The sequence below is a fragment of the Nuphar pumila genome, chromosome 11 (genome assembly GCF_984573655.1).
Source record: "Nuphar pumila chromosome 11, dmNupPumi1.hap1.1, whole genome shotgun sequence".
NCBI classification, from domain to species: domain Eukaryota; kingdom Viridiplantae; phylum Streptophyta; class Magnoliopsida; order Nymphaeales; family Nymphaeaceae; genus Nuphar; species Nuphar pumila.
The window spans coordinates 11960229-12032317 of NC_143259.1; the positions used below are offsets into that span (position 1 = coordinate 11960229).

A 72089-nucleotide genomic window follows, 5' to 3' on the forward strand; every position below is an offset into this window, starting at 1 on the left:
CCCTGCAGGCTGGTGTACGGCTCCCCCGTCCACCCCACTGATCACCACGCAGCGCTCAGTGGGGACCTTGGAACATGCACTACAGTGCATGTTCTTGGCGGGTGCACACTCAACACCCTCTCGTGGAGACCATGTCAAGTGTCTGCATGCGATGCGCACGTGCAAGTTGCACAATGGTGATCACGTGTTGTTTGTCTCCTCATAGAACTTTAATCTTATAATACTATGATCTTTTTCTCTAAAAAAAAAAGTGACTTCATGTGGATTGAAAACAGACCTTGCGGATAAATGTTATCAAGCACTTTTTCTTAAAGGTAAGCAAGCATTCATTTTAATGTGGATGGTCCCTACAGATACAAGATCTAGGGAGCGACTAAGTGCCATGGCTATTGAAAACAGCCAATCACATGATAGCATTTCACGTGGGGCCTGCACTCTATAGTTGTGAGACTCATGCAATGTTGTCATGTAATTGGCTAGTATCACATATGGCACTTTGCCCCTCCTTTGATCTCAACTTCGTTCCCATTAGCCTTGTAAGCTTGTCTGCTTTTCAATCTAAAACCAATGTCAAATCTCTCTCTTTCTCTTAGCAAATTGGTTTCACTTGTCTTCTATGTCATCCATTTTGATCAAATTGGACTTCATAGATGTGATCTACATCATTCATTTAGTGAAGATCATCATTTAAATCGCAGAAGTACAACTTGTGTAACACCCTAAACTTTGAGATTCAGTTGGTATTACTTCTCAAATAGAATAGTTCAAAGTTCACACAAAAAAATATGGTTAAAATTATTTTTTTTTTCTTATTTCAATAACTCACTTTCTTTACACTGTTCATCATTCATAACAAAAGCAAATAACAAATACATTATTGTTCAATGACATGAAAGTAAAAACTACCAAATACTTTGTCGAAGAAGAAGTCGATCAAGTCATATGTGTGCTTGGAACCTACAATTATAATTAAATATGAGAGTGAATCTACAACCCAGTAAGGAATAATTATAATTAAATAAACACTTAAACTTATAATTGTAGAGGGCTCTAAGTTCCTAGTCTTTGTTTAGTTTTCAACACACCATACAAGTTTGTATATTTTAATTACCCTCATTAACTCTCTCACAACAAACTATCACTTGGTCGGCTATATCGGTCGTAACTCTCTATGGGCGTAGCAACCCACGTAGAATACCTCAATTCTACATGTTGGTCAGAATATGAACCATACACTTCTAGTGGTTTCCGGACCACCAAGCATTGTAGTAAAATCACCATGAGGACCTCACTGGTAGCTAGCCATGAGGTCAGACTCTCAATCTCGTTATGGTTCATGCTACATCCTAACCATGATGGTTATCAACCATCCATGGTCCTCCAGAATCTCAAACATTGTGTGAGTGTAACTCTAAATTATAACTAAATTCAACACATTGAACCACATTCTCAAACTCGTAATTCACTCATTTTCTCATGAGTAATGTCGTAAACTGATCACAATGGATCTCACTTTTTAATCTCATGATGGCATTAAGACTTACACTATATCTCACTAAGCATGCAATGATGTAGTGTCTCTACATAGTTAAATTACTAGCGGCTCACTCTTCATAGTAGTTGCACTCTGACCATAAACCAGGTAGCCTTTGCCACAGGTCGTCACTTTCAGGATTTAAGGGATTATGCATGTTGATCTATATATATATATATATATATATATATATATATATATATATATATATATATATATTTATTCACACACCATGAATAGAATAAATGAGACTCAATCTAAACATAATCTCATCATAATGCATGTTATTAATAATCATACAGGCATGCTATCACAAATATAATATCTTTCTAACATGCATGACATATTATAATTAACATGTATATTATAACTAACATGTATATGAAATCAACTCATAATGTCAAGCATAGAAATTTTATGCATATCATGGTTTCACTCGAAAGTTATCATGCTAATCATATTCATTTACAATATTACAATAACATGCAACCTGAAAATGTTTATTTATATCTAAAATTACTCATAATATTTTTTACCTCAAATACAAATATTGTGCTCTAGTTAAAATTGCGTCTCAAGATGCTCTAAAAATATGATCTAGTCATTACATAAACATGCTCGCATTAATGCACAAAACCTCTTATAGAATTACTAAAATACTACTCTCGAATTGACTTATGAAACCTCAATATTTAATGTCACTAATTTAATCAAAACTAATGGACAAGTAGATTTCTCACTTCGATACGAGTCCAACGCATCAAACCTCACTCAATTCTGTGCAAAGATATACCCATTTTACCAAAATAAATCTCGGGTACCCAAAAAGGTATTTTGATAATTTTTAAAATTTTAAAATAATCCAAACCCGATTCAGGTCAAATGTTGATCTGGATCCAAAGTTGTCTGACTGGATCTAGATCCAAAACTCATCTGGATCCAGAATTGTCTGGCTGGATCCAGATCACAAAACTAATCGAATCAGATCCAATTCTAATCTAGATTCAGAACTGATCTGAACTCGATCCAGTTCTGTTCTGGATCCAGAGCAGTCAGTCTGAATCCAGACTAAGATCTCTTTGGATCCGGTTCAATTTGAATCTATCCACATTGACTGGATCAGACTGGATTTAGATTTGGCCTGGTCCAGATCCAATAAAAAATGGATCCGAGACTTTGTCAAACTGAACTGGTTCGGTCTGGCTCGGTTTGATCCAAACCGATTCGATTCAGATTGGTTTGGTCTGAACCAACTCAGCCTGAACCGGTTTGGCCAGAACCAGTTCGGTTTAAACCAGTTTGACTATTTTTTTTTAAGAACCATTTTGTTCGGTCTGGGTGCGACCCAGACCGACCCAGCTCGGTCTAGGTCACACCAAGACGAACTGACCCTCTTTTTTTTCTTAAGTTGCCTCAGTCTAGGTCACACCAGGACCGACCCGGTTCAGTCCGGGTCGCACCTGGACCCACCCAATCCCCCGATAAAAGCCTAAAAAGAGGGCGGAAAGGGCATCACCCCTTCCGTCCTTCATCTTTTTAAACATAGAGGGTTGATTGTTGGGGCCGACCCTCTCTGTATCTCCCTCTACGGTAGAGGGCCGACCACCAGCGTTGGCCGGTCGGCCCTCTCTCTCTCTCTCTCTCTCTCTCTCTCTCTCTCTCTCTCTCTCTGTTTTTTTTTCTTTCTCTGTAAATCGTCGGCAGCCATGGTTGTCCGCCCTCGATTCATCGAAAAGAAAAGAATGAATAAGATAAAGGAGAGTTTTACCTCATCGTCGGCCAGATTCTTATAAGCCCTCTAATTTTTTTTCTTTTTCTCTCACTCTCTCAGTCGTTCTTTCTCTTCATCCATCGTTTCGGTTGATGCGAGATGGGGGCTGCGTGAGGGTTTTTATGATAACCCTCACCCTCTCGCAGATTGTGGGGGGTGAGGTTTATCCTCACCCACGCTCATAATGTGATTTCTCCTTTTAGGGAAACTGTCATTTTTTTTATGTTTATCCCCTTCGACGATTTCGTAAGGGGATTACAACTTGTATGCAGGACTTTTGGTGATTCAAAAATTAGCCGCTGACAAAACATAAAATTTTGTGATTTAAAAATGCATTGTTTCATCAAAAATTATCCAAGGGTCAATTCTTATTAAATCAGTCAAAGTTGAATCCGTTTGTAAGGTCAGATCTGATAAAAACAACTTACATCAAAAGATTTAAGAGGGGTATGAAGATAAGGATGGCATAAGGAAAACCAGACTTTGATTTTTATTTTCTTTTATGAAACCGATCAGTTATTATTCAACGTATCACTGGGGTTTGAACCTGCAACGTCCCACCATAAGGAGACGTGCACTGACAGATCCTACCAAACCGAACTTTGATTTATGTAGTGTGTAACAGCAATTTTTCCTCTTTTGTTTCCTCATCAAGGTCTTCCCTACCAACCGGAGAGTACATCCAACTTCAACCTTGTGGTAAGGGGCACCTAGAATAGCATAGGTTTGAAAATATGGATATCCCATGTCATATGACAAACTTAGGTCACCCTTAGCCAAGAAGACAGAGCCCTTGTGGCCATCAGTTGTGCATTATATAAAAGCACATATATTTCAAAATGCTATGGACGCCAAATCCTTTCAGTGTGATCTGAAATAAGATTGTTTTATCAGGGTAGATCGAGAAAGTTTGCATATATATATATATATATATATATATATATATATATATATATATATATATATATATATAGAGAGAGAGAGAGAGAGAGAGAGAGAGAGAGAGAACTGTTCGCACAAAAAACTACCCATACGAACAGAGTATTTATGATGGTTTTTTTACAAAGTTCATCCCACAGATGTGTTCGGCATGGTATGCTTGCTAGGAATTGAGACTTGGGCTGTCTTTTTTGCGACTAATTATTATTTTAAAAGCTTGATTATTTATAAAAAATTTAAACCAATGCTTTTCAATCCTCAAGAAAAAACTATTCATGTGTTATAATTGGATCCATGAACCGATCGAAAAAAAATCAAGCTTGTGGAACACATCTATAAGATCAGATTTTAATAAAAGATTGAGAAAGTGCTGAAAATGTCAGTTTATATTATAGTTTGTATGAATTTGGTTTGTACCTAAACTTTACTCTTTACTCATGTTAGCTTATATATTTAAAAATTTATAGTTATTACGGTATGCAAGCACAAGCAGAAATTCTTTTAAAGGACTGAAAAACTAATAAAACAAATAATTCTAGTCCGGTGCTATCACTTAAGATACAGACGTGAATGATCATTTAATACTGTGCTGGTAGGGGTGGGCAACAGGTCAGCTTGGCTCGGACCCATGAGCTAAATTGGGTCAAGTCGGGTTGGCCCATCAACACACACACACATATTGGCTACTAATGAAGGTAAGGAATTAATAAGTAGAAATCTATGCTTTTAAAATATATATATAAATCAAATGATATAGATGTGATATACATGGTTTGTTTAGTAGGAAACTTGTTTTGGATCATATAATTATGACAAGTAATTTGACTTTTAAAGAGGTCCAAAAATCAGTGGCCCGCAATGTACCAAAATTTCATAACTCAAAAGTGTTGGACCTGCGCAAGAGAAGGGTGATGGCATACTTGGAGCGGCCATGTTGGTCTGCAAATAGCCAATAAATGAATCTGAATTGGCGACTCTGAGATGTTTGACTCCTTAGCCGGTCGCAGTCCTTGATGAGCGCAGGCCCTCCAGCGACAGTGAGCAAGATCCAAATCTCAAATCGATAAGCTGTTTTGATCTTTGATATTTCATCCGTCTGGGGTCTCTCATCAACACCCCTTTTATAATGTAAATCTTTATTAGGGAACAATTATGATAATTGTTCCCTTCCAAAATTATGAAGTTTATCTGATAGGGACACCTTTATAGGAGTCCTTGAACGTGGGTAACTCCCACATTACGTGGGTGACTCCAATATTCTCTCACTTATCCCAGCGATAAACACTCGATTGAATACCTTATGGAAACTACTTTATGAATAGATTGGCCTTTAAAATCTACTCTACAGATCCTTGGTTAAATCTCTAATCCTTATGAGATTAACAATAAACAGCAATAATGAGAATCAATAAATTGTATGTGATTACTTTATTCATATACATATGTCAAAAAGAGTTTAACAATCCCATCCTCAATACATGTTCGGAATACAATCTCAGTGCTAGCCCTTTAGTAAGAGGATTGACAATCATCTCTTTGGTACCAATATTAACAATATGCACTAGATGATTTTTTGTTCTTTCTTTAACAAGAAAGTACTTTAATTTCATATGCTTACATAATGTAGTACTTTTATTGTTATTCAAAAAGGATACAACAGCTTCATTATCACAGTAGACCTTCACTGGCTTCTCGATGGAATCAACCACCTTTAACTGTGATATGAAGTTCTTCAACCATATGACCTGCGAAGTAGTCTCGTACAATGCTATAAACTTTGCCTCCATAGTGTGAGCAGCAGTGGTCGACTACTTCTCACTCCTCCAAGAGATCGCGCCACCAGCAAGTAAGAAGACATACCCAGTAGTAGGCTTTCTACTATCAAGGCATCCTCCTAAGTCCTTATCTGAGTAGCCAATGACCTCGAGGTGATTAACTTTATGATACATCAATATATAATCTTTTGTCCCTTGCAAATACTGTAAGACTTTCTTAGCAGTCTTTCAATGAGATATGCCTGGGTTAGACTGAAATCTACTGATCACCTTTATTGTGAAAGAGATATTCAAACGTAAACAAGTTTGCGTGTATTGTAAGTTGTCAACAACTGATGCATATGAATAAGCACTCATCTGTGCTTTGTCAATATCATTTTGTGGATAATCCTTTAGGCTCAATTTGTCACCTTTTGATATGGATGTTATACTAGGAGATCAATTCTTCATCACATATCGCTTTAATACCTTATTTATGTAGGATCTTTTGGAGACGCCTAGAAAGACTTTTGCTCTGTCTCGACAGATCTCTATGCTAAGTACATAAGCAGCTTCACCCATATCTTCCATATCAAAATATGACGCAAGAAAAACTATTTTGTCTCTGCAAGTAACTTTATATCATTTGTTGCAAGCAAAATATCATCTATATACAACATCAATATAATGAACTTACTCCCACTTTTCTTGAGGTATATACATTGATCAATAATGTTTTCTGTAAACCCGAAAGTCACAATGACTTAGGAATTTTTAATATATCACTGTCAGGAGGCTTGTTTAAGTCCATATATTGATTTGTTAAGCTTGCAAACCAAACGATCATCTTCTAAGAAACCAAGAGGTTGATCCATGTATACCTCTTCATTTAGATCTCCGTTGAGGAATGTTGTTTTCACATCCATCCGATGTAGCTCTAAGTCATATTGAGCTACTAAGGCTATAATTATTCTCATTGACTCCTTAGTTGAAACAGAAAAGAATGTCTCATTATAGTCAATGCCCTCCATCTGGGTGAATCCTTTAGCAACTAAACTTGCCTTATGTCTCTCTATGTCACCTTTGGAGTCACTTTTGGTCTTAAAGACCCATTTACACCCTATGGGTTTTACTCATTTTGGTAACTCGACAAGATCCTACACTTGATTCTTAGTCATAGAGTTCAACTTTTTTTTCATGGCTTTTATCCAGTGCGAAGATTGTTTGCTTTCAACAACTTTCATAAAAGTCAATGTGTCATCATCTATATCTATGAAATGATCAGGCTCCTGAAGGTACACCACATAATCAAGATGTATGGCAGATTTTCTAACTCTTGTGGATCTCCAAACATGTCATTATAAAGGTTCATATTAAATATGTTTGTGCTCTAATGCATTATCCACAACTAATTCATTTTAGATTTATGCATCAACAATCGGGTGATCAACCACATCATCATTAGGGATAACAATATAGTATCTCTTGGTGTTTTCCTTAACAGGTGGTGAGACTGGATCATGTATTTCCTCAAAACCAAGGTTTTGAAGTGCACTTAATCCTACTGAACTATCTTAAAGGAATTTTGTCTTATCCGTTTCAACAATCTGTGGTGAATGATATGAGCAATAAAACTTGTATCCTTTTTATCTCTCTGAATAACCAATGAAATATCCACTGGTTGTTCTTGGATTAAAGGCTTTAATGTGGGGGTTATACAATTTAGCCTCTACAGGACATCCCCATATGTGCATATAAGACAGTGATGGTTTCCTACCTTTCCACAACTCGTAGAGAGTTTTAGGCATAAATTTTATAGGCACCTTATTTAAAATATGCACAGTTGTCCTTAAGGCTTCACCCCACAACTTGATGAGAAATGTTGAATAATTCAACATGGCCCTAACCATTTCTTTAAATGTACGATTTCTCCTTTCAGCTACACCATTTTGATAAGCACTACCAGGCATGGTATACTGTGGCACAATGTCTTCCTCTTTGAGAAATCACATTAATGGTCCTTCCCTTTGCCCCATCTCAGTAAATCTACCATAATATTCATCACCTCTATCAGACCCGACTATTTTAATAACTTTATCGGTTTGTTTCTCTACTTTTTTCTTAAATTCTTTAATCATTAAAAAAATATCAGATTTTTTATAAATCAAGTAGAGATACATATACCGAGAATAGTCATCAATAAAGATGACAAAATATCTTTCGCTTGTTTAATAGTGGGTAAATGGTCCACATACATCTGTATGGACTATCTCTAATATCTCACTACTACGCTTGGCACCCTCTTTATATGTATTTGTTTGCTTAGCCTTTATGCAATCAACATACGGGGCATTATCGGTAAAATTTAGATATTTCAAGGTCCCTTCATTTACGAGTCTTTTTATTCACTTTTCAGAGATATGACTCAAACTTCGATGATAAAGCATGTAGGATTTGTCATTAATCATGCTACATTTATTCTCAACCAATGCATATTCAGAAGTCAAAGACTCTTAAGTTTGGATCTTCACGTTTAATTTGTACAAACCATCATAAACTAATGCAGAACTAATTTCAATTGAATTTCTGTATATGAATAACTTGGAGTTTTCAAATTTAAAACAATATTCAAATTTATCCAACCTTGAAATTGAAATTAAATTTTTACTATATGATGGAACATAAAAAATATTATAAAGATCCAAATCTACATCGATATCTAAAGTGATCATGCAGGTCCCGATACCCTTCACATGTAAACGCATATTGTTCCTCGAATAGATGCTCTTCTCATGCATTGTTGGTTTTTTTTTGTTCAGAAACGACTGCTGACAATTGACAATATAAACAGTAACAAGAGAGTCAATTCATCAGTTATTTTCAGAAATATGTAATAAATTACATTCATGAGAAACAAATGACAAATTACCTTTCTTTTTTAACCATTTTTTTATACTTTGTGCAATATGTCTTCTTGTGTCCCTTCTTCTTGCAAAAGAAACACTTCATGGGAGCATAATCGGGTTGCTTGCTTTGAGATGTCTTATCTCCTGCTGACTTTTTTCTAGCAGTTTTCTTAAATGTATTCTTCTTTAGTCCTACCTTGGATCAATGAGAAGTCATCTGTTCACTTTGCACCTTCTCTTCTTTCAATCTCTCTTCTTCTTCAATACACTTGGACATAAGTTCATTGAATGTTCATTCATCGTTATGTGTGTTATAAGAGATTTTGAAAGGTTCATACTTCAAAGGTAAGGATGTTAGAATCAAATCCACTAAGAATGAGTCAGAAATAGTCAGTTTTATGTCATTCAGCTGAGACGCTATGTTCTTCATTTCTAAAATATACTGGCAAATATTTCTCCCTCCAGAATACTTCATAGATATGAGTTTTGACATTAGGGTACTGGCTCTGACTTTATTCAAACTGACAAACTGTACCTCAATGGCACTTAGAAATTCTTTCATTGTCCTGCATTGCGGGATAGCACTACGAATATTTTTAGCCACCTTAGATTGCAAAAGCAACAGGCTAAGTCTATTTGAGCGCCTTCACTTCTCAAAAGCACTCTTTTGTTCAGCAGTACTTTGATCCGTCAGGGCAGCAGACTCATCCTTTCTTAAGACCAGATCCAAATCCATATACCCTAACATGAAAATAACAGTTTCTTTTCAATCACTAAAATTAGATCCATCAAGAAAATGGATAGAATTTGAGCCATCTAAAATCACAGAACCATAAACTGCATGACAAATGACATATCAAAAGAAAGCATATACGAAACAAACCTGATGGAAAAAATAATAACTAAAATACCCTAAATATGCTTATTTCTAGGAGAGTGTAGGGGGTCATCGGAGTCCCACTTTAGTAAGAGCTCTGATACGCGTAATCACTATGCCTACCGACCATAGCTGGTAAAACTAAAACTCCTGTGAAGCTAGACCATCAACACACGGCACCTTTGGGTACACATGCGTGATGTATCTTAACACACTTTCTTTATTTTACCCTACCTAAAATTTCAAACACGATAAAACTTTTTTGGGTCATTTATCATTTCATGAATCTAAGTACAACATTAATATTGGTTAAAGCTATATGATAGAACAAAAAATGATAATATACGTGTATTCAGTCACTTTGGTAACATGAATTCACTAAGTTATCTAACTATCCTTGATGTCAATATTATACATTCAATTTATGCATGCATAATTATAAATAAAATGCATGAACATGACAAAATAAAAGCTTTTAACATGTTGCAACTTAATGTTTACACCCATAAACCGAAGGAAAAACAAGTATTCAAATCAAAAATATAATGTACCGGTAAAATAATAGCCAGAACCGGTATTTAATTGACAGTATCAGCTCTTAATCCTTATGAACCAGTCATAAAAACCCCTGAACCAGTTCTAAAACCTTATAAACTGGTGATAAAAATCCCTGAACCGGGTCTAAAAGTCATTGTATCGGGCCCGTAACAGTTCGAACCGGTCTTTGAAATGCTAAACTGGTCTCAGATGACTGAGACCTAGTTCTAGAGAGACCCGAATCAGTTTAGAATCATATTGAACTGGATGAAACAGTTCTCTTGTACTGTTACAGAGCAGTGGATCTGGTTTTGTCATATTGCCATATCCAGAACCATATAATTCGATTTAACGGGATTTTGGATCTGACACAGACAGAACTGGATCTAGATACCCGGATCCAGTTCAGAGACACATAGGTATTTGGATTCGGGTTCTGAGACTTGCAACCCTGTAACCGGATCCAACCCAGAAGTCTTTATGGATTGGTATGGGTCAACAGATCTGGATCCAAACAATAACCCGATCCAATGGAACATAATAGATCGAATATGGATCCAAAATCCAGATCGGGTCCATAAACCTGACCCGAATCCAAAACCAAAAGAGGGTTTTATGTTTTCTCAGAAACTGAATTGCCCCCCTTTCCTAGCTTCACGACAACCCACATCACCAATTGTCCCCACGTTGCAGGACCGAAGGTGCACGTCGCTCTGCGGCGATGTGCCGATGCAAGCACTAATGCTCCAGCTTGTGGGCCACCAATGATGGCGACCCACACCCAACCTGATGGCTGAAAACCCTGACCATCTGAGAAAAGGGGATTCGACGTCCTAGATGTAGCACGTCGTCGGACGACCCCTGATGAACCGACCGTCGAAGGCTGCCATTTCCCGGCGTCACACAATCATGGCAATCCCCACTACCCAATGGCGGAGGAAAGTAGAAAAAAGGAGGGGGTTTTTTAACCCCTTTTCGGAGACTGGCGAAAGACACCGATGTTGAACCGCAGTGACCCCGACGATGACTAATTATCCTGCAGTCCCATGGCCACAGGTAAAAATTGAGCCTTATGCAGTTTTTTTTTTACTTTGTCACCCCACGACGACAGTCGCCATCTACCAACGATACTATGTCATCCCATGATGACCTGCTGTCGACTGCCAGCATCCAGTGTAGGTAATGCCCTTACCCTTTTTTATTTGGGTGTTTCAGGAAACAGCCGGCTCAATGCCTGGCCTTTCCTGAAACCGACAGAGTTGGTCCAGACTGCTTGTGGACTGTACACAGTGCCTGCACCTCCTTCAGACGGTAGGGAACGGTGTTGTTCAGACGAACTGAAATGACCCTGTCGAAAAAATGCATAAAAAAATGGTCATAAAACGCAGTGGAACATCTAAATGTGCACAGGCAGAGCAAAAACGTGGGTCCATAACCCAATGTTGGACCTGCGCAAGAGAAGGGTGATGGCATACCTGGAGCAGCCATGTTGGTCTGCAAACAACCAATAAGTGAACCTGAATCGGTGACTCTGAAATGTTCGACTCCTTGTCATAGCCCTTGATGAGCGCAAGCCCTCCAACGACGGTGAGCAGGATCCAAATCCCAGATTGGTAAGTTGTTTTAATTTTTTATATTTCATCAGTCTGAAGTCTCTCATCAACACCCCTTTTATAATGTAAATCTTTATTAGGGAACAGTTGCAATAATTGTTCCCTTTCAAAATTGTGAGGTTTATCCGATAGGGACACTTTTATGGGAGTCTTTGAATGTGGGTAACTCCCACATTACGTGGGTGACTCCAACAAAAAGATCACATTTTTACACCAAAAAAGCATGATCCCAGGTTTAATCCTTAGCAAACAAACCATGTTTAATACATCTATGTGGTTAGATTGAGTAAATACAACTTGCACGTGTGATTTCTATCTCATTAGTTTTTTACCTTCATTAGTTGCAAATGTTTTTCACATATGTATATGTACAGGGGAATCAAAACCTCGCCAATGGAAACCCTCCAAAACCTTCTCAATGAATTTTTTTTGGTGTATTTTTCAAAATTCTGACCATACAGCATGATTGATTTACTATAAATCCATACTTGGATCATGAATTTTGGATAGAAAATATGGTATTTGGGGCTTCAAAAAATTATGAAAATTGTACGCCATTGATTTTGAAACTTATAAAAACCTATTCATATACATCTGAATCAAATGATCCAAAAACTGATTCCTAAAAAAACAACAAAACATCAATAAAAACTCTATTGAAAAGGTTTGAAAGGGTTTTCATTTCCATATATATATATGTGTGTGTGTGCTGGCCCCATGTCACTCTCTTTTTAAATGGGCCGAACCTAAGTCTAGTTTGGGCATGTTGAAGTAAAAAAACACGGCCTATATATGGTTGGCTGGGCCCGGCCATCCAGGCATATTTTTTTTTTTATTTTTACTCAGAGAAACCGCCCCAGGCGCAGAGACTTAGCCACGCTGGCTCAGCCTGCCATACTAATGGTCGTTGTTCATGTGGGTGTAAAACTGTCAGGGCTTATCACTAGACCTCAGGGAGTTGCCAGCCGGGCATGTTGCCCACTCCTATATGTAAGTATTACATGAAAAAGTTTGTAAGATCCACTATATATCCCAAAGGTTCGAGCTATGGGTTTGGTCACTCTCTCATTCTTTCTCATTGGCTTGTACGCACACGTGCACAAGCAAGAATCAAGTGCCATGTCTTTTTCTTGGAACTTGGCTTTTAGGGCTATCTTTATTGAGATGCTTGGACTTCACATCCCACATTTGATGAATATTCACTGGGAATCCATCAAACAGAGGATGGGAAAAAGTCTGGAGTGGGGCTCAAAAGCAAGCTTTGCTTGGGGAGATAGTGGGAAGATGATCCCTTTCAGCCGCCACGTCGATGGGACTGTAACATGTATTCCCTCAGGACTAGGGGTGTCAATGGGTCTGGTTTACCCCGACCAAACCCTGCAGGGTTCAGGTATGGTGATAAATAATAAGACCCGATTATCGGACCTGGACCCGAAGGTCTGATTAATACATGAATCTGAGTATAGTTTGTGAAATTTTATATAGGGGTGGCAATTTCTGACAAGACCCGCCAACCCGCCTCTTAGGCGGGTTCGGGTTGGGCTTAAGCCAACCCGTTTAATAAACGGGTCGACCCGCGTAACCCGTTTATTAAACAGGTCGGGTTCGGGTTGGGGGTATGCCAACCCGCCAACCCGGCTGACCCGTTTAATAAACGGGTTAGGCGGGTGGGTCAACCCACCAACCCGTCTGCCGACCCGCCAACCCGACCCGTCAACCCGACCCGCCAACCTGACTACCTGCCAACCCGATCCATCAACCCGCCAACCCGACCCGCCAACCTGACCCGCGAACCTGAAAACCCGTTTACCCGACCCAACCCATTTATTAAATGGGTTGGCGGGTCGTGTCGGGTTACCCGTTTAATAAACGGGTCGGGTTCGGGTTGAGGTATGCTGACCCGCCAACCCGCCAACCCGACTGGATTGCCACCCCTAATTTTATACTAGACTCGGGCCCAAGGACTAGGAGAAAAAAAAATGAGAAAGGATCAGGTAAGAGGCACCTTTGACAGATTAACGATTACCATCAGAAACGGTTGCCATTCATCCAATGAACAGCTGAAAATAAAGCAGACAGGGATGGTTCTCTGACTGCCCGTGCCTCTGGCCTCATCTCCTCTCCAAAAATACTTCATGATCTTAAGGACAATATATGGCATCCCTGATTGGATGTGGATTGTGGAGCATGACATGCCTCTACTGAAGGCACATTTGTGCACCACCATGGATGATGCTCTGCGCTGCAATCCGCGGCAAGTATCCTTCAGCAGAAACAAAGTCGGACCCCACCCCCCATCAGGAATGGTTTCCACCCAAAGGGCGTGGTTCTGTTGATTTCATCACCTCTTTTTCACGATGAAATGCATTCAAGTGTTTGTGTAGCCACAGTGGCTAGTGTAAATGCTTCGTGCGTTTCTGCTGAAACTTCTCTTTACATGCCCTGACCGTTGGAGACGCTCATGTGATTGCTGACTAGAGCTGAAATATAAGTAACCACTTTTTCAAACCTAGTTTGGTCATTTTATATATATAAAAAATCATGACCAATCCAAGATTGAAAAAGTGTTCAAACTTAGTTAAATGAAAATATATGATGGTTCTGTAACATGATACTTTAAGGTGGTGGTGTACGCGCTTGTTTGCATAGATATGACCACCAAATGACAGACGTATTTAGTGTGGTTTGTGAAATGTGTTAGAAGGTTTATGTGTGGTTTAGAAATGACATAAAAAGCATATCTTGCAATTTTATGAGTTTAAGTCAATATTGATGCCATTAGGGATAACAGACAAACACTAAAAACAGCAAAAAAATAAATAACCACAAGACAAGACGTGCTCTGACAAAACTGCCTACATTTATGTGGAAAGTAACGAGAGTCTTTGCAAGAGATAACAAATAAAATCACAAATAAAAGCAACTATGCATGTCTTTTGACCTACCAAGAAGATAAATGTGAATAAGTTACATTCACTCTCACACATTTTTCAAAATCCAAGAAAAGCATTAAGTACAGGGGAACTATTTAAGAGAACAAAGTTACCTTTTTTTTCCTGCATCAAAAGTGATATTCTCTCTCCTCTTCATCTCTTATCTCTTAAGCCAAGAAGTACATCCAAGATGAAAGTAGATTAGTGCTGGGGCGGGGGACAAGGTCTCCACCCTTGCCCCGTCTCAAAATTCGAACCTCCATCTTTGCCTCCATCCTGCAAGAGAATGGATTTTAGCCTCCACCCTCGCCTCCATCCCCGTTTCATGTCTTCCATCCCCGATCCAACAAACGGGGGTGAGGTGGGGTGGGGCACCGTTTTCCCTTGATTTATTGTCATCCCTTAGAAGGATTAAGGATGGGATGAGATGAGATGAGATGGGATGGGATGGGGTGGGGTGGGGGAAAGCGTAAGTTCATCCCCGCAAAAAAATGGATTTTAACCTTCATCTTCGCCTCCATTCCCGTTTCCTGCCCTTCATCCCTGGTCCAAACGGGGCAAGGCGGGGTGGGGCCCCGTTTTCCCCCGGTCCACTGCCATCCCTAATTACTTATTCACCTTTTTTAAGAGGGCACATCCTATATTTATAATTTTCAAAAATAGAATTTTTATCCATCAAAAAACTTCATATGATTCATATTTCCCATATCACATGAGATTTTAAACAAGAGTCTAAAAGAGACTTTTTATTTGGCAAGTAAATCCTGGTCAAATATAAACTCATTCAAACTATAATTAATCATCATATTTATATTAGCTTTTAACATATGAAAATAATATATAAAATATGTCAAACATCATTCATAGGTTAGATTATGCTTTTGGAGCCTACAACTATGTAAATCAATGGTGGTACAATGTTGTCATAAAAGCACCCGCACACACACACACACACTATATATATATATATATATATATATATATATATATATATATATATATATATATGGGTGTGTGTGGACCAATTAAAATAAAGTCCAAATTTTATAAATAATGATGATTAGGCTGTTCTCCTTCTTCAATGTTTAAGTATTTCATTGAACAGATCTTATAGGTTTGTTCTTTATAATTTATTTAGTAAGAAATGTATTTTGCATGAAAAATCACATCTAAAAGTGTTTTTCTTGGCTTACAATGCATTTAAAATTTTACAATACAAAGTATTATGTGTGGTTCATTTTTTAATGCATTAAAAAACATGTCTAAAATATCTAAAAACCATAATTTAGAACATGTTGATTACCAAGCAAATAATAAAAAACCAATAGGTAGAGTCTGATTGATGAAAAACTCAATAGTTACTTAAAGAACACTATTTGATCATCATTGATGGAGATTGCGATCTTTTATTTGGTTGGACGGTTCCCTATATGTGTGTGTGTGTGAGAGAGAGAGAGAGGTGGTAGTTGTTAACCATTTTTCTTGTTGTTTTAAATGGGCTTTCAAAGGGTTTTTTCATGTTTTCCTTTAATTTGATGGTAGTCTTCTGCTTTTTCATTTTAGTAGCCTGTAAGAATAGCTTTATGTCTAATTAATCCCAACAATAAGTTCGTGGAGAGATGGAGCTTGTGATTGCAGTCGATCTGTTTGGAATTATTTTTCACATTAAGATGCAAGAGTGAATAGATGAATTGTGTGCCAATGCAAAAGGGCACGAGACCACAACCATCCACACTTTGGTCAAATGCCAAAAGAACTAGGTTTGGCATTTGATACCAAAATGCCATCTTTGAAATATGTAAAATAAACAGAAACCCATCATAAAGAAAAATAAAATACCCTTGGACCCACCTAAAGTAAAGGGCGAAGGCATTGAATAATGGTTGGAGGGAAAGTGAGAAATTTCGAATTCAAAAGAGAGAAAATAAAAAAGACCCAAGTCAAAACCAGTGAACTGTGATCCAACAACAAAGGAATCAACCAATGGGAAAACTGGAAAAAAATGGGCATATAGATGTAATTATGTGGGTCTCCTGAACTACTTTAATAGTTTGGGCTCCACTAAACAGTTTAAAATTTAAATCCACTTATTTGGCCCCTTGTTGACTGCATTCATCACCAAGGCAAACCAATGCCAATAACATTAGCTTCAGTCACTAGGTCCTGATCTTGATTCTAATAGCTTTATGTAGTCCAGATGTCATGAATTCGATTCACCCTGAAATCGGACCCACAACAGGTATGGAGCAGCACTGCAGGGCTGGTCCACTCTCTCGGGTTTACAACCATCGGATGGGGTGAATTTAGGGCTGGAGACTAGGACCACTGTCCAGTTTTTTCTAGTAATTATTGAACCTAGGGTTTACAGAGTTGGCTTTTGAACTTGGTCTTTAATTCTTTTTAACTCTATAGGTTGGGTAGCACAAGAAACAGGATTTTCAAGCTTAACCTTTCTTGAACATATCATGAAAGAGAAGTGGGTAGAACAAATTGAGTTTGCCAAAGTCTCTTTCAATATGACTGAAGACAAATTGGGTGTAATAGCTGAGTTCTTGGTCCAGTGAATTGGCTCAGATCTAGATTTTGATTATTGGATTCCATCAAGAAAGTAGAACCTACAAGATCCAAATCAAGTCTACAACTCATTGAATATCTAACTTCTATTCAGGCCAATTTGGTCTAGCAGCCGAGCCTTAGGCCCGGTAATGTGGCTTACCAAACCTACCATGACAAGAAGAGTCAACAGGAAAATGATCATAGGAGTCGAGTCAAGTTGAGTCCTCGACCTTAGTCCCGGGTCTGTTGAATTGGGTCTTCAAAGTCGCCCCAAACTTTAAAGTTTGAACTTCTAAACCGAGAGAGAGAGAGAGAGAGAGAGAGAGAGAGAGTTGTATACCTAGCGAGAAAAAAGGTGGGAAGAGAGAGAACTGTACCCAACTAGGGAAAAAGTTGAATGTGGAAAAAGGGTAGATTCAAAACTGAGAGGAAAAGGACAAGGCTGAGACATTAAAAAACACACACACACACTTATTAAAGAAAAAAGAAAATGGAATACCCAGATGGGGAAAACCAAAAAGAGAGCAAAATAAATAAAAGCAAAAGGAGGGTCATGAAAATGGTAATGGGAAATGGGAAAGCTAGAAAAGAGAGGGAGAAAAGGATTAATTAATACTATTCTAGAAATAATAAAAATTCACATGTCCCTTGAAAAGTAAGTAAACATTATTATTAATAAGACCTAAGGTATGAGCGGACTTTAAGCTTTATCTCGGAATTTAAACATTTCTTCGATCTGATTTTATATATTGGTAGAACCGTAATTTCCCTGTAATAAAATATATCTTCAAATAAGCTGAAAAAAAAAACAGAAAACCCCTCTATAACCCTAAATATATGAGTGTTAAACCCTAAATCTCGGCTATTCCCTCTGGATTTTTCCCTACCAAGGTATGATGCTCGCTTCTTACATCCCCACTTCTCCTTTTTCTTTCTAGATAAAATATGGTTTTCAGAATTATTTAGAATTATTTACCTCTTGGTAACTTTGTTTCTGTTTTTCATTTTTACCTTTGTTTTCACTTACTAGTAAACGCTAGATTTGTCATGAAATACCCTTTTTTTTTACAATTTTTGTTTGGAAATTTTGGTTTAATGATGGAGAAGAAAAGATGATTTCTTTTTTTTTTCTCTTCTCTTTGTTTCATTGAGATTTTCATTTGTGTAATCATCTTTACTAAAGCTGAGAAATCGGTTTTTTAATGGGTTTAAGTCGAATTTATTACATTTTTTTATACTCCATAGTCAATCCCAAATAATGCTGTAAGGGAGAAAAAAATTCGTGGTGGTCGTTAGTTTCTATGGTCTGATTCAGGGAAACAATTGGTGAGTTCTCTTGGTGATAGAAAAGTTTTCTAGGATTCGTATGGTGTTTCCAAGTTGATGGGTGTAGTGCTTTTTTTTTATGTCACTCTTTCGCATTTATGGTATCAATTTCCGCTTCTGTTTTTCCCTTTAAGTTTCTGTTGAAGTTCATGCAAGGAGGTTGTAGTCTTTTTTGACATTTTGCTACTTGTAATTTTGGTATTAAATTAATGAAAACAGGTTTTGTTTAAAAAAAATTAAGGAATTTTTCTTCTTTATTTTTTTGCCTGTTTGTCGAAGTTCATTTAAAGTTTTAGCTCCTCTTTTGTATTTGTGTGCGTGATCTTTGCATGTCTTGTGATGTCTCTTCTTCTTCTGTTTTTGGGTTTTCATAGGTGATGGAAGCTGCTGATTTTGCACGGTTCGTGGGCATTTTTCACTTGGGTTTTTGTTGAGAACACGGTGTGGAATTGAAGTTATGTGTTTAGATGATGTGATTGATGGTTCCAAGTAGAGAAGATTCTCAGATCTTTCACAGCATCAAAACAGGGCTGATATTCATATATTACAGGTTTCCTTTAGTATGATTTACTGCACATATTTGGCTCTTTTTACGTCTTTCAAAAGGAAACAACGCCAGGAAAGAAAAGGGAATATAAAGGAAAGGAATTAAGTGATCCTCAAAGTTTTTGAAATGAAGATTCCAGATTCTGCTTTAGGTGGCTCTTGGAGGCTTAGTTTGGTCTGTGGGTATTGTTATTGGAGAAAGCTTTTACTTTGGTAGGCCTCTTTGCTTTGCTTAGTTGTTACAGGTGAATAGGAGTTAGTATTGTGTTTACTGCGACGATTGTCTGAAGTATAAGATCAAGCTGTGGTTTAATTTATGCATGGAAACTAGGGAACCAACACGGTTAGCGTCTTCTGGGTCCCCTGGCATGATGATGGGCTCAGATTCTTACAATTCAAGCTTTCAGAATAGTTCCATGGTTACACCACCTCAAGGTGGGGTGGTACAACTCACACGTATTCCATTTAGTTCGGTTGTTACTTCTGTATCTAAACCTTCTGAGTCTGCTTCTCCTTATCTTGGGGATTCTGCAACTGTCATCATACCGCATGGTATGAACCTGAGCGAGCCAATTAAGAAAAATAGAGGTAGGCCTAGGAAATATGGTCCTGATGGTACCATGGCACTGGCTTTATCTCCCCTGTCATCAGTTCCAAGTTACTCTACACCATCTTTTAAGCGGAATAGAGGGCGGCCACGAGGTTCAGGGAAAAGGCAGCAACTAGATGCATTAGGTAAGAGACTATTTTTGAGATTTACCATGGTCCACCTTCAAACTCTGTTCTTACTGATTGCTGGATAACAGGTTGTGCAGGAATTGGGTTCACTCCTCATGTGATTACTGTCAAAGCTGGGGAGGTAATACTTGGAACAATTTATTACTCCCTTTTATGTTGTTAATGAACTTTGATTGCTGATATCATGTAAGTTGCTTCTATCCTACCAAATTCAAAAATGTCAGAAAAGAGCAGATCATGTTCTAGACTGTTGCGTCTTTCCTCTTTTAAAATATGCACATTCTATTCTGTGGTGCATTTCTTTGTCTTGAAACTTTTGACAGTCTGATGCTTTATTGCACACTTATATGTACTTACAGCATGTGCATGCATTCATCTCAACACAATTTAAATTGTTCAAAATTATAATGTGGAAACTATGAGGTATGAAGATATTGAGCTGGAGCTCTCTTTAATCAATGCATAAATTATAGGGCATAAAAACTCTAATATTAGGTTTTGAGGAAAAAATGGGGATATCTGACTGCAATTTTTTAAAAGGTTAGGCATCTATCTTAAATATTTGAAACTTGAGGCAGCTAAACCTAAATTTTCCATGTGTTAGGTGCCTATATGTAAGTTACCCTTTTTATGTTGATATCAATATTTTGCACTAGTGCAGAATTCAAAAGTTTAAGCTTTTTCATAAATTGCACACCTATGTTAAAAAGATTGTGATTTGGAACATTAAACGTCAAGTCAACCAATAAACTCATCGCAATTTGTTACAAGTGGAAATTGTCCTTTTCATCCATCTCTTTACCTGTTATGTTGGCAGACTTGAATTAAGAGCTAGAATTTTGTTGAGATTTAACAAATGGATGCCGGGCCAATGGGGTTGTAATAGTTTTGGGTGTCATCTGCATTTTTTACAGACATGAATTTGCTTGTACATGACTTGATTGCTTAAGAATTATCAAATAGGAGATTTATTTAGCCAGAGATATCAAATTAACTTGTTATTTAAGTTATAAAAGACATCAGATCAACATTGTTTTAGTTGTTTTATTCTTTGAATAGAAGGGCGAATAAGCTATCCTTTTATTTCTATCAAGAGGATTTTTTTCCCTGTTTAAAATGTAAGCTGTTCTTGGGTTTTCCCAAGACATGATTTGCAAGATTCATAATCCTTATAAGTTGATTGTTCTCTTCATCTTGCATCCTGTTTCTCTTTTTTGGCTGCATGCACTTGAAATACCTGTAACTGATGTATGTGAAGCTTATGTCAACCTTTGGTATGGACATAACCCGAGTTCTCACTTGAACCAGCAGGTCCCCCCCAGTAGAATAAAGCTTTATCTGTCAGAAATTTTCAACCTGTAGTTTTGCTTCTGCTCCTAAAAGATGTATTTTGTATTGTGATACTGTAACAATCTTGCTGGTTCTCTTAAAAAGGTTACAATTTTGATGATGTATGTGTCAAGGCAGTAAATCTGAAGTACGACTACTCGCCAAGCACAACCAAATTTTCCAAGTACGTCAAAATGATTTAGTTAGGACCCCCTGCATTGCATGCAAAGCCCCCCATCTTCTTTTCCACGGTTAGTCAGCAACTGTCTCTCAAATAAAGAATTTGATGCTTTTGGATATTGACTACTCAATTCTTGTGTTGAATGTTTTTGGATACCGACTGATAACCGTTACTCGATTCGCGTGTTGGTTATCTTTCTTATTATCTAGTATGCAGCTTTGAGTTTGGTTTATTACCACTGCAATGCTCATAAAATATTGACTACTCACATGCTTTTCTGTTTCTACTTTTCAGGATGTGGCTTCAAAAATTATGTCCTTCTTGCAGCAAGGTCCCCGTGCAGTCTGTATCATGTCAGCAAATGGTGCCATCTCTAATGTGACTCTTCGTCAACCAGCCACATCTGGGGGAACAGTGACATATGAGGTCTGGGTGGATTTAGTGCTATGTTTAGTCATTTAATAGGATATATAGATATATAGACACACACACACACACACACATGATTTGAGCTGTCTTTTTAAGTTTATTAGTCTTTGTTTTTGAGATTTCCAAGGAATGCTTCCCACTGAATTCTCATGCAACCATTGGCAAGCTAGTCCTGAACCTATGAATGTTTTAGAATAGTGAGCATGGAGCTTTCAGCTGACTGTTATGCACAGTGTAGTTCCAGATAAATGCTTTACATTTTTCTTTTCATAAGCAAGCTGGAGGATAACCCCTGTACGAACAACAGACCCCTTGATTATGATGACCTAACCATCTGGCTATCTAATTCGACCCCCAGATAAATGCCCCTTCCTTTGTTAATATTTTCTTGCTTCCTTTGTTAATATTTTACATTAGTTGATAACTGATGGCTCTTGTGGTTTGATCTTTTTCCATTCTGGCTTGGTTGATGCTCTTTGGCATTGAATTAATCTTCATGCTTCTTACCTTCCTTGGGCTGGCTCCAGCACTTGTTTGTGTGGATAAATTATGCTATCAGTGAGCCCCATGTTGATAGTTCTGCAAGCCTTCCAATGCCTCGTATTATACTACAGAGTCTTTATGTATACAAATTTTATATTCTTTATAATGGGATGTTTTTAAGTTTATGTATCTTTTCCTTCTTGCCTCTAAATTATGAGATATTGTATGTAAAACACAAATCTCCACACTTTTTGCAGGGTCGTTTTGAGATTGTCACTCTATCAGGCTCCTTCTTGCTTACCGAGAGTGGGGGTACTCGTAGCAGAACTGGTGGACTGAGTGTCTCATTAGCAGGACCGGATGGACGCGTTCTGGGTGGTGGGGTGGCCGGCATGTTAGTGGCAGCTACACCTATCCAGGTAACATTTTACTATAGCTGAAGATGTGTTTGATATCACAACTGGTTTCTGGTTTGTTCCCAAGACCAAGTGGAGTTTGTCTGGGTCCCTACTTGGATTGATAATCTTGGACATGCTTGAAACTTGGTTCATTTTCCTTTTATCTGTTAAGTTATACTTCTTTTATTCTTCCAAAAAAAGGAAATGCAATTTTTAGTTCTGAGATTTGAAAAATTCATCAGGTGGTTGTGGGAAGTTTTATTGCTGAAGGAAAGAAGCCCCGTCCAAGACCACCTCCGCTGAACCATGAGCCTTCATATGCAACACCACAAATGTCCAACTTAGGTGTAGGTTCTGCTACGGCAGAAAGTCCACCATCAAGGGGAACAATGAGTGAATCATCTGGGGGCCCTGGTAGCCCACTTAACCAAAGTGTCAGCACCGGCAACGATACCAGCCACCCGCTTCCGACTATGCCTTCATATTCATCTACTGGCTGGCCAGGGTCTCAGTCAGTGAGTGATCACAGGCATGAAGGAAAAATGTGATGGGATACCATACTGACAAGTTTTTCAAACTCCAAAGGCTCTGATTGCATTAGAAATTGATTCAGGAGACTAACTGGGTAGTTTCTGTAGGGCCTGAGATGTGTAGGGAGAGAAATTATTCCATTGTCCAAACTGTGTTTTTTTTAATTTTCATACTGTCAACTCTGTGTAACTGTTGCTTCCTATAAGGCTGCAGAAGCGTTTCCTGTTTAGGGTCTTTTCTTTTTTAGTAATTTTATCCGTTGATTCTCATTGTATCACTGTTCTTGATGGATGATGTTTGTGTGCTTTGATATCTGCATCAATTGGTTTTTCTTTTGGCCATTATCGTCTGTCTTATAGTGCCGGCATTCTCTCCTTCGGGCCATCTACGTTATGAACTGAAGAGGAAACTGATTATAAGAGAGTTTCTGTGGATGATCTAAGCCTTGAAAACGTGGTTCATTTTTATTTTTTTTTGAGTTGCTGGTGGTTCAGATTCGTTGTTGGTTTCAGCTGGAGTTGGTCTTTTACATGAAATGAAATTCAACTACGAAAAAGGATGTCGATGTTGAACTTTTGAAAATAACTAGATGCAGCCTAATCACCTGAACTCATTTAGACAGATCCGGTTAAACGTAGTTCTGATTTGCTAATCAGGCTCTATCCGATTTTTTTATTTGAAATATTAACTCTCAAGTGTACCATGCTCTAGTGAAGCCACTTTACCAATATTGATCCATTCATGAATATGATAGAAGAGATTTATTTAATCAAAAACATGTTACTAGTGGGAGTTTTGCAAAAAACGACCTAAGCTTCTCATCGAAAAATAAACGAACTATGCAGGAAGCGTTTATCAGGTTAAGTTGGTCAGATAAAGCTTGCGAACATGACTTTCCACCAAAAAGTCGAGTACAGCCAACATTTACACCAAATACAATCTCCAATATTGAGATGTTGAATTTAGATAAAGTCCACTAACAGGATAGAGAAGGAAAAAACTCGCTAGCAGTTGAGGTGGAACAAGTATGATTAAAAAACATCATTATTCTTTCCAATTAGGGAACTTTGAAGAAAATTTGTCAGGCTAGAGGACTCGCCCAGAAGACAAATCTTTAGCTTTATCATGTACTAAATTTGGACACAAATTCTTTTTGAACAAATGCAGCTCAAAAGTCACCCTGTCAAGCTCATCAGTTACTATGTTGGCAGTAATTCAGGTGATGGTACACTCCAAGATGCGAGAGGAAAATTGTCTCTGGAAGAGACGTATATCAGTGGCATTGTTCTGAATAATAAATATGCTCATATGTTTAATCAATTAATCCATAGACCTAACAATAGAAATAAATCCCTTATGCCTTTTGATAAAAGATTTCATAAAATTTAAAATCAAATGAGAGTTTTAAAAGAATACTTTTTACATACCCACGGGGTTCCGAAGAAAAACTTTACAACAGCAAGAGCAAACTGCAAACTTCCACCCCCAAAGAATAAAATGAAGAAACTTTTATGTTTAAAAGATGAAAAAGGTGATGGTACAAGAACCACAAACTCTTTACTGACTGCAGAAGGATACCTCACTATGTCTGGATAATAGCAAATCCCCCTCCTCTGCTGCTTCACTCAATCTCAGCATCTACTCATCAGATACCAACCGCGAGCTAAACAATTAAGAGTTGCTAGCATCTGATTTCATAAGATCCAGCTTTAGTGATGTAACGAACCCATTCAACAGTGTTATATCCGCTCTTCTCCCACACCTGCCAATAGTGAATTGACATTAAGGTCTCATCACTTTCCCGAGAGAGAGAGAGAGAGAGAGAGAGAGAGAGAGAGAGAGAGAGAGAGAGAGAGAGAGAGAGAGATCACCTTGAGAAACCGCACTCTTAAACCTGATGCTGTAAACATAGGGACCTGTTGAAAGAAAAAACTTGTAAAATCCAACATAATAACGGTGACCCTGCAACTACGCATCAAGGAAACAACATAAAACCTTAAACCATGCGAAAAGAGTGGAAATATTTCCAAGGTGAAGAAAAAAATTCCCAAGGGGTTTCCTATGAGCTAGCAGATGCATTCTTCGTTGTCAAAAAGAGGAATCTATCCCACTTGTTCTGATTTGTCATGGTGGGAGCCATTATTGAAGGCTCACTTCACTCTTTTTCGGGCTTTGTTGGGTGAGAACATGTCAACCAATGTTTTGTGACATTATGTACCCTACTTTCTTTATTTACTTACAATAAAAAATTTATTTTCTTCAAACGCAATATACAACTACATATTTCAAAACATCAAACATAGAAGGTGAGAAAACAACAACATTATCTATGAAGATTGAGGTTACTGGTGTTCCACCTAAAATCATGTAAAAGAAGAGGAAGAGCAAATGTCTTCTTTGAAATAGAGACAAATCAAACCACAGGCATAGGCCAAGGCCATGAAACGAAATATAAGACTCAAGGCTGAGTTGCATGAATCAATATGCCTCCTGACTGACACACAATCACAGGCCTAAGCCTCAAGAATGTGGTGCATGACACAATTTGCCTCTTGCCTCACACAACCGCACCTTTGACACAAAAAAGCATAAATACTGATATTTGGTACGACCATGTAGCATGTTTATAAACAAGGACATGCCAAGCCTCAGATCCAGTCACATTCAGATCTGCCAACTTCTTCAAACCAGTCTAGCAAAGAACCAATGTTGTGCATATAATAAGCCAACAGGAGAACCAGGACAAGTTGCACCAGTCATAGAGAACATTTTCAGCTGGATGAGCCGGTAAGAAGCACAAACAAATAACAGGCTTCAGGTGAGGTTGTGCTTTGAGATACCAAGGAGTCTGTAGGAGCAAAAGTAACTTAGGTATGTAATATAGACTCAAGCCTGGATTAGTCTTAAGACCACACCAGACAAAATGCGGAAATGGTTCCTGAACCCAAAGTGCAATTGCCAAAGGAAACAAGAAATTCAGCATATGCACGCTCCTAAAACGAATAACCATCCCAAAATAGGCACCAGAAGCAAGCACATGTATGTGAAAAACAAATTCCACATTGTGACTTCCAAAATCCAGTTGCATCATCTTTGCACAGAAGATGATGAACTTCTAAATAAGCATGTTCTAATGTTCTAATGTTCAATGTTCACTATTTGCAATAGAATGCTGACATATTGCCACATAGACATTAACAAATTATCTTTTTTTCAGACAAAATATCATTTACTAATTACTAGAAAACTCCTTTTGACAGTAAGAAATTTGATAAAAACAGGATCTCCAAGCATGACATCAATTAATACATCAGGTGTTTGATTGCATGACCCTAGAGACTACATGCTCTTGAACTTATGATAAAATTTCAAATTTCCACACATAAATATTTAGGTACCTGAAATTCCATTTGAATTGGTGGCCTTGTCCAAGATTTCTTCTCTCCCATTGTAGAGATAGTTCAACTTCTGCACTCATCGTTGCCTCTGTTTGTCCAGGAAATTTTCTTATCCTGAAAAAGTTCATATGCTTAACACATAAATATGGGCTTCACAGCGTTGGTGGATCTGACTTACTGGACCAAAGTTGATCTCATGGTCAAATATGAACAAAAAACTTCAGAAAGTTGTCAAAGTCTAGAGCTTTTTCAAATGGAACCAAATACCAAACCAGTGCATCTTTCAGTTAAAACAAGATATATCCTTTACTGCTCGTAGAGAAGTGCTATTTTGAATTTTGGGGGGCAAGAAGAGGTACTCAAATATATTGAAGAGGAAATATTTTTCCGTATGCTGTGAATGCATAGAATGGACACATGAAAAACACCATCAAACATTTATGCATTTTATGTGTTTACTTAGAGATCTGTTACCACCTTTTCGTTGATAAAAATGGAATTTTTGTTCCAACAGACGGGTCCAATTAGTAAAATTTAAGTGGGTAGCTGAAACTCATAGGGACAGGTCATGTTGACCAAATCTGACCCATGGATGTGTTCAACATGGTCAAATTAGTAGGAACTGACTCTTGGATTGTATTCTTTACACATAAAAGTACTGCATCAAAGCGTGATCGGAACATCCGATCCCCACGCTGCCCTATTTGCTGCACCCAAGTGCATCTCCGGGTCTGATCTCCACGCTGCGTCAAAGAGTGTCAACACAACATCCATTAACGTGAAGTCTCGGTCTCTTTCACTGCATCACATTTGCATCCAAAAACTCTTAACCTAAAGTAACCTGGGGTGAAGAAGATGGCATTCGGTTGATAAGGTAAACTGCAATTAGAGTGGCTTCAGCCCAAAAAATCTTTGGTACTTGACATGTAATAAGTAAGATTCTTGTTGTTTCTATAATATGTCTATGTTTTCTTTCTGCTAAACCGTTTTGTTGAAGAGTATAATGGCATGATTTTTTATGCGTAATGCCATATAGATTCAAATAATCTTTAAAAAAAATTGACAAAAATTTTCCTCCTAAATCAGTGTGGAAAATTGAAATAGCATTCTTAAATTAATTTTTAACTAGATTATGAAATATTTGAAAGTATGAGAAAACTTCAGATTTATGTTTAAGAAAATAGATCCAAGTATGTCTTATGAAATCATCTACAAAAATTACATAATACATAAAGCCACCTTCTGAAATAACAGGTGTGGGTCTCCATACATCCGAATGCATTAACTCAAGTGGTCGTGAAAAGACAAAGGTTCTTTCTTGAAAAGGTAATCTTTTCATTTTTCCAAGAATACATTTTTCATATATAAGTGTTTCAAAATTACAAAAAAAAAATCATCTTTGAAAAAAACTAGAGCTTGGATAAACTAGGATGTCCAAGTTGTAAGTTTTTCTCTTTGGTTCCTGTATTGAGAAAGAGAAGAGAAAGAGAGAGGGAGAGAAGGAAAGATATCGACTGCGGCTTGTCACGATTTCTGTAAAAGAAATCGTGACCTAAACATGTATTTAATGTTACATTACAATATGGGTCGGATCTGGTATATCCAGACCCGATAACTAAATACATGGTTTACATACATGGACGGTGACATGGATCGGGTCGGATCCTGCACCTTTTCACCCTCCCTCAAATTGATCATGGTTTTGGACCATGAACAACTTGCTTTTAAGCATCCAAAAGCGATCCTTAGTTAACCCTTTGGTAAATATGTCTGCAACCTGTCTTTCAGTACTGACAAACTCAGGTTCAATCTATTTTTCTTCAACCTTCTGCCTCACAAAGTGTTGGTCGATCTTAATGTGTTTGGCACGACTGTGATGTACTGGATTGAATGACATATTGATAGCACTTTGATTGTCACAGAGCAAGGTAGTGTGGGAGATCTTTTCTCCTACTTCAGTTAGAAGATGCCTGATCCATGTGACTTCGGCAGTGGCAGCAGCCATGGATCTATATTCAGCCTCAGTGCTGGATCTAGCTATAGCTTTTTGTTTTCTGCTGCTCCAAGAGACTAAATTTCTTCCAATGAAGACACAATATCCTGATGTAGATCTTCTTTCGTCGGGATCTCCTGCCCAGTTTGCATCACAATATACAGTAATTTCGTGCTTGTTTTGGCCATGGGACTGTGGTAAATATATCAATCCATCCCCAATAGTCCCTTTCAGATATCTAATGATCCTCTTGACCGCTTCCATATGTCCAGTACGTGGCGCATGCATAAATTGAGACACTTGATTGACTGAATAGACAATATCAGGTCTAGTGAATGTGAGGTATTGTAACATTCCTATTATGCTGCGATACCTGGTGGGGTCATCACACAGATCTCCATCATGAGCGCTAAGTTTTTGATGAAGTACACTCGGAGTTCCTAGAGGTTTGCAGTCTTTCATGCCTGCCTTGCTGAGAACATCTACGGTGTACTTGTGTTGAGTGAGTGTCAATCCATGAGCCTGGAGCGAGATGCTTGCTTCAGGCCGTAGCTGGCTCTTTTTAACCTGCATACATGGGTTTTACAATTTTGTTCTTAATATCCAGGGGGTTGTTCCATGTGTACCTCTTCCTTCAAATCCTCATGTAAGAATGCATTTTTTACATCAAGCTGACTCAACTTCCATCCATGTTCAACAGCCAGGGAAATGATAATTCGAATCGTTCCCATTCTTACAACCGGACTAAAGGTCTCATCATAGTCTTGTTAAAATGTATCTAATATATATATATATATATATATATATATATATATATATATATATTATGTATATTACAAAATACCCGATAGGGGTAGTTTTGTAATTTCATAATAGTTGTTTTAGAAAACAACTATTTTCAGTTTTCATTTAAATGTACTTTTCTTTTTTTATTTTTTTCCTTTTATTTTTTGTATTTTTTAAATATCAAAAAGGGGCTCCAACATAGAGTCGTTGGAGCCCCCAACGGTCACAAATGTGACCGTTGGGGGCTCCCAACGACTCCATGGGAGCCCCCTTTTTGGCTCCCCTTTTAAGGCATTTTGCCTCCTCCTCTCTCCTCTTCCTTTTGTATAAATAAGGGTGATCCCCTTGTATATTTTTTCATTCTTGAGAGCTTCTCTCTCTTTTCAATAAGAGGCTTTGTATATTGTTGCCTTCTTAAAGGCTTGTGCTTGTATTGTCCCTTCGTGGACTTGTGATATTATCTCTTTTTCATTGTTGTATGTGCTTGTATGCACTCTTTATATTTCCGCAATATCTCATTACATGGTATCAGAGCCACTCGATTCTTGAAGGAAAGGTGTGGTTCGTGTTTTTTCATATCTAATAGATATCTTCTCACTTCTTGGCAACATCATGGAGACAAAAATTGACCTTTCTTTCAAGCTCAATGGAAAGAATTATATGATGTGGGCATCGACAATGGAAAATAATCTCAAAGGAAAGAAGCTTTGGGGTTTTGTCATGGGTTCCGTTCCGGAACTTAAGCTTATGTTCACGAAGATTGAAGAAGGTCAAGAAAAGGCTCTTGAAGGAGATGCTCGCCTCAAGGCCATTGAAAGTCATCAAAAGGAAGTGGAAGATTGGGAAAGCAATCACGCAAAAATCCTTGCGTGGTTTATGAATAATGTGGAGCTTAAGGTATGTGCTAATATAGCTAAATTCCGTAGAGCCAATGAGGCTTGGTCCTTTATGAAGGGTATGTATACCCAAAAGGATCTTGCAAGAGCATACTTCTTGCAAGAAAAGATTAGAACCACCAAGCAAGGTGATTCTAGCATTCAAGACTATTATAGTGCTTTAAATCCACTATGGGATGAATTGGCTCTCTTGGAGCCAAAATGGGTTTCTATGGAAGACATTGATTTAAGGCAAAAACAAATGGAACAAGAGCGATTGTTTCAATTTCTTTTTGGGCTACGTCCCGAATTTGAGCAAGTGAGATCTTCACTTCTCCATAGATCTATTTTTCCTCCTATTGAGGATGCTATTGCCGAAATCACTCAAGAGGAGACAAGGCTTGGCATGAGTAAGCATGTTGATGAAGTCCTTGCCGTATCCAAACCGGGTAATAATGTTAGAACCTATAAGCCTCCTCATTTTGGGAAACAAGGAAACTACAACGGAGGAAGAAAAATGATTGTTTGTCATTATTGCAATGAGCCGGGTCACATTAGACCCGCTTGTCCTAAGCTTATTGGAACCTTCAAGCCTAAAGTGGCTTCTCTTGAGGAAACCACCACCAAAGAAGATGAAGGCAAGAACAATGACATCAAAGAAACTCTTGGACAAATATCTATGGCTCTCCAACAAATGCTAAAAGTTTCTTCCTCCACATCGGGTGCGGCTATTGCTTCATCATCTTCACCCGGTACGTATTCTTGGATCCTTGACTCCGGAGCTTCTTTTCATATGACCCCTCATGAAAATGCACTTGTTGATGTTTGCACCAATTCAAAGGACTCTTGTGTCTCTACGGCCGATGGAACTTTTTTAAAAATTTCAAGTATTGGTTCTTTTAAAGATTCACAAAATTTTTGTGTTCCAAAAGTAAGAGTTGTTCCTAAACTAAATTTAAACCTATTTTCGGTTTCTCAAATTGCCGACCATGGATGTGAAATATCTTTCTCATCTAATGGATGCTTTGTGCAGGATCTCCGGTCCGGGAAGCGGATTGGGCAAGGCCATAGAAAGGGAGACCTATATTATATGGACCATCTTGATCTCCCTACAAACTTTTTTTGTTCTTATGTCCAAGAAAAAAACATGGCAACTTGGCATAAAAGACTTGGTCATCCAAGTTATTCCAAAATATATCTCTTTCCTTTTGGAAACAAATTTTGTAAGGAAAAAGAAATTAATTGCAAAGATTGCATTTTTGGAAAAATGAAGTCTATTCCATTTCCAACTAGAACTTTTCTTTCATCAAGGCCTTTTGAATTGGTGCATTCGGATGTTTGGGGGCCTTCTCCGGTTATGTCTAAAGGGGGGTTATTCATATTATGTCACATTTATTGATGATTTTACTCGGTATGTTTGGATTTATTTTCTTAGTCATAAATCGGAAGTATTTACTTTCTTTAAAGATTTTCATAAAAAGGTTCAAAATCAATTTCAAAGTAACATATCTATTTTAAGATCCGATTCCGGTGGCGAATACTTATCTCACGAATTCCAAAACTATTTAACCCAAAATGGCATTTGCCATCAAAAGTCATGTCCTAGGACTCTCCAACAAAATGGCCTAGCGGAAAGGAAACATAGGCACATTATTGAAACCGCTAGAACATTACTTATTTCTAAGAATATTCCAAAGTTTTGGGCCGAAGCCGTCTTAACCTCAATCTATCTAATCAATAGAATGCCCTCTTCTAAGTTAAAAAATGCTTCTCCATATGAAAAACTCTTTAAATTTTCACCGATTTCAATCGTCTTCGTATTTTTGGTTGCAAATGTTTTGTCTTATCACACAAAAGGGATAAGTTATCTCCAAAAGCAATTGAATGTGTATTTCTAGGATATGGTGAAAATAAAAAAGGGTATAAATGTTATGATTTTAAGAATGATAAATTATATATTTCAAAAGATGTAACATTTCTAGAAGAAGAAAACGGTTTTGATAAACTAGAAGAAACAAATGAAATTGACTATATATTCTTATATGATCTTATTGATGACATACAAGAAGATTTTCTTGAAAACATTGATGATTCTCGTGAGGTATCCCCTCTTGACATAACACCCTCAAATGATAGTGATTCTAATATAAATGTTCATGATAGCGATACCAATATAAATGTTTACTCAAGAAGAAATCAAGAAAATCCTATTAGTGCCCTCGAAAAATACTCTCAAATTTCTGAATCCACTGAGGAACCACAAGTTAGGCATTCTTCTAGAATATCAATACCTCCAAATAAGTTTGTATCCTATGATTCCTTAACGGACTATCGGGCATGTTTAATAACCTTACACTCTTATTTTGAACCGGCACACTATAATCAAGCTAAATCTATACCTCATTGGGTTGAAGCAATGCAAGTTGAACTTAATGCGCTAAAAAAGGCCAATACTTGGGAAATAGTTAATCTACCCTCACACAAAAAACCTATTGGTTGTCGCTGGGTCTTCAAAGTTAAAACTAAAAGCGATGGCTCTTTAGAACGATATAAAGCTAGATTAGTTGCTAAGGGATACTCCCAAGAATATGGCATTGATTACAAAGAAACATTCGCTCCTGTAACTCGAATGACCAGTGTTAGGACTTTAATAGTTGTTGCATCAACCAAAAAATGGCCTATTTATCAACTTGATGTAAAAAATGTCTTTTTAAATGGAAGTTTAAATGAAGAAGTTTATATGGATCCGCCACCCGGAATAAATCTTAAGCAAGGTCAAACTCTTCGGCTTTTAAAGGCATTATATGGCCTTAAACAAGCTCCTAAGGCTTGGTATGATCGTTTCAGTGATATCATGATAAAGTTAGGATTTCACTCTTGTTATACTGACACTGCTCTTTTTGTTAAACATGCAGGTTCTAGTATCGTAATTTTGTTGCTTTATGTTGATGATATGATTATCACTGGGAATGATCAAAATAGTATTATTAATGTTAAAAATATGTTAAAAAATAATTTTGATATGTCTGACTTAGGTTTTCTCAGATATTTTCTTGGAATTGAAGTTGCATATTCTCCTAGAGGATATATTTTGTCACAGATGAAGCTTGCTGCAGATATATGTTCTAAGTCTGGGATTTCCGATGATAAGAAAGTAGAGACTCCCGAGGTTATTAATGCCAAATTGCGGTTGGAGGATAGGGTTCTTCTGGAAGATCCTACACCTTACAGACAACTCATTGGGTCTCTTACCTATTTAACCATCACCAGACCAGATATCACTCATGCGGTTCACTCTGTTAGCCAATTTCAGCATGCTCCTACAACTGTGCATATGAGTGATGTTCTCCGAATCATCCGCTACATTCGGAATACCATCAATAAAGGGCTATTTCTATCCTCCTCTTCTTCCTTGAATCTTCTTGCTTATACTGATGCAGATTGGGGAGGTAATCCCAATGATCGAGTCTCAACTACTGGTTTTTGTGTTTTTTTAGGAGACTCTTTGATTGCCTGGCGATGCAAGAAGCAGCAAAAAGTTTCACTATCATCCACTGAAGCTGAGTACCGGGCTATGGCAACCACGACAATGGAACTTGTATGGCTTCGCAGTTTGCTTAAAAGACATGGGAGTTGATATCACCGAAGCCTCAAAGCTTTGTTGCGACAACAAGAGTGCCATCTATATTGCGAGCAATCATACTTTTCATGAGCGTACAAAACATATTGAAATGGATTGCCACTATGTCCGTGACGAATTCTTGCGAGGAACTATTTCTCTTCAGTATGTCACTTCAGAATATCAGTTGGCGGACTTCTTCACTAAAGCTCTTCCGGCTCCTCGCTTCATGTTTCTTCTTGGCAAACTTTCCGTCATCTCCCCGTAAAGTTTGAGGGGGGGTGTTAAAATGTATCTAATATATATATATATATATATATATATATATATATATATATTCTGTATATTACAAAATACCCGATAGGGGTAGTTTTGTAATTTCACAATAGTTGTTTTAGAAAACAACTATTTTCAGTTTTCATTTAAATGTATTTTTCTTTTTTTCTTTTTTTCCTTTTATTTTTTGTATTTTTTAAATATCAAAAAGGGGCTCCAACATAGAGTCGTTGGAGCCCCCAACGGTCACAAATGTGACCGTTGGGGGCTCCCAACGACTCCATGGGAGCCCCCTTTTTGGCTCCCCTTTTAAGGCATTTTGCCTCCTCCTCTCTCCTCTTCCTTTTGTATAAATAGGGGTGATCCCCTTGTATATTTTTTCATTCTTGAGAGCTTCTCTCTCTTTTCAATAAGAGGCTTTGTATATTGTTGCCTTCTTAAAGGCTTGTGCTTGTATTGTCCCTTCGTGGACTTGTGATATTATCTCTTTTTCATTGTTGTATGTGCTTGTATGCATTCTTTATATTTCCGCAATATCTCATTACAAGTCTTGCCCTGCTTCTTGAGTGAATCCTTTTGCTACAAGCCTTGCTTTATATCGTTCAATGGTTCCATCTGGCTTGTACTTGATTTTGTAGACCCATTTGCATCCGACAACATTTTTGTCAGGTGGTCTGGGAACAACTTCCCATGTTCCACATTCATGTAAGGCTTGCATTTCATCATTCATGGCTTCTACCCATTTCATAGAAGCTGCTGCCTGATAATACATGATGGGCTCTTCATCCTTATTGATGGTAGTTAAAAACAGTTGAAAATCCAAGAAGAAGTTGTTATAACTAACCCACCTGTCAATAGGATGCCGTATGCGATTTGATTTTCTGACTGCGAGGGTATTAGAAGGAGTAGGATTGGCGACTGAGACATGATCTAAAAGGCTTGATGTTGTCGGTTTCTGTCTGGAATAGACAATGCATTTGTATCTGCCCGGTACCTCCTCGCCATTCTGTGACCCCGACGTCCCAGTGTCCTCAAAGACCTCTTCTTCTTGTTGCACGCAATCTGAGGAACATGTTTCATTGGAGCCAACAAAAAGTTCTGAGCTTAGCCAAGGATAGTAAATTTCAGGTGGCATATTTGTTGTGTCAGCTCTGTGATCAAAATTTTGTTCATCAAAAACAACATTTCTTGAGGTTCTGATACGTTTGTTGGTGGGATCATAACACCTATATCCTTTGTAATCATCTGCATATCCCACAAATCTGCACTTTTGGGCTTTGTCTTGAAACTTGTTTCTCAGGGACTGATCGATATGCACATAGCAAACACATCCAAAAACAAGCAGATCATAATAACTAGGATAAGTTCCAAAAAGACAGTGATAAAGAGACTTATTTTCCAGAATAATCATAGGTAGTCTGTTTATCACATGCACGGCAGAATAAAAAGCTTTTGTCCATAAGTTGATGGGAAGATTGTTGTCATGAAGCATATGGCACTTTCAACGATATGCCTGTGTTTTCGTTTAGCAATTTCATTTTTTTGAGGGGTGTGAGGACAAGACACCCTTCTTCCTATTCCGTTATTTTGAAGAAAAGAGATAAAATCACGGGATGAGAATTCCCCACCTCCATCACATTGGAAAAATTGAATGGACTCAGAAATTTGATTTTTGACAAGGGAAAGAAAATTTTGAAACAAAGAGAAGACTTCCGACTTATTTTTTATGAAATATATCCAAGTGTATCGAGTATAGCTATCAACAAAGATTAGATAGTATTTGCTCCCAGATCCAGAGGCAACTGGGGCGGGTCCCCATACATCAGAACAGATTATCTCAAAAGGTTTTGAAGCTCTCTTATTAATGGAATGAAAAGGCAATACATGACTCTTGCAGGAAAGACAACTGGAACATTTGTGACTGTTCTCATCCCTATTTAGACTTTCTTTTGGAATGAGATTATTAGATACAAGTTTCTCAATGAAATGACCCCCACAACGTCCTAATCGATTATGCCATAAGAATGGCTTATTACATTCAGAAATACTAAAAACATTAGCAGAAGAGGATGAATACGACTCTAATGAAGACTCAGAACTCAGGTGGACAGGGCGGACTTCATGACAAGGAGCTTCTTCAAAGACATACATATTGCCTCGTCTCTTTCCTTCAGCGAATGTTTCCCTCGTGCGAAGGTCCTTGACCTGCACAGAGAAGGGAGTGAATTCAACTGAAGCATTATTATCATCAATAAGTTTGGAAACAGAGACAATATTTTTCTTAATGTCAGGAGCATGAAGAACGTCAGAAAGAGTAAGAGTGGAATTTGACATGGGAATGACAGTTTTTCCAACATGAGAAACAGGGTGGTGGGATCCATCTCCAATGACAATCTTACTTTTTCCAAAATAAGGAATGGGATTAAAAATCTTACCTGCATCACCTGTTACATGAGTCGCTGCCCCTGAGTCGACAAACCAGGTGCCTTCATCGCTCTGCTTCAATTTCAACTTTGACAAGACAGATATCAGCAAATCTTTAATCTCTCCACTGCTTGAGAACTTTCTTTTGTTTTTTGTCTGTGGACCCTTTCCTTTATTCTCTGGATTATGCCAACAATTCGCCTTGATATGTCCCTTTTTGTTACAAAGAAAGCAGGTAGGAATGGATCTTGACCCGTGCGCATGAGCTAACATATTTGGAATAGGAAGCAAACCACACCTTCTGTGTTCACTTCGCCCTTGTCCTCCTCGTCCTCTACCATAAGTTACCCCTGTGGCGAAAACTTCCTGAGAATTTGTGTGAACGTGAGATTCCTCAGAGAACCCTTTCAGAGTCATCTCATACTGAATTAATTTTGCTCGCAACTCATCAAAGGTAGGAAGGGCAGGAAGACACAATAGGGAAGTGACGATCATGTTGTAGTCGGATCCCAATCCACTCAGAGTCTGTTGTACCATATCACTGTCACTCACCGCGCATCTTATAACTGCAAGTTGGTCTGTGATAGTCTTCATCTTGTTCAGATATTCCATGATGGTCATGGAATCTTTTCTCAACATCTGGAATTCCCTCTTGAGAAAAATCATTCTCGCCTGCGAAACTTGTGAATATGTTTGAACCAATTTTTCCCAAAGTTGTAGAGCAGTACAATTGTCGGGAATGGCAACAAGGACCTCTTGAGACAAGGTGGAAGTTATGTATGCAACCACTGATTGGTCTTTCCTTTCCCAGTTGAGGTACTCAACATTCTTGACATACACAATTGAACTTACTCCTTTGTCGTCTTTTTCTTCTCTTGTAACAAATTCGAGTGGAACGGGAGTGGTTCCATCAAGGTGACCTAAGAGACCTTGACTCCTTATAAAAGGAATGATTTGTCTCTTCCAAATCAAGAAGTTTGAGGTAGTTAACTTTTCAGAAACGAGTTGAGTGAGAAAACTTGAGGAAAGATTGGATGAAGGGGAATGAAGATCCATGAAAAAGGAGTTGTAATAAGAAAGGAAACCTCCTTTTTTTTTTTTGGAGTATTCACAGAGTGCTCAGTCTGCAGTCAGAGAGGTTTGTTGATCGCCTTCTTCCTCTCTTTTTTTTTTTTTGCGCTGAGTAACTCAAAGATAAACGACCAGGAGTTGTCAGAACTGTCAGAAGAAAAACTGTGTTTTCACCACTCGTAACTCAAATGATACGAGAAAAGTCAAAAGAGAGCAAAGAAATGAACTGTCGCACAGCAGGCTGGACAGTAAAAGAATTTTTTTTTTTGGAATCCCAGATTATATGTCAACTGGGGTTATGCAGGAAAAGAGATCTGAATAAGAAAGAATATGCACGTGAAGTAGATTCACGTGAAAATCACGACCTTGGATGAACAGCGTTCACGTGAATCCTGCGTGAACAAAATAGGGATTCACGTGACGTGAATCCTGCGTGAACAGATTAAGAATTCATGTGAGATGTGAATCCACTAAGAGAAGATTTGAAAAATGGGCAGATTAGGGATTCACGTGAGATGTGAATCCACTAAAGGAAGATTTGGGAAAAAAATGGAAAACGGTAAAGGAATCGTGGTAGAAAAAGAAGGTGGAGATTGAAATCGTGGAAGATGGAGATTGAAATCGTGAAGAAAAAAAAAACTGAAGAGAATGAAGGAATCGTGAAAAAAAAACTGAAGGAAATGAAGGAAGGAATAGACCTCAAACCTTGATTTGCCGCACCTTCGGAATCCACTTCAACCCTTAGCTGGATCTTCGCTCTGATACCATGTAAGTTTTTCTCTTTGGTTCCTGTATTGAGAAAGAGAAGAGAAAGAGAGAGGGAGAGAAGGAAAGATATCGACTGCGGCTTGTCACGATTTCTGTAAAAGAAATCGTGACCTAAACATGTATTTAATGTTACATTACAATATGGGTCGGGTCTGGTATATCCAGACCCGATAACTAAATACATGGTTTACATACATGGACGGTGACATGGATCGGGTCGGATCCTGCACCTTTTTCACAAGTCTCTTGTGCCATAGATCTAAGTTAACTTTTTGAACATTACAACACAATGCATTCTTGGGTATTTCCAAAAAATCCATGTAGTACAAGCCTCCTTCTCTATCGCCTTCCCTAATCAACTTTCCTGACTGGTGATCCTGCACTTGACATCCACAAAAGAAGAAAGAAACATTACATCCATGGTCAAACAATTGAGAAACAAATAAAAGATTTAGGTTGAGTTTAGGAATATATCTAACTTGTGGAATGTAAAACCTTTTTGAGTTTTGAAAATCTTTTTCAAAATTTTATATTCCTTTGATTTCAAAGGATGTCCCATCAGCGGTAAAAACATTTGACCCATTTGAGTTATGACATTCGGATAACACATCAATGTTTGGTGTCATATGAAAAGAAGCAACGAAATCAAGGAGCTAAAGAGATTTACCAGGATCGGAGATGCCAACGGAAGAGACAACAACTTCAATGGATGAAGATGCTCCTTTGAGCAGTGATTGAAGAGCTTCCACCGATTGTGTTAAGGACATGCTTCCGATGGATGGTTCACTTGATTCTTGAGGAAGTTCGATAGAGGCAACCTTCTTTTCATATGGTTTCTTCAATCTTGGACAATAAGTCTTCACATGTCCCGGTTCTTGAAAATAGTAATAAATCACTTTCCTTTTTTTCAAACTCATTTTCATATTTCTCATTATTTGTCCTCCCATAATTTGGAGGTTTGTAACGGCTAGAACCGAGTCGTCATCACTTTTGATGATTCTATTCTTGAGCCTATTCTCCTTCATGCCCAATTCTTCTATTGTGTCTTTTATTGAGAGAATCTTCCCTCGATGAAGAAGAATGAACTTAGTAGATTCAATTTTCGATCTTAGTCCATTAACAAATTGAAAAAAGTGCTCGACATTTATTTGATTTTGGCAGAGTTCTATGTCTTGTGGGCAATGCTACTTTGGTTCAAGAAGAGCAAACTCTTCCCATAATTCAGACAAGCTATTAGAGTATTCTCTAATGCTTTTGTCCCCTCAAACCATATTCCGAACTTGGTTTTGTAAATTGCACACATGTGCAATGTCTTTAAGAAAATACATTCTCTTAAGATAATCTCAAGCATTATTAGCATGTTCAAATTTTGCAAGACTTAGAACACTTCTTGATATCCACGCCACTTATGAGCCAAGACATAATCTTGGCGCGTCCCATTCTCCATTCCTTCCACTTTTTTTTCGTAAGTGGTAATGACTTTAGTTTTTTCAACTTCTGTAAGAGGTATTTTTTTCTCACCTTCAATCTTTGTAAGAATTAGTTTAGGTTTCAAACTGGTAATCCCCACAACCCCTTTCCCCGTATAAGGTGTTTAATAATTGAAACCCATGTAACATAGTTTGAATCGTTGAGTTTAATGGGTTCAGTGGTAACATTATCATTGTCATCCATTTTACAAGGTTTGGATAAAGAAATAACAGAAGAAAAAAAGAAGAGTAGAGGAGAAGAGAGAATATGTACTCCACCACGGATAGTGAGTACGAATGCTCCTCCAAGCTTTTGCACGATCACAATTTCACATACACTTGAAAAGAACATCACTTTTCCAAACTTTAAATGACACGCTTCCCGATGCACCCAAAAAGAATAGCTTGATCACTACCGATCTCTGATACCATGTAAGAAGATGAGACCAACAATCGAACATTCAAATGATACACACCAAAGATCTTTCACACGAACCACGAAGGTTCATAAACAATACACACTCACAAGAACCACTAGGGTTCATACAATATACCCAAAAAGGGTATGCAAAGCAAATAGGAAATATAATCTTTATTTAAAATGGGAATCACCCTTAAAAAAACATGCATTACAAGGGGGAATAGCCCCATATATATAATACACAAAGAGGCTAACAAGAGGCTAGAAAAGTCCAAAAATAAAAAGTCAAACTATCCTAACTAGTTTCTAACTAAAAGTAAAAACACTAAAAAGAGTTCAATATTACATTATGATATTACATTTTTTAACATGTGTCATTTAATTTCATGGGTACGATGGTGATCTTATCATTGTCATCCATCTTTTACAAGGGTGAGAAAAAGAAAGAGTAGATGAGAGAAAGATAAAAGAGGAGAAGAATGAGCACAATCACAAAATTTCGTAGCCAAGCTTCCTCCAAAGTCCTTTCCTTCTCCAAAATGATCCCTTGAGTCAGGAACAAGAAGATAAATCACTCTTTGCAAAGAGAGCACAAAAAATGAGGCGGGAATCTTCAAGATCGAAAGTTTTTCGAGGCTCTGATACCATGTAATGAATAGTAGTCTTCCACAAAGGCACGAGAAATCTTCAAAAGAGTGTTTATTGGAGACACTTCAACATAACTCGTAAAAGGGTAAAAATGGAAGAACACACTAAAATAATAAATCTTTATTTCTTCACAAGAAATGCTTAAGAAGCATTGATACAAAGTGGAGGGGGGTCACACCTATTTCTACAAGTGGAAGAGATGAAGGAGAGAGCTCTCCTAAATATAGCCGTTGGACTAGATCCAACGACTATATTGCTAGTCAAGTCCTAGTTGGGACTTGACTAGAATATAATGTCTAGTTCAAAATGAACTAGACAATAAAAATAAAAGAAATAAAAGAAAAGAAAAAGAGAAAAATAAATATATATATATATATAATAAAAATATAATATAATATTATTATTATATATTATATATTATATATTATATATGTTACAATTTACATTTTAACACCTTCATGAATAAAGCATTTTTTATTTATTTCTATTTTTAGATATTTTAAAAGTTTTTAAAAATACATTTTTGAGGCTTACACTTCACCACTTTTCACAACATTAAAACTAACACAAATAAGAAATGGGCACTTACTTCCAAACTAAGCCATCAATGGAAACATTATACTTGGCCCGGCCTGAAGTTACTTGGAAACTTGTCTTTGCTGTCTGCTTTGGCACAGGTACCTTCACCACAACTACAAGGGCAAACATTTTTGCACCAAACACACTCTTCACCTATAGATAAAACCTTTTATGTACTGAGTATCCATAATCAGATCAAAGTGCTGCAATCACAAAAATTTACTAACCTTCACGTTCACTTCCACACGTGTCCTTCCCAGTTCCTTGATTGTTGGCAACACCCGGAATGGAAGATTGACACCTTCAGTAATGCGATACCTATGAAAAATGGACTTGTTAACAGAGTCACCAACAAAACCATATTTTTGATACTCAATCAAATGGTAGAATCACTACAACAAAAGGAATACAATAACAGCAACCAAATACAGTAAGGTAGGGGTCAAGATTTCAAAGTTCGATAAAAGAGTTTATCTACATCAGTACATTTTCACCAAGATCTCTGTTCTGGCTATGATATTCAGAGTCAGCAACTCAACTTTGCAACAACAAGACTTGGTCAAATGCTCACACTTCAAAGCCGCAACTTGACCAAGCCATGAAACGGACTCTCAAATCTAGAGCTATAGATTTGGTGACTGGTTTTCTCTGGCATGCCTTCATCCACAGGCTGGTTTAGAAAGTTATGGAGGTTGCTGCCCTTGCTGGATGGTGGCCCGCCAGATTTGCTGGCCAAACCATCCCAGAATATCAAGGGTTAACAGTACGTCATTTAGAACCTAATCCTCTAGACAAAGGGATGGCACACATACATACACAGAGATACACACAAGCACACGTAAACAAGAGAGGAGAGAGTGAAAGACTGATTGAACAATCAAATACGATCCAGAACTGTAGACTGATACCGATTTCAAAATGAATACAAGCATGGCCAAGTGCAAGCTCAATACAGCTAGGGTATCAAGCATCATTAATGGAATGAATGCAATAGTACATTTTCTTCACAGCACCATACACCACAACATTCAAAGTTGTAATGTATGCTTCCCCTCACATTCGATGTCATTAGGGTTCACAGCTAATCTCTCCAAACTTTTTGTCTCTTATTCATGGCTTCTTAATCAACCCTATAACATAAATGCATGCCTACAAGCTGCACAATAAGCTTAACAAATAAGGCAAGACGCTCACTTCAAGGTCCTCATATAGCTCACTCACACATGAACTTAAAATGGTGGTAAACTTGAAGAGCATAAAGAAAAGGACACCGTGTAGCAAGATATTCAAAGATAATTGACAGTTTTTAGCATCATTGCTCCCCATCTTCTTTTTCCTTTTATATTTTCTTCCAGAAGCAGAGTTTAGAGCAATTTGTTCTGAAGCCTTGGGGAAATCCATTTGTATTAATCTCCCAGCAGATAACAACTTTAGTTGAGCAAGAATTAAAGTTCAGGAAAATAACAATAAGTTCCACGAATCATGATTTAGGTCAATATTCAACTAATAAATATGTTTACAAACTTATCAAAACTGAAAGCAGAACTGAAAAGGTAACTTGAGGACATGTAAGCTTACTTCATCAATTCAAACTCCCCATCAGGCGGAACAAAACTGACCGTCTTTTCAGAATTAAACCTAGTCAAGTTCACACACTGGTGGAAAGTGACATCATCAAGCTCAATTGTCTTTCCACTGAAAAAGGAAAAAGAATTTGAGTTACAAGTTGAAACATTTACATATAGCATCCAAGTTCACTACATAAAATCAAACAGCTGCCATAGATAAAAAGTAGATACCATTGGCTCAATATGATAGGGAAAGAAATAAATAATTCCATGTAAGTATTGTGCAAGAAGTACCAAATGACAGCACTTACAGAAGAACAACCCAATAAGGGAGGGAAATTAAAATAAAGATTTGTAACTATCACTGTCAACAAAAAAAAGAAGAAAAAAAGGATCAATCTTCATGCAACCTGAAAATAGTGATATTTGTTTTCATAGTGTGAAACCAAATTAATGTAGCCCACATTTGGATGACGCCCAAAACTTGGTTAAAACCAGGTTTTCACCTACAAACTAGGTTTCCTAGTGCTTGGATGACATTTACAAAACCAGGTTTTGGAGCTAATGCACTTCAAAACCTGGTTTTAAAAACCTGATTGGGGGCCTGTTTTTTCACCCCCAAACCAGGTTTATCGGGCCCCTCATTCCAGACCATCATGCCACCAACCACCCTCCCTCCCTCTTCTTCCTCTGCCTCATTTCTCAAAGAAACAAACTAACACTGTTTGGCCAGCATATGGTCGGACGGTGGTCAGAAGTGGGTCAGACAATGCCCTCCTTAGCAGAGTATTAAGATATATATATATATATATATATATATATATATATATATATATATATATATATATATATATATATATATATATACACACACACACACACACATGTGAGCATATATGTATATAACATACTATATACATAAATATGTATATGTACAAAAAACAATATACATATATATGGTTACGAAATGGTGCGGATTCCAATGCACTCCGTGATGATCTCCAAGATTCAAAACATTATACATTTGAACAAAAAACTTAAGAATTAAAACACATATCGAAATGTAAATAAATAATTTTATTCATAATAGACATTAAAAGAAATACAAAATAAAATTACATTCAAGCCTCACTACAATACACTCAAAGAAAAATAATACACATCCCTAATACTACCCATTACTCTCTCAACCCTTACACATACACACCCTTATTTATAGAGGAGAAAGAGAGGAAGAAGTAGAGGAGAGGAGAGGGAGTCCTCTCAATAGCCAAAGGGAGAAGCCTCCCAACGGCTAGAATTCTAGCCGTTAGGAGCTAAGTCAAACAGGTTTGACTAGGTCTCAATGGCTAGAATTTCTAGCCGTTTCCCATATATATATATATATATATATATATATATATATATATATATATATATATATATATATATATATATATATATATATATATATATATATATGTGTGTGTGTGTGTGTGTGTGTGTGTGTGTGTGTGTGTACACACAAAAGGATACATTAATCTTATATTCTTAACAGACAGCACCATCCTGACCACTTTCTAGCGACCCAATGCCAGAAGATGGTAAGGCATTTTAGCCTTTTTTTTTATTTAGAGATTTTCCGGCCGTCCAATGTCTGGTAACTGGTTGGAAGGAGCTGTCATCCACGGATGGCAGCTTTCATAGCTATTCCGGTTGTTGGATGGCAGGAAAACAGCCATTTTCCTTTTCTTTATGTGGTTTTCTATTTTGGTCACTTCCGGCTATTTTTTGAGCGGCTAACAGTTAGCAAATGCTGGAAGGTGCCATGCAAGAGGGATGACACCAGTGTTGTGAAAAGTGTTGAGGCGTAGCGAGGCGCTCCACCAAAAACCGAGGTGAGGCGTAAGCCTCAAGACGTAAAGCGTAAGCCTCAAAAAAAAAATTGAAAACTTTAAAAAAATTATAAAAAATATCTAAAAATACAAATAAATAAAGAAATGCTTTATTGATGAAATAACAACCAATAAGAAATAGAAAATCTCAAATAAGTACTAAAAAATATGAGATTAACATATAAAAGTAACTAAAAACTGATTATATAACTGGAAAATATATGAGATTAACCAAAAAAAGTTAAATTTACTAAGAAACTGATTACATAACTGAAATAACTGGAAGATATATGAGATTAACCTACAAAAGTTAAAATATATGACATTATTCAAAAAAATATGAGATTAACATATAAAAGTAACTAAAAAATGATAAAATAACTGAAAAATATATGAGATTAACCAACAAAAGATAAAATATACTAAGAAATCGATTACATAACTGGAAAATATATGAGATTAACCAACAAAAGTTCAAATATATGAGATTATTCTAAAAAATATGAGATTAACATATAAAAGTAATTAAAAAACTGATTACATAACTGGAAAATATATGAGATTAACCAAAAAAAGTTAAAATATACAAAGAAACTTATTACATAACTGAAATAACTGGAAAATATATAAGATTAACCTACAAAAGTTAAAATATATGAGATTATTCTAAAAAATGTGAGATTAACATATAAAAGTAACTAAAAACTGATACATAACTGGAAAATATATGAGATTAACCAACAGAAGTTAAAATATACTAAGAAACTGATTACATAACTGAAATAACTGAAAAATATATGAGATTAACCTACAAAAGTTCAAATATATGAGATTATTCTAAAAAATATGAGATTAACATATAAAATTAACTAAAAAACCGATTACATAACTGAAAAATATATGAGATTAACCAACAAAAGTTAAAATATATTAAGAAACTAATTACATGACTGAAATAACTGAAAAATATACGAGATTAACCAACAAAAGTTAAAATATAGTAAGATACTGATAAACTTATTACATAACTGAAATAACTGGAAAATATATGAGATTAACCTACAAAACTTTGTTGATTATGTCTCAGAAATCTTGTTGTAAAAAAAAAAATTGCGCCTTGAGGCACAGAGGGCCGTGCCTCAAGGCGAGGCGTGCCTTTTGCGCCTCAAGGCGCGTTTTTGATAACACTGGATGACACCATTCTCAGAATTTTTCAAGCCACTGGTTAGTCGGAAATGCCAGATCTCTTTTTTATTTTATCATTTTTTTTATTTTGAACATTTTTTGGTCATTTTCCAGCCACCCACTGGCTGGACAATTGGTCGAGTTGGTACGGTCTAGCATGGGTGGTATCAGCCCAGTCATTCTCCAGCAGGTAGGTGGCCGGAAAATGGCCAAAAATATTTCTCTTTTTGTATTTTTTTAATGTGAAAAAACATAGCTTGTTATGTTTTTTTCTATAAACCGGGTTTTTGGCAAACTTAGTTTGCCAAAACCTAATTTTAAAGCAAAACCTGGGTTTGTAAAACCCAAGTTTTTTCCCTCGTCATCCAAACAAGGCCATCGTTTCTTAAAACCTATTCTTTGCTGTTGTTCTGCCTCACATGTGTGTTTGTGCATCTATTCCTTGTTCAAGGACTTTATTATGTGCATATTTCTTTTTTCCTTTATGAGTTTCCATATGTTTAGTAACATTCCATATTACCTTATTAGAAATTTCTTTCCCCTTTTTTGCACTTTTTAATTGAATCAACAAGCAAGATTTTACTGTAAAATGAAACAGTGCTTCTTTATCAAATAGATGCGCCAAGTTTGCTAAAGATAAACTGCACATTTACTCACAATAGCACAGGTTGCATACATATGATAAATTATCTGGCTTTCAACTTTTGGAGTAATATAATGTTTCCTTTTCTTCATTACCTCTTTGCAGGCCGTGATTTGAGCTGGGATTCCTTTTCAAGACCAATTTTGTCATTCAATCCCAACTTCAAGTCAGGCATACCAGAGAGAAAACACTTCATCAGAATCTTCCCAGTCACATCGCAACCCAAAACACTACCTGCATTTAAGACATTCTTGTGTAAACAGAAAGCTGTAAAAGGAAAGATTAGCACTTTGCAACAAACCAACATGTACCTTTTGAAGACATCAACAGATTCACACTTTCCACAATATCCAGGAAAACCTGTCATATAAAGAGCTTGAGAATTGTGTTGCAAGCATATAGTTACCATGCCACAGATTCCTGGCAAACAAAAGAAAATAAAGATACCTCATTCTTCTTGTAAACAAGACCTTCTCGTCTCCAGCCAACAACACCTGTAACTTGCAGAGTAGCATTTGGTACTGGCTTATCTGCCGGCTATTGCAGAACGAAGAGAAAAAAAAAGTCAACTTAATGCTAGAAACTTAGTGGTATTAAACATACACAGGTTGAGGCCTAACCTTAGATGAAAATGGAGATCGAATTCCTTCTTGTGTGATGTACAACTTCAAAATTTCAGGAGAGAGATTTTGTGGGTAACCAAAATCCATGATTTCTATATAAAAAGTCGACAGCAGCAGTAAGTTGGTGATAAACACAAACAACAGCAAGAATGACAATAATAACAACCATCATCGGCATCAACAAAGTAATAATAATTACAATAATTTGATAAAATGAGAACTTCATCAAGCACAGACAAATAAAGGAACAAATAGTAGTAGGTAGACTGATGGAGAACAGAGAATGCAATTCATCCAACACTAACAGCCCTTTTATTCCCCTATTTGAATGGCAGTGATGATCAAATAATGTCATTCACTCTACCTCTTTATAAATATGGGGCTATTCCCCTTGTAAAGTATTACTCTTGTTTTGGGTTTTTATCCCAAATCAATAAAATTGTTTATTTTTCATACCCTTTTCGGGTAGTGTGTATTCTTGAGTTCTCTTTGTGAACCTTTGTGGTTCTTATGGTGTATTTGTGAGAACTTGTTGAGAGACATTTGTTGTAGTGTATTTTCACTTTCTTACATGGTATTAGAGCAAGGTCGATGGACGTGTATTGGGAAGCGTACCATGCAACTACTCTTCAAGAAAGTGAAGTCTCTTTGAAGGAGTGCTCGTGTGTAGCCTTGAAGGGCGTAGAAGGCTGCTTATTTTCGATCTTTGTGGTAATAAAATTCCTCTTCCCACTTGCTTTTCTTCTTCCCCTCTGATTTCCAAGCTTGTAAATTGGATGACAATGATAATGTCACCATTAAGTCCATAAAACTCAACGATTCAAACTATGTAACATGGGCTTCAATCATGAAGCATCTTATTTGGGGAAAGGGTCTATGGGGCTTAGTTGATGGAACCGATAAGGAACCTAAACTAACGCTCACTAAAGAAGAAGGTGGAAGATAAGTACCTCTTTCGGAGGTGGAAAAAACTAAGGCCATCTCCACATATGAAAATGAATGGAAAGAATGGAGAATGGTTCACGCCAAGATCATGTCTTGGCTAATTTCTAGTGTAGACACAAAGAAGTGTTCAAATCTCGCAAAATTTGAACATGCTAATGATGCGTGGGAATATCTTAAGAGAATGTATTCTCTTAAAGATATTGCTCATATATGTAACTTACAAGAAAATGTTCGGAATATGGTTCAAGGGGAGAGAAGTATTAGAGAATACTACAATAGCTTATCTGAACTATGGGAAGAGTTGGCTCTTCTTGAACCAAAGTGACATTGTCTACAAGACATTGAGCTTCGCCAAAATCAAGTAAATGCAGAGCATTTTTTCAATTTATAAATAGGTTGAGACCGAAATTTGAATCAACCAAGTCCGCTCTTCTACATCGGGGAAATGTTTCCTCTATTGAAGATACTATTGAAGAGCTAAGTATGGAAGAAAATAGACTCAAGAAACGAGTCGACAAAAGTGATGATGATACAGTTTTAGCTGTATCTAGACCAGGTAATCACATTCGCACATACAAACCTCCACATATTGGGAGAATAAACAATGAAAGGCAATGAGGCGATTTTAAAAGGAGAAAAGTTATTTGTTATTACTGTCATAAACCCGGACATGTTAAAACTTACTGTCCAAAGTTGAAAAAATCTTATGAGAAGATGGTAGTTGTTGTTGAATCAAAAGAATCAAATGAGACATCTATTGGAAACATGTCCCTGTCTCAGCTGGTGGAGGCTCTACAACCTCTTCTTAAAGGAACTTTTCCCTCAGCTGGAGTTGCGATCTCTTCTATTGGCACCTCTGATCCAGGTAAACCCTTATGGCTTATTGACTCTAGTGCTTCTTTTCACATGACACCAAATTTAAAATTACTGACGCATTATTATGACTCAAGCGGATCGAGTGTTTTTACTGCGAATGGAACATCCCTTGAGATAAAAGGAATAGGAAATTTTGAAAATAACTCTCAAAACTCAAAAGTATTTTGTGTTTCAAAAATTAGATATATCCCCAAACCTAATTTAAATCTCTTATCTATTTCTCAATTAACTGATCATGGGTGTAATATTTCATTCTCTTCTCATGATTGTCAAGTACAGAAGCACCAGTCAGGGAAGCTGATTGGGGGAGGCCATAGAGAATGAGGCTTATATTACATGGACTTTTTGAAATTACCCAAAGAAACATTATGTTGCAATGTTCAAAAAGTAGGCTTGGATCTTTTACACTAAAGATTTGGTCACCCTTGTATATCCAAGCTTCAGTACTTTCCAAACATGGAAAATTTTTGTAATTTTGAAACTTTCACTTGTGAAAAATGTATTCTTGAAAAAATGAAACGACTAGCATTTCAAGAAAGAACTTTTGTCTCCACTCGACCACTTGAATTAATCCACTCTGATGTTTGGGGTCCTGCACCAGTTATGTCAAAAGATGGGCTTTTATACTATGTAATTTTCGTGGATGACTTTACACGATATACCTGGATTTACTTTCTCAAACACAAATTTGAAGTGTTCTCTCTTTTTTTCAAATATTTCATAATATGGTAAAAAATCAATTTAAAAATAATATTTCAATATTTCGCACTGATTCAGGGGGAGAATTTTTATCAACTGAATTTAAAGAATATTTGAACTCACATGAAATTTCACACCAAAAATCTTGTCCCTATACCCCTCAACAAAATGAGTTAGCTGAGAGAAAACACAGACACATTATAGAAACAACTAGAACACTACTTATCAACATCAAGTTCCTAAAGTTTTGGGGCCGAAGATGTTTTGACTGTTGTGTATCTTATTAATAGGATGCCCTCATCCTCAATAAACAATATTTCTCCCACTAAAAAGCTTTATAAACAAAAACCTGATTATTCTAGACTGAGGGTGTTTGGGTGCAAGTGCTTTGTTTTTACAGATAAGAATGATAAATTCTCTCTTCGTGCTATACCATGTACTTTTTTAGGATATGCAAATAATAAAAAAGGATACAAATGTTTTGACCCTAAACACAACAAGTTATATGTTTCAAGGAATGTATCCTTTCTAGAAAATGAAAGTTTTTTTGAAAACAAAAACTCTACTGAAATAAATGAGTATTCCTTCTTGTTGGATCTAGTTTCAAAGGATAGTGAAAGAGAAATTGATCTAGATAATCAAATGGATGTGATTGATTCTGATCCTGTTAGAAATAGTCAAGATTGTATTCAATACTATAGACGAGGAAATTTAGAAAGTCAGTGTGCCCTAGATAAATACACAAGAGAACAGGAATCTGCGTCTTCATCTAGAAAATCCACTAGGATCTCGAGGGTTCCTGCAAAGTTTGTGTCATATCAGTCTTTTTCACCAAAACATCAAGCCTTCATTGCCCTAATTCATTCCTATGAAGAACCTCCCAGTTATGATATAGCCAAGGATCAACCAGAATGGGTCAAGGCTATGAAAGTCGAATTAGAAGCCTTAGAAAAAGCAAATACTTGGACCATTCAAGACCATCCTCCAAACAACAAAAAACCTATTGGTTGTCGCTGGGTGTACAAAGTGAAAACCAAGAGTGATGGCACTCTTGAAAGATTCAAAGCCCGGTTGGTGGCAAAAAGCTATTCCCAAGAATATGGAATAGACTATGAAGAAACCCTTGCCCCAGTAGCTAGAATGACCACTGTTAGAATCCTAATAGCTCTTGCATCAATAAAGGGATGACATATCTTTCAAATGGATGTTAAAAATGTTTTTCTAAATGGAACTTTAGCTGAAGAAGTATACATGGACCCACCACCAGGAATGAATATACCTAAAGGGAAAACACTTCGCCTAAACAACGCTTTGTATGGTCTCAAGCAAGCTCCAAAAGCTTGGTATGATAAGTTTAATAAGGTTATGCTTGATTTTGGTTTTCGATTTTGTCTTACTGACACAATGTTTGTTAAGAATTCTGATGCAAGTATTATCATCCTTCTACTCTATGTTGACAACATGATCATCACAAGAAGTGATAAACAGAGAGTTTATGATATTAAAAAATTTCTCAAAACACATTTTGAAATGAGTGATTTGCGTTTTTTGAAATATTTTCTTGGTATAGAAGTTGCCTACTCACCTAGAGGTTACTTGCTAACTCAATCTAAGTTCGCATTGGATATTGTTGCCAGGTCAGGTATTTCAGATGAAAGACATGTTGATACTCCTGAGATTGTGAATGTCAAAATGAAGATTGATGATGGAGAGCTACTCGAAAATCCGACTCCGTATAGGCAACTTGTTGGGGCTCTATCGTATATATCTATCACAAGACCTGACATTACACATATGGTCCATACAGCCAGTCAATTTCAACATGCTCCAACTTTTGTTCATATGGGAGCAGTTTTGCGTATTATTAGATATATCAAAAAATTTATTTCTCGAGGATTATTTTTATTTGCTTCCTCTAACTTAGAATTGCTTGCTTATACTGATGTAGATTTGGGTGGTGATCCAAATGACCGCCACTCAACTACAGGTTTTTGTGTCTTCTTGGGAGAATCTTTGGTGTCTTGGCGATGTAAGAAGCAACAAAACGTCTCTCTCTCATCAACTGAAGTTGAATATAGGGCAATGGCCACAACTACTATGGAATTAGTTTGGCTTCGATGTCTACTTTTCGATATGAGAGTTAAAAGTCCAAAAGCATCAAATTTGTGTTGTGACAACAAGAGATCTATCTATATTGCAAGCAATCGGACATTTCATGAATGCACCAAGCATATAGAAATGGATTGTCATTTTGTTCGAGAAGAATTTTTGTGTGGCACCATCAATCTTCTCTATGTTGCTTTAGAATATCAGTTGGCCGATTTCTTCACCAAGCCTCTCGTTGCTCATAGGTTTCACTTTCTCTTAGGCAAACTTTCGGTTATCCAACCGTAAGTTTGAGGGGGAGTGTTAAAATATGTAATCTCATATGTAATCTCATAGACATCTAATGTTTTATCTCCTTTCTAGTTAGGATTTTTTGTTTAATTAATTCTAGTTAAAATACAACTAGAATTAGCCAAATAATGGACTGATTTGGCTTTACCTTTTTGACTAGTCAAAAAGGTAAATCCAAAGAGAGTTGTTGGACTCCCCAACGGCTCTATTAGAGTTGTTGGAGAGTCTAACAGCTCTCTTAAGGCTTCTCTCTACCTCTCTATAAATATGGGGCTATTCCCCTTGTAAAGTATTACTCTTGTTTTGGGTTTTTATCCCAAATCAATAAAATTGTTTATTTTTCATACCCGTTTCAGGTAGTGTGTATTCTTGAGTTCTCTTTGTGAACCTTTGTGGTTCTTATGGTGTATTTGTGAGAACTTGTTGAGAGACATTTGTAGTAGTGTATTTTTCACTTTCTTACACTTTTGACCCCTCTCTTCCTTCTTCGGCTTCAAACCCGCAGAGAGAGAAGCAGTGGCCTCTTCGGTTTCAAACCCAGAGAGAGAGGCAATGGGACAAAGACAACCCCCCACCCTCTCTCCCCCTTCTTTTTTTATACCCATGTTTTTTTTTTATTTTTTAATATTATATCTTTTTACCTTTTTATAAAAAATATCAGTTAACCCTTTTTGTTATCAAAAATATCAATATGCTCCTCACATTTATTAAAAACATCAATAAAAATAATTTTTCACTAAAAACTATCTTTTTTAACTAAAAATTCCATTGGATCTATAAACTATTATACAGAATCTTACATTGGACCCACACTATATATAATTATATATATAGTTGTGTCCCCGTACCCGTATTTTTTGAAATTATTGTGTCGTACCCCTCTGTACTCATACATGTACCAATACTCGTGCCAGTACTCGTACCCATGTGATATAACCTAAACAATTCCAATTATATATACATATATATATATACACAAACCCACAAGGTTTTTAAATTGAAGTGTTGTACCCTCCACACCCGTACCTATGTGACATAGATCTCCATCCATCAACTCACCAATTATTAGAATTGGTACCTTAGAAGATGTTGAGGAATGGGGCTACAACTCCTTTACTAATGATTCCAATGAGGGGACATTGGGTATGTCCATTCTATTACAAGTGAGTTTTCCATATTCGCCCATAACACAAACTTTACAAAATAGAAACTACAATGGGTAATATTGGAACCAAAGAAACCCAGCACAATAGGAAACCTATCATACTTGTTTTAGTTTGAATGAATGATGGATACATGTTACCTTTTGCAATTACATGCTTACTTTAGATATTTGCAATATATGTTATACTTTATCATATTTAATTTTTATTAAATGCATAAAAATCTGAAACAATTTCTATTTACGAATTCTAGATTACATGTTTAGTATAGCTCTACCGTACTGAGACAATTTTACCTGACCCTATGTTTTAATGTTTTTCAGAAAGTCAGTGAGCTCACCTACGATGGTGGGAGGTTGTGACGAAGACCGAGCTATACCTTTTCTAAACCTCTGACATTTTGGATTGAGAGCATTTTTAATTGCTTAAAAACTCTGATATTTGATTTAATTTGCTAATTGAATATTTGTATTTAATTTTGGATGTGTATGGACTTTTATTTTATTTATGAATATTTAATTTTTAAGTTCAAATGCATGTACGAATGTGAATGTAAACGAGAAAGTAACGTGCAAATTTTAGTTTTATTGATTTTTATGTTGCAATATTATAAAAGTATTTAAAAAAAAATCTTTGATTTTCGGGATATAAAAATTTAGGTATTACAAATCATGATCATCATGTGGCATGAAGCTACGTCCACTGATAGATTCTCTCTGAGAACACTGCTATTTTTCACTGCCTGACTTCGCTCTTGGGGGAATGTCTCAGTCAACTACTTAGAAATTAAAATACATTGTATAATAAATACCCGAATAGTCTAGTTTGTTTTATAATGGTCCTACGGATACCCGATAGGCTTTTGATAATCAAGTAGAACTTAAAATACTTGCTCAGTTTACTTTTATGTACTTTTATTTATGCTCATATGATTATGTGAATTCATACATATTATTTAATGTATTGATTTCAATTAGAATGCAATTATGTATGCTTAAAATTGTTATATCATGCTTGTGTATATTTGTAGAATCATGAATGCATGAACTCTATTGTTTAATCATTTATCTGCTTATTAAATATTGAATATTGTTCTTTGGTGATTGATATATACTATGAAAGCTTTATGTATTGTATCTTGCATTAGCTGTATGAATCTTATTAAGACTCTTCAAAGTCTTATGCTTTAAAAATAAAATATTTTATATGTGATCTGTAGAGCGAATGCATGATGCTGAAAGGGACGGTGAGAGATTGATATTTTTGAGATCCTAGGGATACTTGTCTGGTTTTAATTCGACACTCTTTTAATTATTTAATTGTTTATTTTTGAACGATTGTTTGAATAGTTTAATATTAAATAATACTAATTCATATTTTAATTTTTTTTTATGAGTGATTGAATGATAATATTTTTAAATGTAATGTATTCGAGAGGTTTAACTAAAATCTAACGTATTAAATTAATTTTAAATCAATATTTTTTGTTGTGTTTGTTTATATAAATAATGGTATAAAAATTTTATGGTTTGAATGTTTTATTCTCGAACTTTGTTCTAAGACACTATTAGTGCATGGGCAAGCTGATGCCTTAGAGCTTATTTTAATTAAGACAAAATCAATGATGAAATACTTAAAATAATAAAAAAATTTATAATAAGATTTGTTATATAATGATTCAATCAAATTTGTTAATGATAGTTCTGTACTGAATTTGGTACTATGAGGCTAAGATATGCTCACGCTTGCGTTAAAGCAAGTAGTCTGTTGATGAGAGCGATGTATTATTACATATTATAAAAGAAAAGAAAATCAACGTGTTAATTTAAAAAAAAAATCCTTGTATTTTTGGGTTAAAATCTCTTGAACCGTTCCACTAATTTTATTATTTCTTTTCAATGATTTTTCATATTTTAAAATGGAACCGAACCAAACTCAACCTTCTATATTTTAAGAACCAAACTCAACCAGCTTTTGCTTTTGAACAGATTATACACTTGAACTCATTATACTGATTATACATTTGAACTCAAACCGATCTATACCCGAACCAAACCTGCTTCATACCCGATTCATTTAAAAGTTTCCAATTGATAAATATTATATATTCAATTAAACATTTAAAGATGTTGATAAGCTTAGAATTAATATGCATTACATTTTAATAATCTAAACTATAATTATTTTTCCATATACTTCTTATTTTCTAATCCTTTTCTCATGAAAATTATCGGATAATCTCAGAATAATAATTGAACTCATTTAATTTGATACATTTTCAATATGATATATCATTAAATTTTCTTAATTTGTTTAGTTGGAGTGAATATATTCTTTTTGTATTCAGACCTCGACATTATTTAAAATAGATACCAAGGTTTTATTTTGCTAAAATATAATTTTTTAATGAATAATTGATTCCATTAACATATTTTTTATCAACGGTCTAGAATCCTGTTTCACTACCACCACAACAATCATGAACAATCAGTCACTGAAATACCAAACATGGGCAACCGATCAAGGGCTTGCATATTTGGAGGCTCTCTTGTACTATAAGATTAAAAATGGAGAGTCGATCTCTCCTTTTGCAACTTGTCATAGTCCCATGCACCATCATACCTCATGAAGCACAGTATAGAAGATTTGATCACTTTCATTACCAAAACGAAAACAAAAACAGAATGTCCAAACACGAACAGTGCAGTATTACACACACATAGCAAAAGAACAATAACACTAACACCACCAACAGAAGGACAAAACAAGTAAAAGAAGAGATTCAGACGCGTTTGGCAGTAGGGGGTATTCCGTTCGCCTGCTAGTTCGAAGCCGCGGTGCCGGTGCCGGTGCCGGTGCCGGTTTGAGGCTGTGAGGGGACATAAGAACCGGTCGTGCCAGCGGTAGGCGGCGCATAAGCGGTGCCGGAGCTGGCAGGGTACACACCGGCGGTAGGTTAACGGATGCCGTGCACGCCGTGCACGCCGTGCACGCCGTGCACGCCGTGCACGCCGTGCTTTGCTTGCTCTCTTTCGGCCTTGTGCTGCAATTTGGCCTCATGAAGGTGCATCTTCGCCTCCGCAACGTGAGCTTCCTTGCGTTGGTGCGCCATCTCCTTCTTGGCTTCCGTCGTCGCCGTCGCCTTCTCTGACTGCAATACAAAAAAACTCACGTCTTCATCCATCTTGAAAAGAAGAGAGATCTAGAGGATCAAGAAAGAACCAACCTTCTCATGAACCTTTGCCTTGTTGATTTCGAGATGCTCCTTGGCGGAGCTCACCATGTTGCTTATCTTCTCCTTAGCTGACTGCATTCTTCTTCTTCTTCCTCCCCAAAAAGAACAGATACGTCGTCGAGTCTGGCAACAGATTCCTCTCAATCGATTAACAGAATTACTGGGGCTCTCTTTGGGATACTCTCCCTTCTCTGTTTTCGAAAATGTGTGTGGTAATTAAGCAATGGTAGCGTGAGGCAACGTGTCAATAAACTGCAACATGAGTCAGCGACAAAACGTCTTTCCCTTTGCATGCAACGCGAGATTGCGCCAGCACCACTCACACGTATTGGTCTGCCCTGCGATAGTCAAAACAAAAGAGTTGCTGCAGTTAGGGCTGCAAAAGGATCGGATATGATCAAATATTTTATCAAATCCCAACATGATCTTCCCAGTTCTTTTAAATAAAATAAGAATGTGCATTCGGATCATATTCGATTCGATTCGATTCTGTTTCAATCGGATTACTTTCTGATTCAGGTTGGATTGGGATCAACATTTTAATTGGATCTGAAATTGGTCTGAATCAAAATCTGACCCATTTACATTTTTTACAAGGGAATAATTAACTTGTCTACGTGCTATTTTTTTTGGGTCCGGTGTTAATGCATGTATTTTGCATTTGGATTTAACCTTGAGACCTGTTGTGGATCTGGATTTAAATTTATATTTAATAAGATCCAACACCAACCGGACCAGTTTGCACCCCTAGATGCAGCTGAACTAAGTATTGACCGTTTTAATAACGAGTCGAGCCAAATCTTCACAGCTAAGCTAGGCTAGGAGGACAGGCCGGGCCACGTTAATGAGTAGTCTAAGTCTAATACGGCTACAAACAGTTCACTGAGATTCATCATATATATGTCGATCCTAGCCGTTGGTTCAACGGTTGGGATTAGTTCACATTCTCACGAGACTAGTTGTGGCCATCCAGATGCGTTGGACCGAGATAGGATCTTGGTTAAATTTAGCATCTTGGTTAAATTTCTAGCGCGTTATAACGCCAACTGGGATGTTAACAAGGGAGGATCACAGGGAAAATGTGATTGCACACTTTTAGCGAGCTGCACCACCTAATCACTATTATCTTTAAGATACAACCTGTCAACTGTGGAGCCAGCAATAAATTTTAAACTAAAAATAATCGTATTGTACTAAAAATTTGATGTGTTTTTTTAAATGCTCTAAAATTTCTAAAATCTGCCTACTATACAAAACAGCAAATAAGAAACTTTTTTAGCCATTTTTACTGTTTGCATGAGGTTCACATGATATAGCATTTCGCCCATCGGCTAAGGCAAAATCTCACTTAAATTTTATATTGGTATATATTTTTTTTGAGGTTCTTAACAAGCACACAAAAAATTATATTATTTATGCAATCATCTTTGTTAATCGTAACTTCTCAATTACCTTAGTAAAATCACATATTTTATAACAAAATCGTTAGATATCATGCAAACTTTCCTTCTCATTTTTTTTAACCATTAATTAAATGTATGTTCACACCTAATTTTTTGCAGTGTTCATGAAGCGTGCAAAAACAAGTATTGTGAATCTCCTTATGATCGTAACTTTGCAAATACCTTAGTAAAATCACATATTTTATACCAAATTCGTTAGATATCGTGAGAACCTCTCTTCTATAACCCTCACTTAAATGTATATTCCTATATTATTTTTTGCGGTCCTCACAAAGTATACAAATATAACTTATGTGAACCACTTTTAATAGTAACTTTGCAAATAATAGAGTAAAATCACATATATTATAAGAAGATCACATATCTAATTATTCGGAGACATACACATATGTTACTAATTACGCAAATACTATAATAAGACCACATATCTAAATGTGCGTCATTCTTTCACGTTTGCGTTTTTTTCTACTAGAATAAATGCAACACTTCGGAGGTATAAAAAGAGTTTATTCACACCCTAGAGCCATTTTTGCATATTCTAGGGTTTATTTGTGGTCCCCAAACTCTCTTCATCTTCAAAAAAAAAAACCAACAATTTTTTTAATTGCTATTTTCGGTGACTCATCAACGACACTTTATCGTTGAATTTTTTATATTCATCGAAGGTGAGTTTTCTGGTAAGCACATTCTTAATGATGAGTTTTTTCGGTACACATATTCTTACACTACAAGAATCTTGTGGATTAGCAACGACCCAATTCCGTCGCTAAATAGCTTAGCGACGGATTAGCGTCGGATTAGCGACAGATAGCTTCCATCATGATTTTTTTATGCTAATTAGCGACGAAATATATCTGTCGCCTATTCCATTGCTAACTTGCGATAGATTAACGAATGTCAAAATCTGTCGCAAGGTCGTCGTTACTCTGCGTAGGTCTGGTTCTGCGACGGATTTATATCCGTCGCTAAATCCAATGCCTAATTAGCGACAGATATATCCATCGCAAAAAAAGAAAAAAATTTAAAAAATATTTGAAAATTAAATATCGAGAAAAAATTTCTCATGATACAATTTATATTTCCTGTGAATAAAAAACAAAGTACATATCAAAATACATATAAAAGGAAAATGAAACAATTAATCGATCCAATATAAAATTCGCAAGTTCTAATTATTTACAATTCAACATTTACATTTTTTAAACAAAAAGGTAGAACAAATTCAACACATAAATCTAATCATCGCCAAGATTTTATGCATCCTCTTGTTCAGTGTCTCGATCTGTCCCTTCAACTCTACTACGCTGATTATCGCCAGCAACCTACACGAGAAAAGAAATGTCAGTAGTGATAAACAAAATATACTGAAATAAATTATACTCTATATGTGATTCTATCATGCACATATGTGTTCTAAGGCAGTAAAAAACTTTATACATGATTCTATCATGCTCATATGTGTTATAAAACAGTAAAAAAAAAATTTATATGTGATTCTATCGAGCTCATATGTGTTCAAAGGCAATAAAAAACCTGTATATGTTATTCTATCATGCCTATATATGCTCTAAGACAATCAAAAAGTTGTATATGTGATTCTACCATGCTCATATATGCTCTAAGGCAGGCAAAAAATTGTATGTGTGATTTTATCATGCTCATATGTGCTCTAAGGCAGTAAAAAAACTGTATATGTGATTCTATCATGATTATATGTGTTATAAGGTAGTAAAAAAACTTTATATGTGATTCTATCATGCTCATATGTGCTCCAAGGCAGTAAAAAAACTTTATATGTGATTCTATCATGCTCATATGTGTTCTAAGGCAGTAAAAAAAATTTATACGTGATTCTATCATGCTCATATATGTTATAAAGCAATAAAAAAACTTCATACGTGTTTCTATCATGCTCATATGTGTTCTAAGGCAGTAAAAAAACTTTATATGTGATTCTATCATGCTCATATGTGTTATAAGGCAGTAAAAAAACTGCATACGTGATTCTATCATGCTCATATGTGTTCTAAGGCAGTAAAAAAACTTTATACATGATTCTATCATGCTCATATGTGTTGTAAAGCAGTAAAAGAAACTTTATATGTGATTCTATCGTGCTCATATATGTTATAAGGCAGTAAAAAAACTTTATACCTGACGGGCACCAGAGCTCATGTTGAATGCAGACGAAGTTCCTCTGTCCTGAAAAAGTTGCATAACTCATTACGGACAATGTTGGGAATGACTTCATTTAAAAAATACTGCATTTTGTCCTCAAGACACTAACAAACACCATCTCAAGACATAGCAGGGTCATTAGGACGTTGAAAGTTGATGCTGGCGGGAGAACTCTTTGGGCCCGAGCTGCAGGAGGCAATGACTGGTGTGATATTCATGTTACTCCCAAACCTGAACACACGACCCTTTTTGGGTTCACCGGTTGCAGTCACCCATGCTGCAGGATCAAAAGGCGGATGCTGAGTGCAATCATCACCATATCGTTGTACCATTTGCTGCTCGTATGATTCTTACAATGTAATGATTAAAATATGAATTAATAATTAAGAATTACAATATTTATGATAACGTAATTCATAGTAACTTGTCTATTACAATATTTATTAATAAAATAAATACATACCGTTGTCGCTCTTGCCTTCTCTGACACAAACTCTCCCGTGGTCTTATGTTTATGTGTTTCAACAAACACATCCTTGTAAGGCACAATGTCTCCTTTTTCTGCTTCCTACGAAGTGAAATGACAAAAGATTTAGTTAACAGGTTTGCAACAATACTTATAAAATTGACAATATATATATATATATATATATATATATATATATATATATATATTAACGAGTTACCATTTTCTTCTGGTGGCTCCCAAAAGTCCTAGATTCACATGTGTGTAGATGAGCTTCAGGCATTTTCGCTCGATTTTGTACAGCCTTCGCTGAGCGGTTTCGAAATGCATCCCCAGCCCACTTGTCGCACATTGCATCCCAAACATCTGACCTGATAGTAGGAGGTCCATGGCCCTTCCACTACAGTGGATCATCTATCCCGCCAAATATTTTTCTTGCTGCAGTCTTCATATTGTGCAACATGTCTGCAAATCGATTGGCAGCCACCTTCTGTCATACCTTCCTTGCATCATGTTCCTCTACCGTATTCGTGAAACGATTCAAAGCCTATAAATATTTTCAAAAAGTTAATAGACATGACTATAACAAAAAATTAAATATTAAACACATTAGCTATGACAAACAACTGTATATCGTAAATGAGGACCACAATCTGTCTATCACCTCTTTTGGATACTCTTTTCATTGAGCGACCGGTCCTGGTAGATGTTGAAGTAGTGAATTCCTAATTTTGCGTACTACTTCTTGTGGCTCGAACCTCGTGCTGCATATGAATTGGTACATAGTAAATATCAATATACAATATTTATAAGATATGCAATAAGTGAAAATGAAATACTTACGGTCGATTATCGATATACACTATTCGAATGAGTCTTATTGTGTCAGACTGAGAAGACTCTGCATCCTGTGTTGGCTCCTGACTTGTATGATCAACTGGTGTAGGTGGGTCATGTACATGCGAAACATCATCTGTAAAAAATACGTTAGAAATTCTGAGAATGCACATTTCAACTAATCAAGTATCCAATTAGTTAAATGATATACTTATCAAAGGAGCCCGTGAAGATGAAGGTTGAGCTTGGCTACCACTAGATGGACGACAACTATAACCTCCACGAACCATATTCTAACAAATAAAAAATGTCATACAATACATTCAAATTGTTTCAAATCATTCACATCAAGTATTTCAATACATTCAAATCATTCACATCAAGTATTGCAATAATACATTCAAAACATTCAAATCATTCACATCAAGTATTGCAATAATACATTCAAAACATGCATCTGTCAAAAAATCCAGTATTGCAATAATACATTCAAATAGAGGTTTGTATTACAAGATTTTGCTCACTAACTCAAGAATTCTTCTTCATCACTTGTTTGACTTTCATAATCTTCTTCTTTTTCTGCATCTTCTTCTTCATTGTTTGCCCATCCACTTGGTATATCATTTGGATCACATTCTTCTATGAATGTTTCATCGACCAAAGGCGATATGACATGCATATCATGCACAATATCATGACCATAAGAGAAGTCATAGATATCATCTGATTGATAGTAATCACTCTCTTCAGTTAACTTGTCTTCTTGTAATTGATCATACTCAGGGTATAGTTTGGACTTCACCTTGCAAACTGCCCACCATTCATTTCTATCTGACTTTTTTGTACTCGGATATGAAGTATAATAAACTTGTTGAGCTTGCGAGGCTAATATGAATGGTTCATATGTTCTAAACCTTGATTTATAATTCACTTCCACAATCCTTGAGGCTTTGTCGACTCTTGTTGCAGTTGGATCAAACCAATGACACTTGAATAAGTTACCCTATTATTTATGCCTAAGTAAGTCAACTTCATTATTTCCTCTATAACACCGTAGTAATCATGTTCATTTTCACCGTAGCTGCTACCCTTGACACACATGCCACTATTTATCATTGATTTGTTTATACCGTAGTCTTTTGTATAGAATCAATAACCATTTACGATGTACCCGTTGTAACATTGCACAACTTTGGTTGGACCATTTTGTAAATCACATATTTCTTGATCTTTAATATCACCATGGCGAACCTACACACAAACATAAACAATGATTGTGATCACAACCAATTAAGTGACTTAGTGTTGTTTACAAGTACACAATTTCTGTGAGCGTCCTTACCAACTCTTTCAATCACTCCACAAACTTAGTTTCACATTCTTTTTGTACTTCTCCATCAGTGAGATGTGAAACTTCTCTTCGCAACTCCATATCAAATCGTCTGAAAACCACAAATACTTATATTACCGAACCATGTATGCATGTATAGCACATAAAAGGATTTAGAATTGTGTTACGGCTACATATACTTACTCGATGTATGGGTCGATCGTTGAGCAATTAAAAAAAATATAGATGTGTGTTGCATCTTGCTCTTGATCTGCCAAGAGTCTTGATCGACAACTACCAAATGCATGCCCAAGTGATTGAAATATCGACAATTTGTTAGCTACAGTTACTTGTTCTTCATCATCCTTATGAGGCAGGCATGCATAACGTGTTGGAATGTGAGGTTCAAAGTACATAGATGAGAAATTTGAAATCTCTTCTAAAGTGTACGCCTCACAAATAGATCATTCTACTCTTGCTTTATTACGAACCTTTTTTTTAGGTCAAACATGCATCTGTCAAAAATATATATTTCAAATTTGAAATATCTGTCATTAAAGAGACAAATATAAAAAAACATATACCTTTCAAATGGTTACATCCACCGATATTGCACAGGACCACCAACTCTTAGTTCATATGGCAAATGTATGATCAAATGTTCCATAACATCGAAAAATGCTGGCGGAAAAATCTTTTGAAGCAGACAAACAGTAGTGATGACAAAGTCCTCGAGATTTTTTACATCAGATACTACGACTTCCGATGCACACAATGTTCTAAAAAATCCACTCAACTCAGACAATACCCCCCATATAGGTTTGTCTAATATATCATGGAATGCTAGGGGTATCAATCGTTACATAAAGATATGACAATCATGGCTCTTCAACCCATATAATTGTCCATCGTCAATCTTCACAGCCCTAGCAATGTTAGAGACATATCCATCTGAAAATCTCAACTACCTCAACCATTGACATATCTGCTTTATTCGATCAAGTCCAAGCACGTACCTTGCCTTTGGTTTGAGTACTTTTGCCATTATATTCTTTGAGTTCCAATTCTGGTCTTTTACATACTACTTTTAAATCCATACGAGCCTTCGAATTATCCTTTGTTTTCCCTTTAACATTCATTACTGTATTGAACACATTATCAAACACATTTTTCTCCACATGCATCACATCCAAATTATGTCGTATCAATAGGGTCGGCCAATATGGTAGTTTTCAAAAAATAGATTTCTTTGTCCAATTGTGATCCTTCCCAAATTCAAGGAAGGGCGTCAGACTATGGGTATCTGTTAATACATCTGAAAAGTATCGTGATTTTCTTAAAATCTCTATGCCAGACAATCTTGTGGGTGAACCTTCCATTTCAATTGTGTCTACTCGAAACACATTCCTTTGTCGTCGTAACGGATGATCACTGGGTAGACATCGATGATGACACTCAAACCAGCAAGGCTTCCTTCTATGTGTCAATCCAAAAGTTTTTGTATCCTTCATGCAGTACGGACATACCAACCTCCCATATGTGCTCCAACCAGATAACATACCATATGCAGGGAAGTCACTGATTGTCCATAGAACAACGACCTTCATATTAAAATTTTGTTTTTTGTGGGCATCATATGTGGTAACACCATCATCTCACTGTACTTTTAGTTCATCAATCAATGACCTTAAATATACATCAAGATTTTTGGCCAGGTGAGGTCGGACCATGGATCAATAGAGACAAGAAAAGATTTGAACGCTTCATATACAAGCTTGGTGGAAGGTTGTATGGAGTTACAAATACTGACCAACATGAGTATGGAGTTAATCTACCCCCAAATGGATTAAATCCATCTGTACATAGACCGAGTCTAACATTTCTCACTTTCATTGCGAAATTCTGATGAGTATGATCAAAGTGCTTCCAAGCTTCCGCGTCAACAGGATGCGTGATCTTGTCTTCATCCTGTCGAACTTTATTTGCATGCCATCTCATGTATTTAGCAGTCCTTGAAGACATATACAATCGTTGCAATATAGAAGTGATAGGAAAGTAGCGGAGCGACTTGTATGAAACTTCTTTTGATCTCGTGCTACCATTGCCTCTTGTCTTTGGCTTGAATCGAGGATGCCCACATGACGGGCATGATATGTTGTTTTTCTGATCCTTGAAATACAACATGCAGTGATTTAGACAATCATCTATCTTTTTATACCCCATACCTAGAGCGTTGACCATAACTTTCGCACGATAGAAATTTTGTGACAATTTCTCATCTTTGGGCAACATACTCTTCATAATTATGCACAAACGGTCAAAACATAATTGACACAAATTATACTCGGACTTCAAATTCATTAGTTGAAGAACTGCAGACAAGATAGTGTGACTCTCACAACCGTTCCAAAGTGGCTCATCAGCATCTCTAAGAAAATCATAAAATCTACTAGCTGCATCGTTTGGTGATTCTTCATCTACTGCAGTTCTTACATCACTAGAACCCATAGCAGAATCAAGTTTTGTTCCTGCGGCATTCAATATCAAATCCATATATGGATTATCGTGCACCACATTCACCCATGCATCAAAATTGTTTCTAAATTCTTCTCCATGAAACATTCAATTTTGATAATCACTCACAAAACCCTTCCTTTATAGGTGATTTCTAACGCCATAAGGTTCTACAAATCGATTATTCTTACAAATCTTGCAGCGACACCTAATCTGACCTGTGGGATCCACTGTACTAACACTTACCGTTGCAAATTCAATAAAACTTTCAAAACCATCCATATATTCATGCGATAACTCATTGTCAACTATCCTACGGTACATCCATTAACGGTTTGCAATCATTTTATCGTATGATATTACAAATAGTATTCTAACCAGTTAAAAGAGAACCACCAGAATCCTATGATAAAGAAAATATCAAATTTATGATGCATGCATTGATAACTTAATATTTTAATGTGCAAACTATTCATAATATGATACATTAATTTGAAGCATACTTTCATTATACAATTTTACATAGAAGTCATAATTAAATTGAAAGTAACTACATGCAAGCATGGATACAATCACATCAAACATTGCAATACATGAAAATCATTCATATCAAAAAAATGTCAAGCATGTACCTGCAACAAATACACTTCAATATCTTGCTAACTGCTACCATGCCTAGCATGAAATCCGTACTCCAAAAATAAGAACACTTCTACTTTCATACATTAAAATCATGTTCAACATGATCTTCAAACTCCAACAAAGCAGTCCTACATATCAACAACTAAGTGAGTGTGTGAACAGTAAAGTGTTGCATCCAATAAATTAAATAACATGTGATGCACTTGCATCACTTACACGGGTATTTACCCGATTTGCATTGTTTTTGTAACTTACTTAATATGGGTGGCGAGACACAAGCGAGTTTCATTGATAAACCTACAAGAGACACTGTGTTAAAATGAAGTCACTCCCTGTTGAAAAAAAAATCGAGGCAAGGTCACCCCCTTGCTCGAATAAAAAAATGACAGGGGGGCGACCCCCTGCCCGAATAAAAAAATGACAAGGGGTGACCCCCTGCCTGAATAAAAAAATGAGGTATGGGGGCGACCCCTGCCGGAAAAAACAAACGAGGCAGGGGTCGCCCCCCTGCCGGAAAAAAAGAGGCAGGGGGCGACCCCCTGCCCGAATAAAAATACGAGGCACGGGGGCGACCCCCTATCGGAAAAAAAATACCATGGAGGGCTCCTCACTCCATCGTAAATTTACATGACTAGTTAGCAACAAAATATTTTCGTCGCTAACGTCGCCGCTAAGTAGCGACGGAAAATCATCTGTCACCCTATCCGTCGCTAATCGTCACGTGTGTTGCGACAAAAACGGGATGTCGCTAAGCCGCCACTATGTAGCGATGGAAGATTTTATGTCGCTACATCCGTCAATATTATAAATCTTAGCAACAAATAAGTTTCCGTCGCTACATCTGTCACAAAGTCGCAACGAAAAAAATATGTTGCTAATATCCATGGCTAATTGGCATTTTTCTTGTGGTGTTAACGATGAGCCTTTTAAATACAGTATTTTCGATGAGTATTTTGATAACCCTTTTCCTCAATGTTTATAAAATATCGAGAACATTGAGCCTATATGTTTCAACCTTTTTCTATATTGTTACATCTTCTTTTTTGTACCTCTCTTTATCCTTCATATATGAAATATGCCTACAATCAATACATTGAAAAATATAAGAAACTATGTTTGATGCTTTGGTGATGGCTGTGAGCACTTTCATCTTTTAATGCTTAGAGGCATCACATATTTTTCTTAACTGGTATAATTAAACATTGTTTGATGCTTAAGCATATTTTTTAGTTAGCTTTTCTGGAATGCTTAATTTTTTTTAAGTTGTTGAAGAAATCTGTGTTTGAGAGGCCCATACTCACATCATTTGCTAGTGTTAGAGCATAACAAGAACTACCAAAGAAAGAAAACTACGTACTGGATCATTCTATGTACTATGATATACGTAAGAAGCTTGAGACGTAGATAAAAAGGGAGCTTGCTTTGTGCCCAAAATACTGGTTATCTGACATTTAACAAAAAAATATAAACTCAATTATCAGTAACCCCCAAAGGAGAAACAAAAAATACTTGAAATGTTGGCCAAATTGCAGTTAACAACTCCTGGGTGCGGCAAAACTAAAGCAGAATGCACAAAACAGGATGAAGAGTTTGATGTCATAATCATGTCTCCCATTCCGAAAACATCTAATGAGGGAGATGTGGAAGGGGACTCAGCAAACAAAAAGTTTGACCCATGCGCTCATTCTAAGATTTTTGCTAACCTCAACTACCAGATAGATGAAGCTGAAGACGCGACCACATAAAATATGAATGATAGAAGGACAGATGAAACACCTCAACAAGGCGAAGATGCGGAGAAAAAAGTGCAAGCTCCGAGAAAAAGATTGAAGTGGGAAAGAAGGTTTTGTGCTCTTCGACTGGTATATACATGTTTCTTAGACGTTTGCAATCATTTTCTAATTTACATTCAATCATTTATTAAATTGTCATATATATAGGATAAATATTGGCTACTAATGGAGGTACATAACTAATGAGCTAAAAATCATAGGTGCAAGTTATATCGACTCAATCTAACCGCATAGATGTGATCAACATAGTTTGTTTGCTAAGGATCAAGCCTTGGATCATGCTTTTCTTATATAAAAATATAATATTTTGAGTTATAGAGTTTTGGCACATTATGCGCCGTTGATTTTTGGACCCCTTTAAAAACCTATTTACTTGTCATAATCACATGATCCAAAACAAGTTTCTTATTAAAAAAACATGTAGATCACATTCGTAACATTTGATCTACAAAAAATTAGAAAATTTCAAGAATAGAGTGATATATATATATATATATATATATATATATATATATATATATAGAGAGAGAGAGAGAGAGAGAGAGAGAGAGAGTAATGGGTATGTGCTAAACCAATTTAGTGCTAAACCACATGCTAAATGGGTTTTTCAGGCTTTTTCAATTTATTTTAAAATTATGATCGTACAGATGTGATATATGCACTTGATTTTAGAGGGATCAACTCTTGAAGCGTATGATTCCAACACATTGATGGGTTTTTATAAAGTTTGAAAAATCAATGGTCCAAAATCTTACTCCAAACATCATTTTTTTCATCAAAAATACATGATCCAGATGTGGATTCTTAGTAAATCGACCATGCCAAACACATTTATGGGGCCGAAACCGCATAAAAAACAACTGAGAAGCCCAAAAAACTCATTTAGCATGCAATTTAGCACCAAATTGGTTTAGCACAGACCCATTTGCCTATACATAGTAACATGTATCTTCAAACACTTAAAGTGTTTGAAGATAGTTTGGACGAAGCGTTCTCGTTGATTGCGCGCAATCAAACAATGCTTCATCATTTTTTTTGTCATGCACTCCAGAGCTTTAGTGGTATTCTTGACCGCCGCTAAAGCTCTAGGAGCAAAACACACATTTAGGAGCAGTTCAAAAACCACCGCTAAATCATTTTGTTTGAAAAAAAATAAATGCACAACATTACGCCGCACGTTCAAAGATGTCTGAAGGAAAACCCCTCCGAAGATACAAGTTTATATATAAATATATATATATATATATATATATATATATATATATATATATATATATATATATATATATATATATATATATATATATATATATATATTGTAGGAGCCACAAAACGAGGTGAGTGATCCAACAAGCAAACTAATGGATCTTATCTCTCTCGGAGGATATGAAGGACATGCTCGGTCGTATGCATTTTTGAAAAGTTTTTAATATCACAACATGGAACGTCAGCCACCCCTTCTTAGAGGTCATTGTGTAGTTCTGAAATATAGCAACAACACATTCTAGTTCTATAGTGTCCCTAAAAAATTCAAACTTTTAAAACTTTTCTCAAAACCCGAAATTTTGAGAAAATATAATTTTTTTCATTTGTTATAAAGTTTTTCATGACTCTCAAAAGTAATTTGTCAATGAGTTCATCTAGGTTCACGTATTCACCGTTCTAAATACTGGGTGGCCCGCATGAACGCAAGCACAAGCATATATTAGTCACCCAGTATCAGATACCGTATGAAATCATCTGTAGACACAACCCGATTGAAGTTATTATTCTAAGAGAAATCACATATTAAAATGCAGAAGACAAAATTTATTTAAGGGTTAAAACAGTTGAGGAGTTACGTAAAAGTTGAGATTTACAAAGATATTTTAATTATTACATAAAAGGAAAAACAACATTCACGAGTTTATCTCATTCCAAAATATTTACAAGTCATTGAAAATATAATGATCCAAAATGAAAGTTTAATGTATACAAGTCTGAAAAAGAATAGATCCCCCATGGATTGAAATGGGTAAGGATGTCCCTCTGAATGTGCAATAACCCGTCTTCTCTAATCTTTCAATATGATATATGTAATATGGTAGAGCATTAACAATGTGCCCGTAAAAAACTCAAAACTAAACTTGAAAAATATAAATCAAGTTTGTAATAGTAGATCCAAAGTATGATTCTCATCATTTATAAAATAAGGGTGGGAATCTACATAATAACATTCATTCACATTACATTCATTCGTTCATTTACATCCATGACATTCATTCATTCACATAAATGAATAACAATTAAATAATTCACAAATAATTACATAAAGTAAATATGTCAAATCTCATTGACCATATCCAACTTGAAACACACGCACATGCTTTTCAAGCAAGTCAGAACATGTCTCATACAATCATAACATATGCATTTACACAATATTGCATATGATAAATAGGTAAAAATTTCATTCGACTAATCTTACGTACTTTATGCATGTATGATTTTCAAGTAAATAGGATATACAAGCCTATAAAAAATGAAAACATTCACATTCTTTTCTCAAATGAGCATATACATGTCCATCTTATAACTATGATATGTATTCTTTCATTTATGTAATCATTAGGTCCATATATGAACTTTTGCATTTTTATCATATGAGAAATTTGTCATTTCTCTCTACCTTGCTCATGTATATCACACACACAAGCACCTCACATGCATTCTATGGAGTCTGTGACTTGAATCATCAGGTCAATCACATGATCTTATACATATTTTTTTATTCACATGTACGCTCATATGTAATGACATATGTAAACATTAAAAATTTTACATGTCTATTTCTACATATTTATACACATGATAATTATGATTTTATGAATTTAATGCATTATTTCTCTTGATTATTATGGTACAATAGAGGCTATAGCTGCCTATAAACAACTACACGAGTATTTATTATTCTATATATTTTATTTTTCTCTTATGTGACTTAACTAAGTATATCTCAGGTGGTCAACCCTACAATGCAACGATTGAGAGATAGACATAAAGTTCTTGTACTAGCATATGCCTGCGTATGCCACCCGAGCTAAAACAAAGGTAGCACCTTTTCTCATTCTGCAAATTTTTTAGCCTTACATTGTCAATCCTCGAGTAGGCCTATCCTCTTAGATTTTGAGTCATTGATTTTCAAGCCTTAAAAGATAATTTTTGTATATCATAATCAGATGATCCAAGAGTCTGTTTCTATAAAAGCATGCACTTAGATCACATATGTACAGTGAAATTTTAGAAAAAAAAACTTTGAAAATCTTGGTGCATACCAATTCACATATTTGACTGGTTTACGTATTTTAGTTACCTTGGATCAAGGAAAACTGAAATATGTAAACTTGTATGAACCTATAAATTTATAATTTTTTTAATCAATAGCAACCACTACTACCAATAGCAAGACCTCAATTTTCTAGTTACTGAAGAGCAACAAAAGCCAAGTATATGTAGCAAAATCTGTCCTTGTTAATGATTCAATAGCAGCGACATTTTTACTGATAGCAATCACAAATGTCGCTCTGAAAGCCCTTTATCCTTGTAGTGACACATGATCAACTTTTAAAAACTGATTTTAAATCTCGTTCAAAACCACATCTTAATTTTAAAATTTCTCTTTTGAGTATTTTACCGAACACTTAGTGTGCAACATAATTTTCAAGATAAAACTAAAATTCAGAATTACTAACATGCAAAACAAATTTAATTATGTTAAATAATCAATTCTAATTATATGTTTATATTGCTAATTAATCAAGAATAAACATAAATCAAGTGTTAGACATGTCAAAACCAAACTACGCTAACATGATACTACGCTACATGTTTAGACTAACATAACACTAAAAATATGCTCGATTATGACAAAACAAACAAGACAACATTTTACAAGTTTAGTTAAGGGATCT

General features: G+C 36.3%; 2 protein-coding genes and 1 pseudogene across 3 annotated transcripts; 1 reads left to right on the forward strand and 2 right to left on the reverse strand.

The window, feature by feature from the left end:
• The first annotated feature begins 19516 nt into the window (after window positions 1–19516).
• On the forward strand, window positions 19517–23703 carry LOC149821973 (AT-hook motif nuclear-localized protein 10-like). Its single transcript, XM_089981467.1, has 5 exons — window positions 19517–20027; window positions 20099–20151; window positions 21835–21966; window positions 22710–22871; window positions 23093–23703. Exons 1-5 carry the CDS (start codon window positions 19613–19615, stop codon window positions 23396–23398), a joined length of 1068 nt encoding a protein of 355 aa, XP_089837593.1. The 5' UTR covers window positions 19517–19612; the 3' UTR covers window positions 23399–23703.
• A 1039-nt stretch (window positions 23704–24742) lies between these two features.
• LOC149821974 (AP-2 complex subunit mu-like) lies at window positions 24743–47688 on the reverse strand (annotated as a pseudogene). The gene is made up of 10 exons (XR_016425996.1): window positions 47599–47688; window positions 47426–47515; window positions 47290–47338; window positions 47074–47212; window positions 43287–43403; window positions 41936–42026; window positions 41719–41861; window positions 26780–26893; window positions 25253–25297; window positions 24743–25143 (listed from the first exon to the last, which is right to left on the reverse strand). The product of XR_016425996.1 is annotated as an AP-2 complex subunit mu-like (transcript).
• Window positions 47689–56637: 8949 nt separating this feature from the next.
• Window positions 56638–56994, reverse strand: LOC149821975 (late embryogenesis abundant protein 18-like). Its single transcript, XM_089980202.1, has 2 exons — window positions 56908–56994; window positions 56638–56832 (listed from the first exon to the last, which is right to left on the reverse strand). Exons 1-2 carry the CDS (start codon window positions 56992–56994, stop codon window positions 56638–56640), a joined length of 282 nt encoding a protein of 93 aa, XP_089836328.1.
• Between the last annotated feature and the right edge of the window lie 15095 nt (window positions 56995–72089).

Coding starts and splice junctions, on each gene's coding strand:
- LOC149821975 (XM_089980202.1), bottom strand. CDS start 56,994: ATGCAGTCAGCTAAGGAGAAGATAAGCAACATGGTGAGCTCCGCCAAG. Junction 56,833..56,907: donor AGGCAAAGGTTCATGAGAAG/GTTGGTTCTTTC, acceptor TTTGTATTGCAG/TCAGAGAAGGCGACGGCGAC.
- LOC149821973 (XM_089981467.1), top strand. CDS start 19,613: ATGGAAACTAGGGAACCAACACGGTTAGCGTCTTCTGGGTCCCCTGGC. Junction 21,967..22,709: donor GGGGAACAGTGACATATGAG/GTCTGGGTGGAT, acceptor CACTTTTTGCAG/GGTCGTTTTGAGATTGTCAC. Junction 22,872..23,092: donor TGGCAGCTACACCTATCCAG/GTAACATTTTAC, acceptor AAAATTCATCAG/GTGGTTGTGGGAAGTTTTAT.